The 72,089-nt window shown below is 31.7% G+C and overlaps 3 protein-coding genes and 3 long non-coding RNA genes across 6 annotated transcripts; 4 read left to right on the top strand and 2 right to left on the bottom strand.

Moving 5' to 3' along the window:
• Positions 1-34,298: 34,298 nt before the first annotated feature.
• Positions 34,299-36,707, bottom strand: LOC131607690 (uncharacterized). The gene is made up of 3 exons (XR_009285383.1): positions 36,545-36,707; positions 36,359-36,414; positions 34,299-34,408 (listed from the first exon to the last, which is right to left on the bottom strand). It is a non-coding gene; the product is annotated as an uncharacterized LOC131607690 (long non-coding RNA).
• A 645-nt stretch (positions 36,708-37,352) lies between these two features.
• On the top strand, positions 37,353-39,559 carry LOC131607689 (uncharacterized). Its single transcript, XR_009285382.1, has 5 exons — positions 37,353-38,288; positions 38,801-38,940; positions 39,036-39,079; positions 39,179-39,265; positions 39,445-39,559. It is a non-coding gene; the product is annotated as an uncharacterized LOC131607689 (long non-coding RNA).
• Positions 39,560-39,656: 97 nt separating this feature from the next.
• On the top strand, positions 39,657-42,758 carry LOC131607688 (uncharacterized). Its single transcript, XR_009285381.1, has 6 exons — positions 39,657-39,931; positions 40,028-40,090; positions 40,386-40,757; positions 41,171-41,749; positions 41,863-42,481; positions 42,609-42,758. It is a non-coding gene; the product is annotated as an uncharacterized LOC131607688 (long non-coding RNA).
• Positions 42,759-45,768: 3,010 nt separating this feature from the next.
• Positions 45,769-53,422, top strand: LOC131603046 (uncharacterized). Its single transcript, XM_058875293.1, has 11 exons — positions 45,769-45,958; positions 46,271-46,441; positions 46,540-46,595; positions 47,818-47,883; positions 48,051-48,158; positions 49,167-49,233; positions 49,497-49,581; positions 50,871-51,031; positions 51,878-51,979; positions 52,617-52,839; positions 53,021-53,422. The coding sequence occupies exons 1-11, from the start codon at positions 45,917-45,919 to the stop codon at positions 53,152-53,154; spliced, it is 1,215 nt and encodes a 404-aa protein (XP_058731276.1). The 5' UTR covers positions 45,769-45,916; the 3' UTR covers positions 53,155-53,422.
• A 1,767-nt stretch (positions 53,423-55,189) lies between these two features.
• On the bottom strand, positions 55,190-58,828 carry LOC131603045 (histone-binding protein MSI1). The gene is made up of 5 exons (XM_058875292.1): positions 58,081-58,828; positions 57,847-57,999; positions 56,399-56,523; positions 56,213-56,308; positions 55,190-55,582 (listed from the first exon to the last, which is right to left on the bottom strand). Exons 1-5 carry the CDS (start codon positions 58,756-58,758, stop codon positions 55,357-55,359), a joined length of 1,278 nt encoding a protein of 425 aa, XP_058731275.1. The 5' UTR covers positions 58,759-58,828; the 3' UTR covers positions 55,190-55,356.
• An 11,346-nt stretch (positions 58,829-70,174) lies between these two features.
• On the top strand, positions 70,175-71,461 carry LOC131607687 (uncharacterized). Its single transcript, XM_058879665.1, has one exon. The coding sequence runs from the start codon at positions 70,376-70,378 to the stop codon at positions 71,336-71,338; it is 963 nt and encodes a 320-aa protein (XP_058735648.1). The 5' UTR covers positions 70,175-70,375; the 3' UTR covers positions 71,339-71,461.
• Positions 71,462-72,089: the final 628 nt, after the last annotated feature.

Below are 72,089 nucleotides of genomic sequence, written 5' to 3'. Positions count from 1 at the left end.
AGGGTTTGTTGGACTTGACTCTCTAATGATGGAAACCAAATGGAATATAACTAAAGCCTCATCTCAAGTGAACTTAAGCAAGTGTCCTCAAGAAATAAAATATTTGACAAGACTTGAAGTATGTGAAAGCCTGCCTCAACAAGCCTGAGTGAACATATTGTAATTCATAGGGGAATTCTCGTAAAAGTACATGCCTAAATCACACATACATAAAATCGTTTTCAAACTTATTTTCTCAAGTAATTTTTTTTCAAAAATACCTTGAAGCCATGTCAGATGAGTTAGAAGTTATCAGAAAAGCTTTGGGAAGTTTTGTTGACTCTAATAATCGATTAGAACAATTCAAAAATGCGTCTTTAGAGATTGGGGAAACGTCTTAATTATGTGTAACAACTAAATATCTTTCTTTTATTTTTGAGCTAGATAATCTATTAATTTAGGGTTACCAATTGATTGGTACATATTGTTAATCGATTAGAAAGACATAAAAACTCTTAAAATCATTTCCTTTATTGTGTCAACCTTTAGCCTATAGATAAAGGTCCCTTTCCACTCTTTTTCACATCCAGAAACGTGGTTTCATTTCTCACTTCTCACTATATCTCTCTAAAAAATATTTTTGTTTACTTTCTCACACTAAAAAGTTTAGTCAAAGTGCTTTTTGAGAAAGTCCTTTTGTGAGAGGAAATTTTAATTTTGGAATGATAGTTTTGTAAGTTTACCAAGGAGGTTTTATTTTCACCTTCATTGAACATTTTATCCACTTAAGGATCTTTTGTTTGAGTTCGAATCTAAACCTGTAAAAAGCTTTAGTTTGGGGATTGTGTGATCAAGTCTCGGTTTAGGTTCGAGATTAGTTCGTTTTAAATTCTAATAGGTTCTTGGTAAGCCTGTGATAAAACCAAGTTTAGGTTCAATCTTAGCCTGTGATAAAATTTGTTTAGGTTCAAGATTAGCTCGTACTAAAATCTCATGGGTTCTTGGTTAGCTCGTGATAAAATCAAGACTAGGTTTGTGAGCAGAGTCGAGTATTAAAAGATCTACAAGGTTCAAGATTAGCCCATGGTAAAATATTTTTTTAGAAGCTTGAAGATTAATAGCTTCAGGATTCTTGTGGAAAAAGGATTGTCTGCTTCGATCCATTTTTTGGAAGGAAGACTAGCCCCTTTACTCGTTAGTTTATTGTTTGGTTGGAAGTTAGACATAAACTTCATTTTTCTTGTATAAGTGGGTTCGTGAGTTATACCTACTAAAAGCTCTCAAGTTTAATTGAATACACTCAAGATCAATTCTTGGGGATAGGACTAAGTCGTTTTTTACTGAACCTGTATAGTTTATGGGTACTCTTCTCTTATCCCTTAAACTCTTTATTTCCATCATATATATTCTACAATTTTATTTCCACTGCGTATTTATAAACCTTTTTTAAAAATATTTTTAAACTCTAATCTTGACTCGAAAAATTTTCATATCCAAGTTTTTATGAAACACACAACACCCCCCCTCCTCTTGTGTATGAAGTAACATATCCAACAAGAGTTTCTTTGCAGAAACTTTTGTGGAACCACTTATATCTAGACCTGTATTATAAATTATTAAGTTCAAGAAGTTATCGGATGAGGATAGAATAGCATTAGAAGAAAAATTCACAAAGGATGAGATAAGGGAAGTAGTTTGGAATAGTGAAGGTGATAAAAGTCCAGGGCTAGAGGGATTTAGTTTTGACTTTCTAAAAAGGTGTTGGAACATTGTAGGTGAAGATGTGGTGAAATTTGTACAAGAATTCCATGGGAATGCAAATCTACCTAAAGCCATGACAACTTCATTCCTAACATTAATACCTAAAAGTGTAAACCCTCAAAACCTGGCATATAGTCCTATTTGCCTCACAACTTCTATGTAAAAATTAATGGTTAAGATTCTTGCTTCAAGATTAAAGAAGATGGTGGTGAAGGTTGTATTCAGTTCTCAAACAGCTTTTGTCCTCGGGATGGAAATTTTAAATGGAACATTGGTGTCAAATGAGATTATTGATTATGCCAAAAGAGAAAGAATTAATTTTATGATGTTTAAGGTGGATTTTGCTCAAGCATATGATTGTGTCAACTAGGATTATCTTAGAGGTATGATGAGGAAAGTTGGTTTTGGTTCAAAGTGGACGAAGTGGATGGAAGCAGGGTTTTCTCTAATAGCATATCAGTCCTAGAAAATGGAAGTCCAATAAAATATTTTGTTAAGGGTAGAGGGCTGAGGCAGGGCAACCCATTGTCACATTTTTTGTTCTCAATTGTTGCTGAAGTACTTGAAGGGAAGATGAAGCAGATAATGAATGATGGCATTTTCAAGGGATTTCAAGTGATTGAGAGTGTTTCATATAATCTTCTAAGGTTTGTTGGTGATACTATCTTGGTAAGGGAAGGATATTGGACCTACTTGTGGGCAATTAAATCAATGGGTTTGAGATTATATTAGGATTGAGGATCAACATGTGGAAACAGAAAACTTTATGGAATTGGGATCATAGAACAATTTTTACAATCAGCTTCATATTTCCTGAGTTGCAAAATTGATAGCATTCCCTTCAAATTTTTGGGAACCTTAGTAAGGTATGAAACTTGGAAACCAACCCTATATTTGTTGAGAAGTAAGCTTTTAATCTGAAAGGATATATTCTTGTCCATAGGTGCCAGGGTCACATTAATAAATTCAGTGCTTAATAATTTACCAGTGCGTCATTTATCCTTTTATATATTCCCTCTAAAGGTGGCTCATGAAATTGAAAGAATTCAAAGAAACTTTCTATGGCATGATTCTGTTGAAAAAAGAGGTGTTTGTTGGGTCAATTGGGGTAGAATATGCAAAGCTAAAGAAGGTGGAGGTTTAGGTATTAAGATATGGAAGCTTTCAATAAGGCTTTGTTGTGTAAGTGGATTTGGAGATTTCTCAAGAAAGATGAGGCATTAAGGGTAGGTATTATGGAGCATAGGTATGGAAATTTAAAAACAAGCATTTGATCAAAGGAGGGGTTGGAGCGTAGAGCATACATGTCTTTATGGTGGAGGGATCTGATCACTAATGGAGGAAAGAAGGCATCTAAGGAATTTTCTGAATCATGTATCATATAGAATAGGCTCAAGGGAGAATACTCCATTGTGGACAACAAAATGGATAGGACAATGTTCATTGTCAACTCAATTTCCAAATTTATTCCTGGTGCATGATAATAAACTAAGTAGTGTGGGGAATATGAGAATGTGTAATGATGAAGCATGACAATAGAACCTAAGTTGTAATAATATTGAACAGGATAATTAAAAATGGATTGGATTAGAAGATTTGAAGATGATTTTGACAGACATTTCTCCTAGAAGAAATGAGAAGGATGAGGTGGTGTGGTCAAGTTGTAAGGATAAAAAAAAATTCTGTTAAATCTTGCTACATAAAAATCATGTAGGAAAGCGAAGATAGTATGGTGGATGACTACACAAGGAAAGCTATGCAAAATATTTGGAAAACAAGAGTTGCTTCCAAAGTGAAAATTTTATGTTGGAGATTATTTTAGAACAGACTTCTAGCAAGACAACAACTTTTCAATATACACATCATTCATAACCCTCATGACAAAGTATGTTTAATGTGCTTCCAGCATAAACAGGGACTTGATCACCAGCTGTTGCGGCGTCCTGTTATGAAGAGAGTCTGGCAGAAAGTCTATGTGTGGATTGTAACACCCCAATTTATTTAATTAATTATTTGTGATTAATTTTTATGATGTTGTATTTTATTTGATTTTTGGTGTGTTTGGGGACCCTTCTGTGTAGGGTGATATCCTTAGAAATTAGAAATAGAGTTGTTGGGGGTATGTGAGCAAATGTGTAGAAACATAGGGGTGGTGGGAGAATGTTGTTATTAGTATTACTTAAATTAAATAGATTAAATAATGTTAGTAATAATAAGATTAAATAATTATTAAGTTTTTGTTGTATTTATTTTAATTAGTTTGAAATAATAATATAATAAGAGAAGTTAGGGAATTGAGAGGTAGAACCAACAGTACGTGAAAAGAGAAGAGGAAGAGAGTTAGGGATTGAGGAAGAAGAAGCGAGAGCTCCATTGTTAGAGATGAAGAAGCTTGCTAGGAATACCAAGGTAAGGGTGGGGTTCTGACTCTATAATAGGTGGTATAATTGTGGGTATGTGGGGTTAATTTGTATGTTAGACTTTGATGTTGAATGTGCATGAATTGATCCCTAGAGTTGAATAGAATTGATGAAATTGATGTAGTATTTTGTTTGGATATATGTTGTATTGTAATTGCTGAAAATTATGTGATTTGACTGTTTTTATGTTGATCACAAATTGGTATTTTGGGGAACAATCCTGTAGCAGTTGAAAAATGCAGATTTTGACACTTGTTTAATGATGTAACTGGTTGCATGGTTGATGTAACCGGTTACATGTATGAAAAATGGTGAAAATGTAATTTTTGGACAATTTTGGGTGATGTAACCGGTTACATCGAAGAAAAATAGTATATTTTTTCTTTTGGAACTGATATAACCGGTTACATGAATGATGTAATCTGTTACATCATTGTGTTGGCAAATTTTTCTAAACTTCGAAAATTCATAACTTTTGATTCGTAAGTCCGTTTGACGCGCCGTTCGAACATGTGGAAAGCTAATACAATGTACTTTCTTGTAAAAATGGTCTCAAATTTCTGGGACTAATTTTTAATAATGTGTAATGAATTTTTGTGTTGTCAGTGTGTATTGCAGTATGATGTCGGTGTTTTTATCTTTGTAAAACTTTGAAAACTTGTAACTTTTGACTCGAGTGTCCGTTTGACGCACCGTTTGAACCTACGGCAAGCCAAAAATATTCTTTGTAATGTGATAAATTTTGATGACGAAAAATGGTTGTTTTCTGTTGGAGGCTTATGCCTAGTGTATCAGTGTCGTACGAAGTTGCGATGAATTTTGTTGTGGTTAATTGATGATGTTGTATGAATGATAATTGGATGAATTGCATGATGTATTGCATGATGATGATGATGGAATGTATTGGCATGGAATTGGTAAGTCGGAATACTGATTGTATTTTATGTTGTTGTATGTTGGTGTCGCATGCATTTCATAGTGATGTGGCCTTAATGGCAAATGACGATGTGGCCTTAAATGGAAAAAAAGCAATGTGTTTTGGTACCACATGCATGAAGTCGAGTCAGTCCCATAACATAAAAGTGGGTGATTTGCATGGTGATTGAGTCGTATGGTTAAGACATGAATTATATGCTGATCTAAATGATGAATTGTGTGTACTTGTGTATATTGTTGTGTAATTAAATTAGTGACGATGGTATAAATTAGTGAAGCCTGAATTGTGATAACCTGCAGGATATATTTGTTGCATAGTTACTATTATATAATTTATTTATTGTTGTGATATCTCACCCCTTATGTTTGAATGTTACCTTTATATTGGTAACGTGCAGATGATTCGAAGTATCTAAGGTGCAGAGTTTATAAGAAGTGGTACTTCTTAGTTCTTTGGTTTGGCGTCAGTGCTCTGATATGTAACACCGGGGAGAATAAACGCTTGTTTACTTCATTACTTGTTGTTTCATTTTGGTGACTATGTTGGAGTATTATAAACTCTATTTTGGTTTTGAAGAAAAGTTGTTTGATGCCGATTGAGAATATTTTTGTAATAAACATGATTCCTTTTCGCTTATTTAATACAGTTGAAGTTGAAGACAAAGTTGAAGTTGTTTGTCGGCTCATCCAAAAAGTGTGTTATATATCAATGTATGCATCTTAATTGTTGTATATTGTTTTGAACGTAATTTACTCTGATTTTATTAAAATCACCTTTGGGAAATCAGGGTGTTACATGAACGGGTATTGAACTTGCTAAAGAAGAAACTATTCTGAATCATTTTATACAGGAAGTTATCAATGACAAAGAAAAGTAGATACAAAGAGAGAAAGAGTCATTTTCTTGACAATTTGTTGGTATGTGTGAAACAAACAAAATGAAATTGTTTTCAATGGAGCGGCGACGAATGTGGGCTACATAGATTTTAATATCAACATTAGGGGTGCGAATGTGGGCAGTTATACATAGATTATATAAATAAATATGAATAATTATATTGTATTTTGTACTTTGAATTAAAATACAAAAATAAAACTCAGTTATCTTGAAGAACTTATTATAATAGGTTGAAAACACCTTATGGATTTTGCATAAGTTATTTTCATAAGTTTCCTAAACAAATAGTCTCATTATACTTATGCTAATAGGTAAAATCATATAAATCAATGCAAACAAACTTGAGTATCATTGATCTTTTAGTTTCTTAGTCTATAAAAACATTCATTGAATTGTTTATTTACATATGTTCTAATATAATAGGCTTTTAATTAGGCTAGGAGGCCAATCAGACTTTCAAAAATGTCAGGCTCAGGCTCAAAAATAGGCATGTAATAGATCACAAGTCAGACTTATGCTTTGATATATTTTACAGGTCAGACTCAGACTTGACAAAGTCTAATTCAGCCAACATATTCTCAACTTTAACTAAGATGGTATCTAGGTACTTAAAATAGGTTTCAAAATAGTCAAAAATATAATTTTTATGAGTAGTACAACAATCCACTAAATCATCTCAAAATTGTTTGATTATAGTTTAGAACAAGTTTGTGTAATTGTGGGGGTATTTGGGTTAGAATATTCTTAATACTCTAATTTAATACATGTGTTTGTATATAAAAAAAAGCTTAAAATTTTAAAATTATGCACCGTCCAATAATTATCTAATGATTATTGAAAATTTAAATGTATGATATTCACTTTATTGAATGCTTGGAATATTCATGTCACTACCCTTTTCTTATATTACGTATTTAATAAAAAATTCTGTTTCGCCTAATTTTGTAAATTTTTTACTCTCTCCACCCAATGTTCATTATCCATGCAACATTAATAATTTATCTTTTGATATCACTATTTGTTACTCTCAATTTTTCTAATACTTCTTATTTATTCTTTCATATTATCAATAAATAACTATTTAACAAAAAAAAAAATTATAAGATTATACACAGTTTTTTTTCATATAGTTTAAAATAAAAATAGTACTACCTCCATCTTTAAATATAAGATCTTTTTAAAAAAATTTTATCTCTTTTTATAAGACTTAAGACTTTATTCAAGTTTGAAAACATATAATATTTTTTTTTACATATATATCTCTAACTATATTATATTTTTTCTACAATCTATAATAAATTCTTTTACACGAATATTAAATCATTCTCTCCAAAAATAATATTATTAAATTTTATAAATAATAATAAATTTAATATTCTAATTATCTTTCTTAATTCTCATAATTTTATTTAAAGGATTTTATATTTAAAGATGCAGATTAAATTTTTAAAGTCAATTACACGTATACTTTGGATTTCAGATAAATTAGCAACAACAATAGGGTAATATGACATATCTAATTAATGTTGACCTGAATTTAAAATACATTGTTTACGTATATACCCAATATTAATAATTGTATGACATGTTAAAGATAAAATAATTAATATTATGTTAATTTAGTCTATCAAATTATACTCAAAGAAAATTGTAAACGATCATTTTCAACGTTATATTTATGTGTCTAAATAGCCTATCTTTGTATAAATGTGCATATTAATTATTAGGTGGACATGTGAAAAAAGGACCCACTCATGTATCAAGTCATTATATTTATTTTTACAAGTAAATTTTCTAAATAGATTGTAAACATTTAGATTTTTTAAATAGTAAACAACATTTTGCATTAGATGGAATAAAGAAGCATTAAATGACATAATGTGTTAAGATATTCGCCATCTATAGGTTGAAAACAACACAAATAATTAAGCCGACCAAAATTTGAGAATTATAAACTATAGGGCCAAGAAGCAACAACCTCATTACCAGATCCACTTCATTTTCTAAAAAGAAATGGAGGGTTAATTACTATAATTTTATGTGTACATACATTTATTACCAATGGCTATCTTCTAAGTAATCAAACTCCAACGAAACAATTATCTCATTAAAGATCTCATGTTAATAACTCACAAATCTTTTATTTATAATTGTGGGAAACCGGGATATGCGACACATAGGGATGTCAATGGGGCGGGGCGGGGACGGGGGATACATTCCCATCACAATCCCCGCCCTCGAATTTATTCCCCATCCCCGCTTCGGGTCCCCGCTACGGGGGAATTTTCTCCCCCATCCCCGTCCCCGCGGATCCCCGCGGGTCCCCCCGGATCCCCAAGGTTCATGGGGAGATCCATAAACATGATTTTTATTTATTATTTTAAATCAAATTAATAGTAAAAGCTTTAAAAACTAACCACAAAAAATTTAAAAATTATTCCTTTATGATAAATATATTGCTTTAACAATATTTAATCTATAATATTGAGTGTCATGACCACAAAAATTTCAAACTAAAAAAATATTGAAATAATAATTTAGATCCCACTCTTTTACTAACAATACATATATATATTTTAAATTTGTGTATAAGATTAATTATATGAAATAAAAAATAAACTTACATAATAATTTAAAATTATACATAAATTAAGGACATTATGCTATTTTAGGCGGGGCGGGAACTCCACGGGGCGGGGGATATTTACGCCACCCCCGTCTCCGAAGTGCCTTCGGGGAGACTTTGTTCCCCATCCCCGTCCCCGTGGGGAGAAAATTCCCCGTCTTTGGGGCCCCAAACGGGGAATCCCTACGGGGATCCCCAATAACGGATGCAAGTTGACATCCCTAGCGACACACAAGTGTAGATGTATGTTGCAGAGACTTGACTTATTTGTTTGGAAAAAAAAATTATTATGATTATCAGAATCAATTTTATAGGTATATCAAATGAATGTTGAATGGTCGAGCACTCGTGGTACCTCCCATCATATATGTTATGATCGTGTTATGTTAAAATCTACACGAAATTGTTGAAGATAAAAAAGTGTTGTTAGAGGATATTAATGCCATTAATGTTGTTGGAATTAGAAACGTACATATTAATTTCTCTTGACTAAGGAAAATTTTACTTAGGTAATTGGGGTAGGTTTATAATCCATTACTTACTTAAAATGTAGGTCATGCTAACATGTGCCTTAAGGACACATGTTAAGAATATTATAATTAAAAAAAATTAATGTAATTAAATATAATAAAGTTATATTTAAAGTTTTAACACATTGAATGCACGTGTTTTAAAAAAATATTTCTATAAATAACTTATAAATTTGTGCCCTTGACATGTTAATTAGTATTTTTTTTGTTTTTTGAATTTTGAAAATAAATTCATGCCAATTGAAAAAATTATAGGGTGAGTCACCAAGTTAAAATGTTTTACAATATTATCTAAAATTATACACACACACTATCAATCATAAACTCTACAAAATAAAATAAAATACGCAATATCTTGGAAAAAAAAAATGTAATAATCAAGTTATAACTAACTCATATTTCAAGAAAATTATCCCAATAAATAACCATGTTTGAGGGTGTTTTACACGTAAGAGTCATTCCATATGGTGCCTCATATTTTTTTTCAAATTTTTTCAGTTATCTGCGGATTTACATGCGAATTTACATGCAAACTAAATATTAAAATATTCTGCATGTAAATTCGCAGGTAACACTAAACCCGCAGTAGCTAAAAATTTTAAAAAAAAATACTATATGGAATAGCGCCAACGTGTGAAATACCCCAAACACGATTATTGGGGTAATTTTCTTGAAATATGGATTACTTATATATTTTTAAAAAAATTTTGGTTATTAAAAAAAAATTCTCAATATCTTACTGCTATGAAAGCACCGCTGTAGAATACACCATTAAGCAATGGTTGTTCAATCACCATACATTCGAGAAATCCAAATAATTTTTCAAGGAGCATCCAAAAAAATATTCAAAAATTTTAACAAGTCAAAAGAAAGAGAAAAAAAATAGTAGTAGTTCGATAACTTAAAAATGGGAGAAAAGAAGAACTCAAAAGTACTTTTAGTGTATTTTGAAGAAAAAAATACAAGCAATTCTTATATAATGTTACAAACTAATTAAAGTGTGTAAATTAAATAACTTGAAATTAATTTATACAAAAACACACATAATTATTGCAGACCGATAAAGTAACACCTCCCCACATCCCTTTCATGCATAGTCAAGATTAAGATTAAGATATGGTATAAAAAATAAATATATGCTTGAGTGTTGTTTTGGTGAAGATCATGAAGTAGAAATGTAAAACATTGAGGTGTATTTATTGGTCGAAGATTATGACATCACTTCATTAAATATCAGCTTATATTTTGTATAAAAAATTGTAATTCATTAGTTATTGACACCAAAGATTTGTACCCAAATCCTTCAAAATTTGATAGTACTCTACTACAAAGTACAAACTGTCAACTAAAATATATTTTTATTTAATTGATCTGAAAGTTTAAAGTACTTGATTAGCATTATTTCATCTTTTACTTTGTTGTTCTCTATATAAAAGAAGGGTCATGCTAACGAGTGTCTCTGGGACACTCGTTAAGCATTCCAAATTAAAAAAATATTATAGATTCAATATATTGAATACACCTAATCTTATTTAAAAAAGTTAATTATTTATATTTTTAATACATTTAATACATATATTTTGCATAAAAACATATATTTTTACTTTATTAAACAATGTTCAACTTATTTTTTTACTCTCTTAACCAGTGCCTCTGGGGCACTCGTTAGCATTACCCATAAAAGAAAATATTTGATATATATCTTTTATTTTTATATGGCTCGATACTTGATTAATTACATGCAAAAATATAATTTTTTTATAAGTTAATGATGTATTAAAGCTAGTCCAAGAGATACTCAACCCAAATATAAATACAAAATAAAAGAAAGTAGTAGTTCAAGCAATGTAATGGATTTTTCATCCAATTTTCCTTGCTACAAGAAAGTTGATCCTTAACTCTATCTCCAAATCAATTAAAAAAACAACTTAGCCACCAAAACAATCTCACACACCCCTTTCATTTCACCATTAAAGAGAATATCATTCTGAATTAGCTATATTGTCCTAACCACAACTAACCAAATTAAGATTCAAAGGTTTTATTTTGATCTTCTTCGTATAGCCAAATCAAAAAGAAGAAGATGTTTGGGAGATACCTACCAGAGAAGTAATCTTACATAAACCTGTTAGATAAATAAATCCCGTGTCACTCTTAGGGATTCGAATGGGCTTAACATCCCAACTCATGGCACCTAGAGAGAGCTTACAAACCTCACTTTAGGTGCAGCCCCTGAGGGCTCATACTATAAGAAAATAAAGTTGCGCCCTCACTAACAGCAATTGCTTTTAGCGCAGTGGTAAGCGCTTGATCCTACAAGTGGTATCAGAGCATGGTCATGGGTTCGAATCCCCCCGGCTGACACTAGGGGAGATTGTTGGATAAATAAATCCAGCGTCACCCTTAGGGATTCGAATGGGCTTAACATCCCAACCCATGACACCTAGAGAGAGCTTACAAACCTCACATTAGGTGCAGCCCCTGAAGGCTCATACTATAAGGAAATAAAGTTGCGCCCTCACTAACAGCAATTGCTTTTAGCGCAGTGGTAAGCACTTGATCCTACAAAACCTGCCTAATCTAGAATTCAAAACCAAACATCTAAAACAACCGTACAACAAAGAAACAAATGACTATGTGATTCTTCTAGATCGAAACATAACGGACTAATGAGGTTATGTGCACATGTGATAACTCCCCCCTTGGCCAATTCATCTCTTGTTTGAAACATTTTTAGGACTAGTCTCCACACAAACACTTGAATTACTTGGAACATTTGACATTCAAATACAGTTCAAGGCTAATCACGATTGAGCGTCTAAGTGGAAATTGAAATTCTATAAGGAATTTAATTTTCAAAATATAGATTTGATATAGTAACCTTTAGCATCATACAACCACACAAACTTATCCCAAAGATCTGGATTAGGCGATAAATTGCGCGAAATAATGAGCAATAACGCGAGTTCTTGTGCAGCAGGTTCGAAAAGCTACATGCTGCCAGCTATATTCCAGCAACAGCCACCATTACTCACAGTAACCAAATTCCCAATTTTAATTCCAGGCCTATGCAATTCATTAAAAAGAATAGGGAATGAAGCATTGAGAGGACCTACTATAATCAAAGAATGTTGCCCAAAATCTATTTCAGTCCCGCTCCCCACCTTTGCTACAATGCTTTTTTTCAAACCAATTATCTTTAGCTCCCAAAAAATTTAGAGCAGTCCCCAAGTCTCCACTATAAGGATGATTTTGCTTTGATGAAAGGGCCAAAGGACCGAAAATCAGAGCCTTGATATCTCCGTGTTTGAGAGATAAAACCTTATTACAAATAGAGTTGTCGCTGGATAAAATCTTCCAGACCCATTTACTTAAGAGCGTCCAGTTGAAAGATTCAAAATTTTTAACACCAAGTCCCTCGTAAGATTTGGATTTAAAAATTATAGGCCAAGCCACCAAATCAATCATCCTCTTAATTTCATCCTTGTTCCACACAAAAAAAAAAACACTGAATTTTTATAATCTCTTTAATTACCACCTTAGGAGCTTTGTAGAAGGAAAAAAGTATAGTGGAATTGAATTCAAAACTGAATTAATTAAAGTGACTCTACCTTCAAGTGAAGCCAATTTCCCCTTCCAAGAGGCCGGTTTATTCCTCATATTACAAATAATCGAATCCCATGAAGTTATCCTTCTTGGATTACAACTTATCATAATACCAAGAAAAGTAAATGGTACTGAACTAATAGTGCAAGCAAAAAAAACAGATGATGCCTTCAAAAAGTCTCGATCTACATTCGGACCAATAATCCTACCACTACAAGAAATTATTAAATTTGCAACATAAAAATTGCGACAGTTTTATAATAACAATACTTAGTAGTAAATTGCGACACTTGTCGCAATGTTTTTATTTTTGTTGTGACCCTATAACAAAGAAAACTAAAAAGTGACAATATTGTATATAAAAAATAGCATCATTGTATAATTTTATTCATATTTATTAATTTTTACTTACTTTATGTATGCCTTTGTCTCTTTCACGAACTCTTCGCTCTTTCATGAACTTAGCCATAAGCTTTCTTTCACAAACTCAGCAAAAATTTAGTCTCCGTTCAACAAAAAGCTTTCTCACCTCCGACCGCCGCTTTTGTTCCATAACTGTAACATCCGTAAATTTTTAAATTAATTTAATTGAATTTTTAATTTAATTATTTGGATTTACTAACTTATTCGGTGATAAATCAAAATCGGAAGAGTTATGGGGACGAGTGTTATTGGGCTTGTGGTGCAGTTAGCAGAGAAGGGGTGTTAAGTAATATAGGCCCTACTAACTATTAATTCATTTTCATAAAATAAAGGAAATTTTTGAAAAAGAAATAGAAAGCTAAAAAGAGGAGAAGAAGAGGAAGAGTAATTGGGAGAAATCAGAGAACGTGAAAGTGCGAAAGAGCAGGGAAGAGGAAGAATCACGATCAACCTTCAAGGTAAGGGGGGACTCTTCCGATTAACCTCTATTATCGGGTTGTAGATGATATGATTGATATTGTATGTTATTGATTCGGTAGAGAAATAGATTCTAGGTTGGGATTTTGATCATTTAGGTTCAATTTGATAGATTGTGTGTAAATACATGTTTGTGATGATTGATGATGTTGGATGTGTTGTTTGATTTATGATATAACATGTATTACCTGGGAATTAGCTACCACTGATCTATCTACGTCGGGATTCAGCCACCATATGATTAATAAATGTATGCATCATCTATCACATGCTAATCACCACTTTAATCATACGAACAACATCAACATAAGTCAATTCATCATACAGTGCAAACAACAATCGCACCTCTCACAATCGTGTACCAAGTACAACAAATCAACACAACAGCAACAGGGTATTCACAACATCAACATACTACATACCACGCATCCATCACAATTCATCATTTCGAAATATACCGAGTTTATTAAATAAAAGTGAGCTACTGCCCTTGAATTATTTAGATATATAGAAAATGAAATTATTGACTCAACGTCCAAAACGGCACCAAAAACAGACTTACAATTCAAAAGATACGAATTTTTGAAAATAAATATTTTTCATAAAAGCTACAACGTAACGGGTTACAGAAAAAGCGTAACGGGTTACAAAAAACAATTTTTCAAAAACAGCTTCAGTGTAACCGGTTACAAGGAAACCGTAACCGATTACGCTTGACGTAACTCTATTCGCTATTATTTTTACGTGACCGTAACCGGTTACGAACAACACCGTAACCGGTTACGAACTCGTAACCAGCCCAAAAACCCCATTTTTCACAACCGTAATCGGTTACAAGCCCGACCGTAACCGGTTACATCAACCTGCAACAGCAAAAAAAGCACTTTTGATAGCAACTTATTTCCATCCAACACAAACCAAATCGAATCATTTCGACTATACACGAAAAACAGAATCAATTCACAGTTAATACATGTTATTTCATGCCTCAACAACACATCCAAACATAATCAAACATCACAAACATGCATTTACACATAATTTATCAATTTGAACCTAAATGTCAAAACCCCAACCTAGAACATACTTCTATATTGAGTCAATACCATACAAATCTTAATCCTATCATCTACAACTCGATAATAGAGGTTAATCGGAAGAGTCCCCCTACCTCGAAGGTTGATCTTGGTTCTTCCTCTACCTTGCTCTTTCGCACTTCACGTTCTCTGCGTTCTCCCAAATGCACTTGTGTTTCTCTTCTCCCAAAACTCTTGTTTTATGAAAAACACAACATAACTTTAGTAAAGGCCTTAGTGTTAGCACCTTCCCTCTTACTAACTACAACAATGGCCCATTACAATTATTCTCCCAATTTCCAATTTAACCCACCGAATAATTAAATAAAATTAATTAATTAAATTAAATTTCAATTAAATTAATTTATGAAATTACGGGTGTTACAAATAGCATGACAGATGTTTTATTTTATATGAAGTAGTTGTAACGCTCTTGATTGCATGTTTACTCTGAAAATATTGTTTAATTATCGGGGGTTTAGAAGGGTGTTACAATAACCCTCTGAATTCATCTTCTTTCATAAAATCCAAAACACATACTCAATGGTTTCTTCCAGATCTACAAAAATTGTAATTCATGTGTTGTGGAAAATAGGACCGAGAAACAATCAAGTACACAGTAGCTTGGTCCGTCTTTCCCCTAGGTTGATTGATGTGGCTTTCCTCTTGTCTATAGATGTTTAAACGCAACATCCATCATCTAACTACAAAGCATAATTAGGGTTCAGGCACTTACAGTTTGCATGTAGGAGAAGAAGATGGAAACACTATCTGAACCACTTGTTTAGGAGATTATGAAGAGGAACAACTCTTTCTGGGTTAAAGAGTTTAGTAACAAGAATCAGAGTGTTTGATTTAGAAGAGATCCAAACAATGCGTACAACTTCAACTCCTTCGAGTACTCTTGTTAGTAAAAAATATATCTTATTTTATCAATATGTTACCTTCTTTGATCGCTTTGTTTGATTCTATTATCTAATATGTAGGTTAGAAATTGGTACTTCTAAAAATGGTTTTTTGAAATTATAAAAGTTTTTATCTTATAGATTAGTTATAGGTTAAAGATATATGTAAATTAATTGTAATAAAGAGAAATAAAATAGGATAAAAAACTTACATTCATTAAAGGACACATTTTTTTAAGATAAGGATGAGACACTCTTTGTTGAGATATTTATAACTTTTGTGATGAGGTGAAATACTTAGGAAGACAAATTTTTTATTTTTAATAAATTGCAACTTGCATTGATTATAAAACTTACGAAAAAGGAAATAAGAGCAACCAAAGACTAGGAATTTATAAGTGAATAAAAATTAGTGAAGGCCAAAGTAGGGCGAAAAATAAATTAATTTTGTCAAATAAATTTTAGTTAGAAGTGAATTGAATATAAAGTAGATTCAATATATTAATATCTAAGTAGATTGAATGATAAATGTAATGTAAGGGTAAAAAATAGTTGTAAATTCAAATAAATTTAGATCACGTGTCGTGTTCGAAAAATGTCACACTCAAAACATCAAAATATGTCATTTTGTAGAGAAAAAAAATTAATATATCTGAACTATATATAATTCAGATACATTGATTATTCAACAAATCTGAAAAGACAATTTTTGCTTATAATATATAACGGATGGAGTATATGTTAATCATTTTTTTAATCAGAGTATATGTTAATCATTACTATGCTTAAATGAAAGAATTTTTTTTTTTATCTTTGCGTGATTTTTTGATATTAGTAATCAATTTTTTAAAAGTATTAATTTTGTAATCAAGTTATAGCATGTTTTTGAAATACAATATACATTTTTTTTCCAAAATAAATTCCTAAAATAAGATTGAATACTACAAAAATAAAATTTAATATAATTTATCTCGTTAAAAATAGTATTCACTAAAAAGGTATTCAATTGAAATACAGAGCGCACAAAATTATTTTCATTTCATACTTCTTAAGATAGCATAATAGAGAAAATATTTAATACTAAAAAAACAAAATTTAAAAGAAAAGATTTGTATCTTTTTTTATTGAAATACAACACACAAAATTATATTCATGTTTTTAATGAAACTCTAGACAAATTAATCCAACACAAATAATATCTTAAGAAGATTATTTATTAAATTGTCAAATTAAATACTCCTTTTTGGTTACCAATTTTTTCAATTAAACAATTTTCATTAAATTTGATTTTTAGTATTTAATCTTTCTAAAAATTATTTATATTTTTTTTATAATTTGATTATAAAATTACTATTTTTAAAAATTGATTATTAAAATACCAAAATATCACATGAAGATAAAGTATTTTAAATTTTGTTTTTGATACAACAATCATTAATATTAATATAATCTGAGAGAGAAAAAAATAGGCTCAGTGGAGGCTCAAAGTAGAGATGAGATCCTAAAGATTACTGATTTTAAGAAAGGTTTGTTGTTGTTCCGGTATTTGGGAGTCTCTTTAACAGGGAAAAAGTTATCAGTTCAGTAATATAATTCCCTAATTGACAAGATTTTATGCAGAGTAACAAACTGGAGTGCGAGCCTGCTTAGTCACGCAGGCAGAGTTCAGCTTATCAAAAGCGTCATGATTGTCGTCACCACTTATTGGGTGAATTGCTTTCCTCTTCCTAAGTAGGTTATTCATAAAATCAATGCCATCTGTCAAACCTTCCTATAGAAGGGGGTGGTGAGCTGACGAGGAAGTCCCCGATTGCGTGGAAGGAAGTTTGCACACCAAAGCCCAAAGGTGGACTGAACATAATTGACCTTGAGTATTGGAATAGTGCAATTCTGATAAAACTCCTCTGGAACATTTATAAAAGGCGAACAATTTATGGGTCAAATGGATTCATAGTTTCTATATTAAAAGAGAGCACGTGATGACTATTAGAGCTAGAGAGTCCTATACATGGATTCTCAAAGCCATCTTGAGGCAAAGAGAGAAAGTGAGTAATATGCATTGCTAGAATTCTATGCTTTAGCAGAATAATTTTGATGTGAATAATGCATACTTTTAGCTGAATATTAGAGGTCAGAAAGTTGGTTGAAGGAAACTTTTCTACAACAATTTGGCGAGGCCTCGCGCTCAATTTACCATGTGGATGACCTGTCGTAACAGGTTAGCAACAAAATTGAGATTGTTTAAGTTTGGTATTGCAGCTTCTGTTCAGAGACCTAAATAATTGATCATATGTTATTTAGTTGTAAGATTACGTGCGGTATTTGGCGTGAAGTGTTGTGTTGGCTGAAAATTTCTCATGTTCCTTGTGCATGGAATGAGGAACTTTTATGGATATCCAGACACAGTGCTGAGAAAGGCTGGAAAAGAAAATTATTTAAAGTGGTGACTGCTGAATGTATCTACGAAATTTGAAGATACGGTAATGAATTTTTTTTAGGAGATAGCATAAATAATACTAATATAGAAAGGAAAATCACTGATATGATAGTGTATAGAAGTTAGAGCAATCTGAAACTTAAAGAACACATAGCTAGATTGATGGTTGTTTAAACTAGAAATTTTCTTTTTTTTTGTTTTCTGACTTGAGTTGGATCTGTATTTGATTTAATGATACACTCTTTATTTCAAAAAAAGAGAGAAAATGAAAAATATTAAATTAAAAACTTAAATTCTTTAATTACAAAGAAAGAGAAAGGTTCTTATTGATCAATTCAAAAGGTGTATCATGCTAATGCACACCTTCTAATATTTATATTTAAGTGGGTGTATATTAACATTACCCACTTTAATTTGTTTTAACAATGCTATAAATTTGAAACAGCTGAAGTATTAATTTTTGAAATAACACAAATATAGCTTGAAGAACAGATAAATTAACAAAACAATTGGGTCATATCGAATTAGTGTTGACCTGAATTAAAATACATTATTCACGTTAGAGGTGTTCAAAAATATGGTTAACTCAATTGTATACTAGAACTGAATTGTTCTGCACCATTAAAAAATTGAACCACTTAAATGGTTAATGAACTGAACCATTTAATTTAAACAATTCAATTTCAGTTTAAAACTGGTTTAGAACCAATTTCGTTTTATAAATTGGTTCGAAAATATTTGTTTTTTCTTTAAACCAAAAATAATAATTTAGCACAAAAAAATTTTAAAACATATTTATTTTCCTGAAAATTAAAAAAATCTAAAAAAAATTGTTTCCTGGAGAGATAAAAAATATTTATTTTTCTCGAAAATTAAAAAAATCTAAAAATAATTTTTTCCTAAAAAATAAAAAAAATCCTATACGAGTTTAGTTTTTGTTTAGTTTATTTTTCCTAATCAAAAAAAAAAATTCCTATCATATACTTGTTACTTGCATAAGTAATTTTGTTTAGTTTTTTTTTTCTAATCAAAATAAAAACTGATCCCTCTTAAAACTAACATCACTTCACCTCACCAGTTTTTTCATTGTAACCACGTCTATGTTTCAATGAGGTGGAGTTTGGTGCTTTGAAAATTAAACTTTTATCTAAAAAATATTTAAATTGGAGAATACAATTGTGTGTCTGACAATGATGAGGGTTTTTTTTTTGTGATGTGTAAAATAATAAATGATCTTTAGCTAGTACTAGTATATGAATATGGTTATTTTATCAATTTTTAAATATCAATTTAAAAAGAAAAAGTAGTGTTCGTGATAATCGCGAAGCTTTATCTTTCGTGACATTTGGCACCTCTCAATTTATATACTAGTTAAAATTTAGAGCTTTGATATATTTACACCAAATAGTAGCTACACCGTATTTACACCGGAAACGTTTCTAAAATATTTTGACTGGCACAAAAATCAAAGAAAGAAAGATATTATTAAAAAAATACAAAAGTGCATCCAAAACCTATATACATACGGTGTGGTTGTCACATTTAGTGTCAACCTAGCATTTTTGTAAAATTTATATACTAGTAAAGCCACTTGAGCGCATAAAATATAACAAAGCATGGCAACACAGATAAAAACCAAATTATTTATACCGTAATATATATATATATATATAAGAGAGGGAGATAAATTAAAAAAAATTGAAAAAACAATTTATAAAATAAATTTGACTTTTAAATATAAACTGGTTTTAAACCAGTTTATAACTAGAAATTGATTGTAAACCAGTTTATAGATACAATCTGGTTCAAAACCAATTTAAAACTGAATTGAAACTGCTTTAGCAGTTAATTGGTTTTTTATTAAAGTGGTTTTTAAAAACTGAACTGAACCACTAATTTGGTTCAGTTCAGTGCAGTTCTTGAACCACGAACACCCCTAGTTCACGTATATACCCAATATTAATAATTGTATGACTTGTTAAGTATAAACTAATTAATATAATTATGACAATTTAGTCTATGAATTTATAATTGAATAAAATTGTAAATTATCATTTTCAACTATATATTTGTGTGTTTAAAAATACTAACTTTGTAATAAATGTGCATATTAGGGTGGACTCTGAAAAAATGACCAACTAATGTATTAAATTAATATATTTATTTTTATACGTCAACTTTTTTAGTAAAAGGGATATAAAAGGTAATCCAACATGTCATATAATAACATTCTAAATACACCGTAAGCTATTAGATTTTTTTATATAATAAACGACACTTTGCATCATGTATATCAACATTAAGATTAAGAAATGGTATCATAAAATAAAGGCTTAATTTTCGCCTCCTAAAATTTTCAATTGTTTGTTTTTGTTTTCTTAAATTTCAATTGTTTAATTTTAGTCTTTTAAGTTTTTTAATTGTTTGACTTTAACTCTTTAAATTTCAATTTTTTTATTATTTTGGCCCGTCAAGTTGTTAGCGCAACAATCGGGGGAGGGTCGAGTTCGGGAGCATCGTTAATTTCTGGGACATTCCGTTTAAGCAACACACTTTTGTGGAAGACACACCACTTCTCCACACACCACTTCTCCACCTAAAACCTTAAGGTGATAGGTGTGTGGGTTCTCTCACTTATAAAGTGTTCTATCTTTCCGTTTTTAATCAATGTGAGACTTCTTCCTCACACTTGATTCTCAACACAAGTTTGTTCACTTTTATATTTGATAATCCCCTAACAACATGTAGGCTAAATTTCTTTTTTTTTTTTTTTTTTTTTTTTACTTTTTCTCTCTTTTTTTTATTTTAATTTTCTTTTCTACAATTTTATTTTTCTTCTCTTTTTAATAGTTAAACTTTGAACATAATATTTTAAAAATCTTAAATATTTCATTCAATATATGTCTAATGGTAAATTGTTTTGATAATAAAAAAAGATAGACCATTAGTTAATTAAATTAACAAATTCTTTGGCCGATAACTCTCTCATATTTAAGCATAAAATCCCGAAGTCTAAGAATCATATTGGTCATATAGAATTTCAATCTTTTTATAAGGGATATTGTAGGTTTGTCTCTATATTCTAAAATAACTTTGTTAAAAGGTTTATACATGTTATTGGTGAAAGAGTCTGTTATTTTAATTAGCTAATGATTTATTTTTTTATTGTCAAAATAATTTGTCATTAAGTATATGTTAAATGAAATAATTAAGGTTTTCAAGATATTTATTAAAAAGATAAGAAAAATATAATTGTAGAAAAGAAAATTAGAAAGAAAAAAAAAGTAAAAAAAGAAGAGAAGTTTAGTCTATTATGTCCTAAGAGAGTATCAAATGCAAAAGAGGACAAAGTTGAGGAGTTAAAATCAAATAATTGGCAAACTTCAAGAGCCAAAATCAAGTATTTGAAACTTGAAGGGCCAACATCAAACAATTGAAAAACTCGGTGACCAAAATCAAACAATTGAAACTTGGAAGGTCAAAATCAAAAAATTACAAAATTTGAGGGGTTAAAACTGCATTTAAGCCTAAAACAAAATATATACATGAGTGTTGTTTTGGCGAAGATCGTGTAGTAGAAATATAAACCATTGAGATTCCTTTATTGGTTTTGGGTGTGATTGCTTCGAGGTTTAAAATTATATTTCTTGAAATGATATTTCTATGATTATTATTTTCTGGGATATTATTCCTATTTATGTATTTGGTAGAAATTAAGGTTTTCTAGAAATAATTGTAAATTTGTTTAATTTAAAATTACAAAAAAATAAAAATAAAAAAAATGTGATAATTAGTGGGAAGTTATAGTTGGTTAAACTTATTCCTATGAAAATCTTATATTCCCACCCTTTACCAACACGAAACAATCTCAAAAATCGTCCCAATTCTCGACCTAAGTGTGAAATCGAGGAACTGTCTGGCGCATTGAAAGGGGCTCTTGGTCCCAAATATTATTTCATTAAGTATGCATCACGACAAAAAGATGGAAGAATAGCTGGTAAGAGGGCTTCCAAAATCGATAATCATCCTAGAATTGGAACGCCCTTATCCAAGCCTAAGCATTTGGATGAAGTCGTGAAGGGGAAATCTTCAAGGACTTTAACACCTCCACTTCAAACTCGGACAAATGTAACAACAAATTCATCAAAGTAAACAAGCAATCATAGATAGGAATATAACATTCCTTGAAACTGCTACGTATCATTTTGACTGATTCCACGGAGAGAACAAACCAATATGAGGGGCGACCTGTTTCTATATTAGCCTCCCTAAGGGTTGCAAGACTATCCACCCAACTATACTTTCTCGCATCAATCGGCTCTTCAAGGTCGACACTCCTTAGAGGTATCTCGCCATCCCAAAATATATTTGATGGCCTGAGTCAATCGACACCAGTAGGTTGGGTCCCACGCATAAGATGATCCTTAATCTCGGCATCACTTGGATCGACCAAAGATGGAATGGTATTTTTTTTGAAATTTCGAGCCTCCTCTCTATTCAAGGAAGCAAGTTCCACCTCCAATGAAATTAAAGTAGGGAAAGTTGAATCCCCGATGGTTGCGTAGGGAGCAGGCGTCGAACTGATCGCATGATCACTTAACATTGTCATAAAAAAAAGATTCGAAGCAAGATCCATCAAGAGAAGTTTTTCTATCAAGAGAACCACTAGAGAACCTCTCTAACTCAGAACTATCTGACACATTTATAATAACTAGGGAAAAATGGCTATTAACTTAAAGATTTGAGTCTGAACTAGCATGTGTTTTTATTCTAATTACAAGAGAGGAGCCACTATTTCCAAAATCACTAGACAAATTTACAGGATGGCCATTCATATGAGCCATATCAAAAATAAAGAATGAGTACGAGGAAATAAGTTCAGGGTAAGAATTGTATCTGGAGAGAATGAAATTTAGCGAAAAAGGTAGATATTAAATGCAAAATATAAAAGCTCTATTCCAAATAAGACAAACACTCAAGCAAAAGCTCTTGGAAAGAAAGAAATTTACTCTCACAAACGGGAAGTTGACTCTCAGGAATGGCAAAAAAATTATCCCAAAAAGCCAGGAAACCCTTATATAAGGGAAAACGAAAAGCATGTCAAATCAAAGAGAAAACACAAAGTTATTACCAATAGTCAAATATCACATTGGGAACACAAGGGAACGTAAGTGCATTTGACTGTCCTAAAGAAGTGTGACACACCCTAATTTGTGAGCCTAAAGCCACATGCTTGAAAAATTGATGAAACGTCTCAATGATGAAAAATACATTTAATGTTCTTGTTTCCCACTACTTTTGCAATTGCCTCATGGCCAACCCACTTCCTCTTGCGATCAGTTCAATGACGAGATGGCGACGCAATCTCTAAAAGACTTCCCGGTTAATAAAACACCCAACAAGCCTTGGGGGCATCTGTTCTGGACCGACCAAAGGCCTAATATGGATGAAATATAAATATACAATCCAACCGTGCAAAGTCCAATCAAAATCATCCAAACATATATAATCAACATACGCGAGGCTTAAAATACACTTTTCTAATCTCATAATTTCACTTCACTCAAATTGAATTCTGTAAATATCTTAAGCATTAAAGTGCTAATCTTGCATGTCCACCCCCTCACACTACCATATCAGAAAGTAACATCATCACATCAGAAATTCATCATCACCAATCAATCACAATTCCAACTCCAATACGAAACAAAAACTAACATATTTTTCTATGTATCTCTAACGTTTGATACACAACTTATTTTTTCATATTTTTCTCTAACACTATATGTATATGTAGGGGTGTTCGGAGTTCGGTATGGATTGGTTTTGAGATAAAAATTCATCTGATCCAAAGATAAATTTATTCACGGTTTGGTTCGATTTTGGATGATTAATTAAAAATATCTGATTCGATCCGATCCAATTTCACGCTGTCTATTATGGATCGATTTTTGGATATTCAAATTACAAATTTTTTCTATTGATTAAGATTATAAAAATGATAATAAATAATATATTTGATATAATATATAACATATAGTATATTAAAAATTAATATTACAAAATGAGAATGAGCAATTATGGTTGAAACAAATGAAATAATAAAAATAAATAGATTTAACTAAACTAATAAATAGTATTAACAAAATAAGTATCATCGACTAATAAATTAACATAACATAACATATTAATAAAAAATAAATAAGAATAAAATATATACTTGCGATTTAGTTCGGTTTGGTTTGAATCAGTTTTAAAAAATTAATCCAAAATTCGATCCGAACCATGCGGTTTTTATAAAATAACATTCAAACACATCCAATAATATTCGGTTTTTGCGATTTTTGGTATTTTTGGACCGATTTATAATTTTTATTTGAATCGATTTGGATTTGAACACCCTATGGATATGTATTAGAAAAACTAACTTAGTTTTTGTTGATATTTTTTTACTAGAACTCTCATAAAAAATAAATATTTTATTTTTTATTTTTTAATTAATACATATTTTTATATTTTTTATTCTCCGGTCTTTTGAGGCCAATAGACATGTTCATTGTTATTATTATTTTATAAAAACATTTTTACATATATTAATTCAATAATGAAATTTTATTCATGACTATAATCAAAATAGGTCATTACTTGAGACTGATTTATAAAAATGTTTTTTTATCATAAATCTCATTTCATCTATCTATAATATAAGAAAATTTATTGTTTTGGAATTCACCATAATACCCTTTGATTATTTTAGTCTAAATTAATATTTTTGGGCTAAATAATGTCTTTTATTGGTTTATTCCAAACAAAGGGGTATTTGCTTGAAAACCAATTGAAACACGTGAAACCATTTTCTCTTCATCTGAAAACCCTACTTTTTGAAAAAGGCTACTCTCTGCTACCACATCTCTCCAGATCTACTTCAAAAAAAATTTCCTCACTCTCTCCGGTCCTTCCGCTTCTTATTTGATCAAGATTTCCGCCATTTTCCACACCAGGTAAATGGATAATGTTACAAACTTGATGCAAGTCATTGATTTCATGTTGATATTTCGCCATTTTTTTCACAAGCATCTTACTTGTTTTATGTTCATCCAATATTTATTTCATGAAACCAGTTTACCCATTTTTCTACCCTATGTTTTAACAAAGTTTTATTTTTCATCATGTTTTTGTGCAGAGCCGGTGTTCGAAATATTTTAAACTTTGATTTAGGGTTTGGGTTTTATCAACTACTGGATATGGGTCTGATAAACTACAAAATATAAAGGGCTTTATATTTTTTACAGGATTAAAGTAGATGAACTGTTGGTTATGATATTATTTGACATTTGGGTTGGTATTTTGTTGATTTGTGTTGTTATGATTGATGCAGCAGAGCTTTTCGAGCTAAGGTTGAACAAGATGGCAGTCTTTAAATTGTTATATATTATTGCAGATTGTAACGGTTGATCAAAACTATGGACTCATCAGCTCAGAGGAGGTGTTCATGTTTTAGGTGTCATGAATCATGATTATTGTTATTGTTGTTTTTAGATTTTTTTTAATACTATTTTTGTTCTGGTGTTTTGATGTGGATTTTGATTTTTTTTTCAGTCTGGGTTTTTGTTGTGGTTAAGCTCAATTTGATTGATATTTTTGTGTGTTTTGTGTGTTTAATGCAGTTTATTAAGGCCAAAAAGAGGAGACTTGGGTGTGCTCAAAAGACCATTGGTGATTACTGATTGTTGGCAGGTTCTCCTGTTGATGCTAATGCTCATTATTCTACTGCAATAGAACTTGGCAGGTTGACTAGGGATTACTTTGGTATGCTGGAGCATTGGAGGGTAGCGTTTGTCCTTGTTGGTATATTTATTTATTTTCTCCTTTTCTTTTCGCTCTTTTGTTTCTCAGTTTAATTTAAAATTCAATAGGCATTGGACAATCCAACTTAATTAAATACTATGGACTGTATAGTTGCATGTGTTATGTTTTTCATTAGACTTAGGAAAGTACTGTGAGCAGGGACGGAGCCACGTTGATGAAAGTGTAGGCATATGCCCCCACTTCTTTTGATTTCTGGTACTGTATTTTTAATATATATGCAATGCAACCATTCGTTTCTAATATATATGCACATGTCTGTGCCCCATGATATATGAAAATACATATACAACTATTAAATTCCACCTTTTAAATTTATTTTTATTTATTTAACATTTAGAAAAAACGTCATCTATATCTCTCCCATCTTTCTTTCTTTTTATTTATTTAACTTTTAAAAAAAAAACATTTATATTTTTTTATTTGTTTTTGTTTATTTAACTTTTTAGAAAAAACATACAATTAATAACATATATTTTTTTAATTTTTTTAATTTTATATAAATGTTTTTCCTTTTATCTAGTTTACACTTTAAAAGATACATATGTACAATGTTTTGCACTTAAGTTTAACATATTTATTTACTATTTTTAAATATAAAATATGGTATTTTAATTAAAAAATTATTTCAAATATTTATTTTATATTCCTAATTTTAAAGATAAGAAAATTAAAAATAAATATAAATTTATAGGTAAATATTGTCCCCACTACTCATTTTCTAGCTCCGTCTCTGACTGTGAGGATATGTAAAAACTTCTCTTCATTACAGGTTATGTGAACCCTATTTGTGATTGTATCCAAAATATGTTTGAGTTCATGGTAGAGAGTTTTTTCTCTCTTATTAAATGTGATTGTAGTAAATATTTAGATGTGTGGTTACTTTCAATCAATATTTGTCTTTCTTCCAAAATTTGGTTTGAGTAGAAATGATAAATATTAACTTTTGCATTAAATTTAAACTTTACACCAAGTTTCACTTCAAACTTGAATTTTTTTTAGTGAAAGCATTTTAGCATAAATTACTCCATTTTAAATTGAAATTTAAAAAATTATTTTCATTCTTGATCACGATTGTCAAATCCTAACCCAAATATATGCTAAATATTGTTTTTCTTAGGTGATTTATTTTGCATTTTCAAAATGGAATGGATTGAGACATGGTTGTAGTGGTCTTTTTTATTTGTATACTTACTTAAGTTAACTGGTTGTTGAAGGGCTTAATTGTTTTTCTATTTGCACACAATGTATGAACAAGTACTTATTCATATATTATTTATTTAGCTAGAAAGCATGAAGTAGTAGGCTAGAGTACAAGTACTCAAGGCTATAATGTCCAAAATCTCTCTCCCCTAAATTTTACTCCAATTAATCAAGATCTCAGTTCTTAAAAGGAGAAAATTATACGTTCATATGACTATCATACGGATCTTGTCTTCAATTTTTATTTAGCTTTAGATTGTGGTTATAGTTGTTAGTGCAAGGGTATGAAGCTTAGGCCAAAACTAATTGAACTTGGTAATATTGCATGGCATATATAATTTATTATTGATTCATTGTATAGATAATTTTCCAGCATTGCATGGTATCTGCAGTAAAAAAAGTGTTAGTAGTTTTCTATATAATGAGAGTAGTCGCAGTGCTTGTCGCGGGGCATAGGAGTATAGATATGAGTCATGCGACGACCATAATTGTTCAGGAAAATCAACAGTGACTCTTATCTCTAATTATTTATTTCTTTTCATTTTTATGGTTTCATATTGGCCGAATGGGCCAGAAAGATTAATCCTTGGAGGATGAAGTTAGATATCATTATAATAGTGTCATCTTGAATTATAAAAAGTCACAAGATAACCCTCAGCGGTAAGAAGTTATCCTTTGAGCCTCCATTAACCAATTTCTCCAACGCCTATTGCTTAATTGTGCTTTCCGTAGTTATATTACTCTACTGTATTTACACCTCATGCTGATTATTCCAATTTCTATTTGTTAAGCCTAAGTGTTTTTATTTCTTTTGTGCAGAGTTTCTCCCATAACTTTCGAACAATTTCCGACCTTTGGATTACAAGCTTGAAAGCAAACGTACGATGATTTAGTTTTAGTTTGAAACGTGTTATAGTTGGTTTGGAATGAAAGTCCCTATTCTAGTTGAGCATTTGTGTGTGATGGGTTGACATTTGTGAACACAAATATATCTTATAATATACTACTTTCTGTTAGAAAATTAATTTAAACCGAATGGAATCAAGGCTAGAATCGTGAATGAAATCACTTTCCTTATAAGTATTTCAAGCACTCTCAATATGTCTTAGAGTTGGAACGCAGGAATACCCAGGATAATTCAGCCTTTTATCGAGTTTGCGTAAGACCGACGAAAACTCGGATGTAGCGAAGATTGTCTGGAATTTTAGTGAATATGATAGGCTTGTTAGATATACAATTTTTTTTTTTGATTTCTGAATCAAGAATGAGGTTTTTATAGGCCACTTTAGTATTGTTTATAAGGTAGCGACCCTTCGTGAAACAATTCCTTTTTCAAAAGTTACAATGCTTGGCCTATTGCAACATTTACCAAGAGTTGCATGTTTTCATTCTGCAACACTTCACGAAGTGTTGCCTATTTCTGATTCAAACTACAAACATCCTATTGCAACACTTCACGAAGTGTTGCCTATTTTCATATTCAAAATACAAACTTCACATAGATATTTTCTTGCCATTTTGGAACACACCTATGGTGATTAAATATTATTAGATATTAATAATTTCCAACAATCCCCCACTTGTTCTAATAATGACAAGATCAATTCCAGAAAAAAGGGAAACAAAGAATGTTAATACAATTAAGTATCTTTCGATTTTAAACTTAATCTTAGTAAGGATAACGCAAAGTCTAATCGGAATATTAGGTAGCAATGCTTTTAAACCATTAATCCATATGATTATACCGGCGTTACGTTACACACATTCTTTAAGGGTTCTTCGCCTACATTTCTCGCCTAGCACTATTTATGGCCATGTGCTTTTCCTGTTCTTCATGAATTTTTCATGAGAGAAACTCCAACTCTCACTTTAAGACGGCACCATCTCAAAATTCACATAGGTGAAGTTCATATTGTGTCATTTTCCATGAGACACGTACCCTCGGTATTGAACTTCATTAAGAGTTTAAAAGAAAACTCAACCCTCATTTTTAAGGTCAACATTATCACGAAATGTTTGACAATTATCCAAATCAACGACTTGTTGTTACCCATTGAAAATCTTGAGGTTAATGTTCTGTTAACGTAAGATTGGGTTGCCGCCACTGTCGGAACTCTTACTCAAGGAGTTTCAACCTCATACCTCTCGAGGTTGTTTTTACTAAGTCTCTGGCCAGTGGCTTAGTAAATGAATTTCCCAAATTATAGATCGATCGTATATATGCGAGTAAATGATTACATCTTTAATCAATTTTCTCACGAATGTCTAAGGCCTCAGTGCCCAGACTTTATATTTTACACTTATCTGAATTCTCTTGTTAAATTTGCTTGACTAACACATTGTGTTAACAACTTTGAAACATTGTGTTTAGCCAATGGAACTTCTGACAGAAGGTCCCTCAACCATTTAACTTCTTTGACCAGTGGAAGCGAGATCCACACACCATGGCTCCATGGTCAAGATAGTGATGTATGCTTGTTTCTTGCTCTTCCAAGAAATCTCACCCCCAACTAATGTAAATATTCACTTAGTTGTAAATATATGATCTCCAACACTTGATATCCAACTCATATCGGTATATCCTTCTAATATGGCAGGAAACCTACCATAATGGAGGTCAAGATTTGGTTTTAAAAGATAATCAAAATCCTTATGATGTCCTTCGAGTGCTCACCATTTAGATTGCTAGTAAATCTACTCATTTACTATTTGCAACTGCTATATCGTATATAGTACATTGCATTAGAAAACCAATTTCACTTGTGTATTCTAATATAGCCATAGCTCTCCCATCATCATTTTGACACTAAGATCAAATTGAATATTCACTTTTTGAAACGTGACAGTTTGAACTTATCAAGAACTTTCTCAACAAAGTGTATTTGACTAAGTTCATAACCCCCACTATTTTTGCATTACTTTGATCCCCAAAAGAGTGTCAATTAGTCTAAGATCTTTCATCTTGAATGTGGAAGTTTTCTCAATATAGTGTGTTTAACTATGTTTTAAACCCCCACTCTTTCGCTTTACTTTGATCGAAAAGAGTGTCCACTATTTCAAGATTTTCATCTTGGTTGTGGAAGTTAGAAACCTCTCTGTTTCTAAGATTCCATTCATCTTTTTGATAATGATCAACATGTAATCAATATAGAGACAAAGGAATATCACAATATTCTTACACAACTTTGCGTACAAACAATTATCGCAAGAATTAGATGAAGAAGGTTTTTAGATGATCATGCATGATGATGCAAGAAGGTTTTTAGATGAAGTGAGAGATAAAATTATGAGCAATTTAAAATAAATAGTATGAATTGCAATGAGTACCTTAGTTATGTTCACATCTCTCAAATCTTCTCTTGAACTTCTATGTTCAACCTTCTTGATCAACTACATCGTTGATGTGCATGACACTTTTGAACCTTTTCTTCTTTGATAACCTTTGTCTTCATCAAAACTAAATATAAGATATATTTTCACAATCTCCCCCCTTTTGATGATGACAAACTCTTTGAATTTTTGCTTTGGTAAGATTAAAAATTCTCCCTCTAACTTGTGTGTCTCCCCTTTAGTTTGTGTGTCTCCTCCTTAATCAGAGAACCTTACAATGACAAATTCTCTAGTGCATATGTGTCAAAATAATCAACATCTTTATTTTGTCTAAACCCTTGGTTACTAATCAATCCTTGTAGATTTTTAATGTACCATCACTATGATACTTTCTTCTAAATATCCATTTGCATCCAATGAATTTTGATCTTTTAAGTAGATCGACAAGTTCCAAGTATGGTTTGACATTATTGAATCTATTTCATCTTGGATATCATTATTTCAAAAATAGAGTCCTTTGAAGCTACTGCTTCCTTATAAGGCTTAGAATCGTCTTCCACTTGAAGAATAAGAACATCACGAACAAAACTCTCACTATTTCCTTCTACACAAGAGAAATAAGTCGAAAAATGCTTTGTTCGGTCCTATTTTTTCAGACTTTGCTTATTCTAAGTTCCATTTGTTTTTCAACAATCATTGACGAACTTTCGATTTATTTTCAATAAATCCGTAGAGAACCTTCCTCACGAGGTTTTCATTTGTGGGAATCTTGAATTCCTTATCCTCCGCGATAAAATTCTCAAATTCCACATCTCAGAATTCAATTTTAAAATTTAAAATTATTAATTTTAATGAATTTGATCACAGCAAACTCTACTTTAATAATAATTTCAAATTTTAAGAATATGTCTTTCCTCACTCATATTTAACTTTGAAATCATTTTCAAACAAATATATGAAGCATAATAGTGCTCCTCTTGAATCTGCTCCACTTATATTTTTCTCTACATTGTTCCAAACTAATATTTTCGTCCAAGTGGGTATTTCCAGTTTCCACTTTCAAGCTTGTCATAGACATAAATGCATCACCAATGCAATTCAATAGAGGATTTCTGCCACACCCATGGGGCAGACTCTTAATTTTCATTTTTTTTTTCTTTTCAAAAATGTATGTGTATATATATAATCTTTATAAAGAGACACAATGGTTCAAAGAAATTGTCAAATAATCAAGAAAATCATTAAAAGTTACGTCCCTTGTCCCTTGGTTGCGTCTTAAAATTGCAACTTTTCATTTGTATGCTACAAGACTATGCAACTTTTCATTAGTATATTGGTTTAATTTTATGCGTTGCAAGTCAAATTTTCATTTCCAATTTTCCTTTCCTAGTATATTTCATTCATGGGTTTCCATTTCAAATTAATTTAAAATTAATAATAATCCATGAACAGAAATTTCACGCAAAACTTCAAATTTTTTTTAAATTATACATAATTATGAATCCATGATACTAAACATTACAAACCAATTAGGTTACTGTTACAAAAATGTTGTCATATGTGATATGTTAATGGTAAGGATACATATGATGTAATAATTAATTGCACAGTACCGTTATTAATAAAACAGTATGTTTCATGCACGAAGCAAGTTGTTTCTAACTACTTCTTTTGCATTCAGAATAAATATATTGACACGAAAAGTGAAATTTACATTTATATATTCTGAATATTATATTGATTAGCATTTTGTTTATTTCTAATTCAAAATATTTTTCATATTAATTAACCAATATCGGAAAATCATTACCGAAATTTTTTAATATCAATGATCTTACTCTAATACCAACAGTTAGAAAATTTCATCTTGTGGATCTTGATATCATAATTTACGGTGCTTTAATTTCTATAGAAAATAATAAAACGTACCCGAATTCATAATAGTGATTAATCTTGTGTTCAGAGTGTGTCTACAACACAACAGTTCATCCTTTGATGTTTGAAAAAAAAAAGCCTCGTTGCCATTGAACCAAATACTTATAAGATTGTTAGAAAATTAATTTAAACCGAATGGAATCGAGGCTAGAATCGTGAACGAAATCACTTTCCTTATAAGTATTTCAAGCACTCTCAATATGTCTTAGAGTTGGAACGCAAGAATACCCAGGATAATTCAGCCTTTTATCGAGTTTGCGTAAGACCGACGAAAACTCGGATGTAGCGAAGATTGTCTGGAATTTTAGTGAATATGATAGGCTTGTTAGATATACAATTTTTTTTTTTGATTTCTGAATCAAGAATGAGGTTTTTATAGGCCACTTTAGTATTGTTTATAAGGTAGCGACCCTTCGTGAAACAATTCCTTTTCCAAAACTTACAATGCTTGGCCTATTGCAACATTTACCAAGCGTTGCATGTTTTCATTCTGCAACACTTCACGAAGTGTTGCCTATTTCTGATTCAAACTACAAACATCCTATTGCAACACTTCACGAAGTGTTGCCTATTTTCATATTCAAAATACAAACTTCACATAGATATTTTCTTGCCATTTTGGAACACACCTATGGTGATTAAATATTATTAGATATTAATAATTTCCAACACTTTCATCTTATAATAATATTCTTAGTATCCTGTCATTTTATGTAATAGTATAGTTTATTTGAAGTTAAGAAAGTTCATATGTTATTAAGGGAATTATTAAAGTTCATACCCTAGCATTAGGGATACTCATAATATGTTGGATTATACTTATGTTATGTCTTTTGAAATTTATTGTTTACTTGTATGTTTGTTGTATGGTCATTGTAAAGTCTCATCACACAATTAGAAATCAAAATTCTAACATGGAGCATTTTAAAATTGTTCTGAAATTATGATAGTAGTTGTTATTCATGTAGTTATATAATGTGTCTTATATACTTTATTTTACAACTCTATTTTTTGTTTTATATTTTTGACTACACACAATGCAACTTTAGTTCATAAACAATCTAAATTTACTAATGAAATCATATTTTTATTTTGGATTTAATTTTTTTCTTATAAAAAAATGTCATCTTAAACCAATGCACGTATCATATCAGAACCCGTGCGTATGCACGGCTTTATTACTCGTTTTTAGTTAACAACAATAATTCGAGCTGATTAAAATTTACATTGTCTTCATTTTGAGATGGTCATTATCAAATATAGGGTGCGTTTGTTTTAGATTTAAAAAAATAGATTTTTTAACAAAAAAATTTAGTGATTTTTTTTTTAAAGATTTTTAAAAATAGTAGAAGCTAATTTGCGTTTGTTTACTATCATAAAAATCAATTTTTTAAAAAAATGATTTTTTCCTTGTTTGTCTACTTAAACGTGAAAATGATTTTTTTTTAATTATAAATTACTAAAAAGGGCATAAAGTTAGTATTTATAGTTATAAGTAAATGATTATACATGTTATACATGATTATAAATTCATTTTTAAAAATATTTTTGTTACTTTAGAATTAAACAATAATAATGTTTTTAAATAACAAAATATATATATATATATATATATATATATATATATATATATATATATATATATATATATATATATATATATATATATATATATATATATATATATATATATATATATATATATAAAGAAGTATAAAACAAATATATAAAAATAAAACTATATCTCTTAAAAGTTTCATTTTAATTTTTTTTAAAGTCATCAAGCATAAAAATAAAACTACATTTTTTTAAAGTCTCATTCTAGATTTATTTTCTCTCATCCAAACTCTCATGAACTATCATCTAAACTCTCATCCAAACTCTCATATGAACTATCATCTGAACTCTCATCCAAACTCTCATCTGAACTCTCATCCAAACTCTCATATGAACTATCATGTGAACTCTCATCCAAACTCTCATCTGAGTTGTCACCCATCCTGTTACACAAAAATGTAATATTATAAATGTTTGGATAGTTAAAAATTATGACACCTTAAAGTAATAAAGTAAGAACACATGAATTTCACTTAAGAATCCAAAATCAATAATGACATTTTCTAAGAAGCATAATAGTTCCATAATAAAAACACAATAGTTCTAACTACTAATTCATCAAAGTAATTTTGACAAATATCATATTACATAAAGCTAATAAAAACATAATAGTTCCATAATAAAAACAAAATAGTTCCAACTACTAATGGTTTTTTCTAAGAAGCATACAATCCTATCAACGATCGCGTGCATTTTTTTTTCCGGGACAAGTGTCTATCCAATCAAGAGCCATATCAGCGGTGGAGGTATTCATGAAGTAAGAAAAAGCTTGATATCGAGATTAACTAACAAAAGATTTCATGGACACTTAATTATTCTTACACCCGGAGAAGATGATTAGAAACAGAATGGCCCACTGTCACAAGATTAATATGATCTCTCAAGTTCAAACTCGCATGCGCAATGTAATTAAGATAAAGTTGAATAAGGTGACTAACCTTGTTGAATTTGAGTAAATTATAAAGAAGAGTGTATGAGTTGAGAATTGAAGTCATGCATAATTAAGATAAGAAATGAAGTCATGCGTAATTAAGAAAAAAAATTAACAAATTTACTGTTAAAAAATTAACCTTTGCTGTTAAAAAAAATTAACAAATTTACTAGGCAGTGTCCTAATACTAGCTGTATTGTTTCAACATTAAGCAGAGGATAATTATCTTTTGTGTGAGAATTCCATCTTTAGTTATGGCTAGCTACAAAACATAGAGGATCTAAAAAAAGTCTTAAAGTGGGTCACTTATACTTCCAACATCCAAAACTTTGTTTATACTTTCTCTCTCTCACATTTAAAGATATCTTAATTTTCAATACTTGTTTCTCAATTTCCAACATCTAAAATGGAACCAGGAAATGACCACAGACTCTATGTGTCTATAGAGGATTTAGGTTTCAATGGTGAAAATTGCAACAATAGGGAAAAATTGAGAAAGATTAACCACTATGATGATGATACACATGTGTTCACTTTAGAGAACCTTGAGACAGAAAGAAAAAGAAGGGAGAAACTCAGTAGCAGACTCTTGATGCTTCGTTCCTTAGTACCAAACATCACAAATGTAATTAACCACTTAAACTTAACTCACTTTCTTAATTTTAGTACTTTATGATCATTTAGAATCTATTCAATATTTAATTTACCATTAATTCCCTTATGGCCATAAAATTAATAAAATCAATACCATGAACCACCAAACACCTTCAATTGATTCTAAAAATGATAAGCACAATGAAACAAAAATTGAGCATAATTCTTTAACTGTTGCACCTGCATCAGAAATAGATGCAAGTAATGCCACACAAACAACATTCATAAGACCTAAAAACACTCTCTCATACCTAAACAGAGGCATACATAAAAAATGCATAACTAGTCACAACAATACTACTATCAAATGCATATTTCAGAATCAAAATCAAAGACTTTCTTGAGTTTGAAAGCAACCAAGTATCTATACAACTTATATGAAAAGCATGGCTACACATAGGTAATAATCTCAGCTTTTCTTTCTCCGAAAACTCACACAAACAAACAGCACAATCAAAAGGGTCATTCAAACCAACAATTTCCTTGAATTGAAAAACAGAAAGTGCATCATGAAAGCAGGATACATAGTTGAAATCTCATTGTGGTGGTGGAAAATTCATAAAGTATTCATCTTTTTGATGAATCTTCAAAAAACAATTTAAGATACACAGTTTCTGACATCAATCTAGTAACAAAACACAAGAAAATATTCCAGAATGATAAAGAGCTCCAACCAAACAAGATCCTAGTCACATCTATGTTACAAGAACAAAAGTTCGAAATTATTAGAATGATAAAGAGCTCTAACCTGAATTAGCAATAGCTTCAAGTTCCAGAATTCAATTTCAAGATCAGCTGAAAACCCTAAATCACAAAATTAACAAAGGAATCACTACCTCTAATGAAAAATGAGAAATAAAACATGAAATCGAAAATCCTTAACAACAAGAAATTGAAACTCGAAGAGAATGAGAAGGTAATTGATGATTTTTACCCGGTGCAAAGAAGAAGAAGATAACAATGTTCACGCCGGCGCCATGGAAGCAGTGGAGTAGAAACGTCTCTGTTCACGCTGAATTGAGATTCTGAAGCAAAACCCTGGAAGGGTATTTTCGGAATTTCAAAATTTTTTAAGGACAACCATGTAACTTTACAAGAGAGGCCCCTTCCGTGTTTTTGAATTTGCACTTTCTCTCTCATCTATCGCAGAATGGAAATTGGAAAGCTACTTGAAATAGCTTCTCATCTATCATATAAGAAAAGTCTACCATTTGAGCAATTCTTAGCCTATCCACATCAGCATCTGTTCCCTCAAAAATCCACATTGGCAGTTACACTTCTCACATTGTACTTACTAACTATTCTCTTTCTCTTCCAAAAGGATTTCTCCTCTTCTACCGAAACGGTTTCCACATGATTTTTTTCTTTCACACTCGGTCTCTCCATCTTTCCGAACGAGTCTCCTTCCTCCCTCTCCAACCAAAACGGCAGCGCTCCACTCTCCTTCTCCGACAAACTGCTCGCTTTTTCTGTTCCGATTCATTTCCAAAGATTCGATTCTGCTCTCCTTTGAAGCTTTCTCATTCCTCTTTCTTCTTTCTCTCAACTTTCTTATCCGTCATAGATTTATGTATTATCAATCGATAGATCGTTACACACTGTTTTATGTATTCTGAATTTCGCTTATTCTTCCTTCGATTCATCAATTACATCGTTTAATTTGTGTTTTGGTTTAGGACTAACAATTGTTCATCAATTATTCCTCCTTTTCTGCTGTTTATTTGTTCAGTTATTTTGCCGTTCAATTGGTTTATTTGATTGCTATTGTTGTGATTTGTTGATACTGATTTGATTGATGATTTGAATGTGATAAATCTTCTTACTGATGTGTTTTTTTATCAGTTGAATTTTGCGGAATGAACAGGTATCTGGACCTGTCGTGGTGGCAGATAGTATGAATGAGGCTGTTATGTATGAATTGGTGCGTGTTGGTCGTGATAATCTCATTGATGAAATTATTCGTTTGGAAGGGGCTCCGACGCTATCTAAGGTTCTGCATAATTTCACACTACGATACAAATCCAAGACGAAACGATGAGAACTCCGGAAACAAAAACTCAGGTAAGCGTTCAATCTTGATTTTCGCTTCCGATTCTCACTTCCTTTTACTTCTATGATGTAATGCTTTCTAACTCCTCTGTTAAATTCTTGAGTAATTATGATAAGCAATGTTGTAGTTTCATCATTTCACTATACAGTCTTTTCAATCATGCGTTTCAATCATGGGTTGATTTCATTATAGTGTTTTAAGCTACACTGTTAATCTTCCTGGTGAGTTTATGTATTTCTTTGTTCTCTGTATTTGTTGTTGGATATGGATCTATCGGAGTTGTGTGTTACAGCGGTTGAAGGTCTTAATGATTTGAATTTTATGTTTAATCCAAGTGTTATTCGTTATAAGCTGTTTACAATGTTATTTGTCATGAGGATAATCCTCAACTCAGAACAAACATGGAACTGTTAAGGATCACAAAAGAAATTGGGAAGGAGAACTATTGCATTTTGGAATCTCAAATTCAAATGCTCTTAGGTCGTATCAGAATCCAGAGTGTCCTCAATTTGCAGAGGAGAAAATCTTCTGCATTGGTGCCCACGATAAACAGCATGTTTTGAAATGGGAGAATAGTATGGCATGGCATGGAAAACTCACTCTTACTGATAAAGCAATCTATTTTGAGGTATGATCCTTGAAATGCTTATATACTCTATTTTGAGGTATGATTCCTTGAATGAAATATATTTAAAATTGACGTTTTTGAGGGATTAACAAACCTGATGTCTTCTTTTTAATCCATCACTCCCTGTTGAGGAAATAGTTTGGTTTGTGTGCTCTCTAAAGATAAGACTATTTGATGTGCTTATGCATTCCAATTTCAACGAACAACTTGCTTTGCGGTGGAATGACCAAGTTGATTCTTTTGTTATGTTATAATCTTTAATACTAACATTTAAAAGAACTTTAACTTGAATTTGTTTTTTAATACTGAATTTGTTCTTTGCGGTTCTGGCTAATATCGCAAAAGACGCTGAAGAACATGAAAGCTTCATCAACAAAGTCTCTTTTTTATGGTTTTATTGTATAACTTATACTGATTTGAAATAATCTCACAAGTACTTATGTCAATGAATAAGCTCGGATAAGTCAATCTAAATAGACATTCATTTTTTCATGGTGTTTCTATCTATGCAGGATTACGAATCTGACAGTGATAATGTCGTCTACTTTCATAGAAAATATTATTTTCTTTCATAGGATTTCATAAGAGATTTTTGAATGAATTTTGGCTCAACTGTTCAAGAGAATTGGAAGCCTTGAAAAGAGCTTTGAAGGTATATAACAAAAAGATGGACAATTGAATTGTTGAATGAATTTTGTTACTGTACTTTTTGTTGTTAGTGTCTCAAATGTTCTTTTGTTTTAATAGGGACACCAAAAATTGCAAAACCAAAAAGGAGTAGTAATAATGAGGTAATGAATTCTATATCTAGGTGATCTCAATGAACAATTGATGTACGTTTTTTTATTTTCAATTGGTTCTCGATGTCAATAGAAAAGCTTGATCTGTAGACAAATCTTGATACATGGCGCATCCAACCCAAAACACGAAAGAGATTTGAAGAAAATACCGGTCTGTTATGGGAGCACAAAATCGAGGTACGATGTTTATCTTTTTTTTCTTATCACTCAAATTGTTGTGTTAATGGTGGAACCGATGAGATAGGTGTGTATCGGTTTCGATTGTTCAAACAGTGGTTCTGGACTTATATTTTGATCTATTTACTGAGCTATGGTTTATTTTTCTTATTGCTAATAGATTTAATTAAAAATCACAGTGAAAATATCAACCACAGAATACAGCAAGAATCAATCAGATGCACAATTCAATTTTATTTAGGTTCAAACACAATAAAGCAGAGCAACAATAATTCGAGTGAATTTTACAGGTACTTATTTATGTTTTTTGTTATTCCCTTTCTCCTTCTGAAGTATGTTTGATTCTGATTTTTGCTCAACTTTTCCTTGATTGTTGAAGGGACGGGTTCAAAATAACTCAATGCGAAATTGGAATTTCATCACAATGAAGATGAAACTCTCAATTAGCAGAGGTTGCCCTTAGTGAGGGTATGAATCAACCAGGTGAGTTGTGTTCTCTATTCATCTAATGTGTTCTCTATTCTTCCTTTAGGTTGTCCGACTGCATCTGCCGCTGCTCCATCAAAGGGTTTGGTATAAAGCTTGGTAAATCTCAAAAGACAAATCAGTTTTTGGAATCATTGAAAGCAGAAGGTGGGGTCATTCTTGAAGATGTCCCCTTTGCAGGTAGGTAGTTTGATGTAACTTAGTACCCTTTGTATATTGAATTATTGTCGATCCATTGCAACCAATGAGATTGATATGATTGATTTTAATTCACAGTTTATAATGATGGTTGCTGCAAGTTCAGTGGGAGAGGAGCTCTTCTATAGGGCTGCAGTTCAGGTTTGTTTTGGAACTTCCGTGCCTGAATTTGATTGTATTTTCCTAGAGATGTTTGAGGAATAAATTTTGGATGTGCTTAAAATTTGTATTGTATGTTTGAAACCATTTATATTGAGGTGTTACAATGTCACTCTTATTGTTTTGTAGCAAATATTGGTATAACCAATGCCACTTATGCCGAATTGGCGGGTGCTATGATGGCTAATAAACTTGCAACTTCTATGTGATGTTTTCTTATTCTAACTTTTAGTTAGAAAATGTTCCTCTCACGTTTTAAATCATCTGATGATAACAGATCTGTCAAAAGCATTTGCTGGTACAACCAAACTGGAAAAGATTTTAGATATTTTGAATGCTGGGAAGTTGTTTTATACGCTGTCTACCTGGGAGCTTGCATTGGCAGGGTAACACACACCCTCTCCCTCTATCTCTAAAACTGTTGTCATGCTTTCAAGTTAATGCTACCAAGATAGATGTCAATATTCCACATACTAATCTAAAACTTTTTATTTTTAAATTGATGAGGAAGTATATAGGGGCAGTTGCATTCAATAACATCACAAGGTTGGCATTTCAGTTTTTCTGTTGATGATTTTTAGTTTTTCATTTTACTGAGCAAAATGGGAAAAAGTGTCTTCAAGAAGATGTTGGTGACAGAATTCAACAGGTAATAGATTTGTGTGTAATACTAATCTGATATTAGTTTTTGGTTTGAAATTTGTTATGATTGTAATTTGGGAGTGGAAATTCCTCAATTCTCGGTCGGCAATTTCGGATGCAATACGACCATAATTGCGTCTTCATCCGCATTGGCCATATTAGATCAGAATAACGTGAATGTGTTGGATTTATATAGGTGGACGGTCTCCGAATAAGTCATATCGAAATATTTTGGATAGTGAATCAATGGAGACTATGAAATCTCCTGATATTAAACCTACCAAAGGCAATTCATGATGGATATTTTAGATTTCTTGCTCTTTTATTTTTGTTTTAGGAAAATCTTAGTAGTTGTTCTTTGTTTTGACTTTTAAGATGTTAGTAGCACACAGTTGACACTACTTAATTTGGGTTCTGCAGCAACATCTGGTGGTGGTTTCCAGTGTGGGGAGAATGTCAAAGTGTCACACCAGGTCTACTCTCATTTTCTCTCTACATTTTGTCTAGGGGCCATTTAATATCATTGAAAATATTAACTTTTGGTCTTAGAGGATTGGTTGGGATTTTTTAAAAAGGCCAAGAGTACAATTAGGAGCATGGTAACCGATAATAGTGGTCAAGAATGCAGATCGTTCATGTGATTTCTATGGCATTAGTTTCGTACTGTCCATATGGTTGATAACTTTTCTTAGGCGTTGCTTGGAAACCGTAGAAAAATACTTTTTCTCCATGAATTTTGTTTGTTTTCTATACACTGCAAAATCATCTGTCATCTAAGATTTGTTTAAATGGTTTTGAAATTGTATATGTAATCCATCTCACACAAGGAAGCCCAGCAAAGTATTAAGGAGGCAGATTTTGACTTATTAATATCAAGTTCGGATGTTCATTCTTCTTGCCCCATTTCCATTGAAGGAGAGAGTGCGGAGGATTTTTCGCGTGAAAGTGAAGCATTCCCAAGCTTTGACCTTGGATTTTGACGTTTAATGCATCTTATGAGTATAACCTTATATCACATAATCATTTAAAATTGAAATGATTGAAGAAACATTTCCTGTCTATCTCATATACATAAACTGATGTGTGCATTTGTTCTATGTTGCTTCGTGCAGGTCAGTGTCTAGACAGCCTGATACATACATTCGTTCAGCTATTTTTCGACATTAGAAATGAAAAAGGAAAAGCTAAAGCTTCAATGTTAATGTAAATTATATATACAAGGTTATTATCTGAATTAAAATTAACCCACACAAGGTTATATAATTCTAATATTGAACTTTTATAATAGAATTGTGACATGGAACCAATACTACCCTATAGCCATTGCAGGGTAGTCGATTGCAGAGACATTAGATTTGAATAAGATCCTACATCCATTGGCATTGCTTTGTGCAGTGGCCTTGGGAGACTCAAACACAAAAAGTAGTTTATTAGCATTCTGTTTTAAGATCTTTTCTTTTGTAAGTAAATTGGCAATTCACATTCTTGATTGTTAGGTATGATATGAACATCGTCTTATACATTATATGGTTGCGTATGCTGTTAAAAGTGACGGTCGCTATATAGCCTTAGGTATTTTTACGGCAATAGCAGCAAGCTCATCGTTAGGTGATAGGCACTTCAGCTAAGAAGCATATATTGACAAAATTTTATGTTTCAGCGTGTTGCTTTGTCTACTGCTGCTAAGATGTGAAGAAGCTTTGTTCAGATGCAGCTGATTTTGTAATGGAGGTTGTTCCTCTTCTGACGAATCTCCTCCAGTACCGTGAGAGGGAATTTTCGTACAAGGATCTCCATATTTTGAAGATTCTATACCAGTGCATAAAATTTTGATACTTGATCCTTTCTTTAATTTCAGGTTATTGCTGAATATCTTCAAAAAATTGATCCAAATTTGGATGGTGCAAAGAGGGGATTGGGTTGCTATTTATGATGAATGTGCCTCTATCTTAAATTAGGTGATAATATCTTGGCAAGTTGCTTCTATTTTAGGTTAATTGGCATTACTGAAGGAAATCATTTGTCTAATTCATATAGTGGATTTTACTATATTTAATTTTCCTTTTTATATATTTATAGCTTGCAACACACCTGATACCCAAATATTGACACATTATTACTATTTAAACTTATACACTAAGCTTCAAAGTGATAAGTATCTATATATACACACAATAAGAGAACCCTTGGTTTTCTAACTAAGATGTTGCAATTAAGAAGAACTGTTATGATGTTACCAAGTATGCACTCGAGAGTTCTATAGATGTTACAGTCATGGTAGAATTGACGGTGGAAAATGGAGCAATTGGCACCAGAACGGACCACCAATGCTTTGTGAGAATATTAGGTGGTGTATTTAATGCATCCCTTTTGCTTATATAAGCTCTTAAATTATCCTTCTGTATCTGTAATCAATCAAAGGTCACCAAAAATATACAAACTAAATGATTATTTGTTAATGCACGCTGAAGTGTGATAAGCCACCGACGTCGACGTTTAAACTCAAATAAGTCTCCTTTTGCTTCTCCAGTTTTAACTCAGAAGTTGAAAGTGTGTTTGTGGTTTTCCTGTAAACAACCATTATGTTTCTGTATGATGATGCAGAGAGAACTGCTTCAGCCAATTGACCGCCTTCGGTGTAACCAACATGATGTGGAGGTGAACCACTAAGTTTGGAGAATGTGTCCATGTCCATGGTGCTGTTTGAGAATAAGATAACAGAATATAATACTTTTGTATAGTTAGGTGAGTGGAAAGAATTTGTAATAAAGGGGAAGGATATGTGTAGTATGGTGAGGGAGAAAGAATGTTGTGGGAAGAGGTTTATAAAGAGGTTGAGAGATGATGGTGAGAGAGAATAAAAGGTTGGAGTATGAGACAGTGGAAGTCCAAAAACTGATTGGTGAGTTGAGAAAATATTATTATGTGCGTCGTTGTCACTAACAACATGACTGCCTATATGATGTGAATCAATATTTTTAAATATGTATATGTTTTTTAAATGATTTATATTTATATTATATTTACTGTTTTCGTAAATAATGATGACTGCCGTTTTTTTTATACTCCAACTTTATCTGGATGTTGAACATTTTTGTTTTACATAGTAGTTAATAGTAAGTTTTTATTGTAAAACTTATGAAGCACACAAGGTTGGGATTTCTTTAAGCAAATCATTTTCTTAAAGGATTTAAATAATTTTTTATTTGGATAGTTATATGTAATTTTTTCAATTGCTCATAACCCATTTGCATGAAATTTTCATCTATCTCACCCACCATGTAGTTTGGTTTGATGTTTATCCATTGGATTTTGTTATCATGTTTGTATAGTGGCGATATTAATTGATTCAATGTTATTTTATATTAGTTTTATTAGAAAAACTTAACTAATACGAATTTAAATTTTATTTTATTATAAAAATCTTATCCTGAACCGTAGGAGACTCAATCATTTTAGTCGATTTATAAATTATTATTTAAGAAATTCACAAAAACTTAAGTTAAAGTATGATAGAGTATCAATAGTTTTTCATTAAAAAAATAAAATATATTTAATAATTATTTCAGACTAATTAGTTCAATTATAGGCAGAGATCGAATATAAAAAACATTTTCATATAATTACTTCAATTTTCTATTTGAAGAAAATTGCTCTACATGTCTATACAGCACATATATTTAATTGATCCATAGCATGCTTTTGAGATTCACCAGTCTAGCATCATGATCCTAATGAATTTCAATCTATTTTAACGACATAAAATGTATGTTTTGAGTCATGCTGAGAAAATGACATTTTGAATAGAACTTCACATAAAGTAATAATGTAAAATATTCAACAAATTGACTCTTATCAACATACCTATTTGTTTTATTTTCTTTTAATATTTTTAATATAAGTTTTTTTTCAATTTATTTTAAAAAAATAACGGTAACATGATTTTATTGATCAAGTGATTATATATTAACGAAAAACATGAAGTTAATGATCAAAATTTTGAATATTAACGGAAACATGAAGTTACTGATCAAAATAATAAATATTAACGGAAATAGTAAATTACTGATAAAACAGAAATAATTTAAGCCAAATAATTGATCTTCCAATTTTTATTGCATACTGATAAAATAACACATCACTCATATTTATATGTGGCATCTTCTAAAATGAAGTGACCAACAGGAACACCTTCAAAATTACTCAATACTAACGGGAACATGAAGTTACCAACGGGAACACCTCCTAACTTTATGAAACAACCAACGGTTACACATTATACAATTATGCTATATAATTAAATATTAATAATATTAATTTTTTAAGCCTATTAATCTCAATATATTAACTAACATTAAAATATTAGGTTACCAACTTAGGCCCAACCTATTAGGTTATACCATTAGATAACATACTTTGAAAAATATTTTACCCCAAACTATTCAAAAATAATTTATGTTTTTCACTCATATTTTTTCATTATATTAATCTCTGGCCTAACTTTTAATCTTTTACTAACACCTCTAATTTCTCTCAACCCAAATACGCGAAAACGACGGGTACGCGTGCAATGCAGTAAAATATTATTAAATTGACTTATCAAATTAGGCCCAACATATTCTTACAAACATTTAAGCCCAACACTTTAAAAATAACTTCTATTTTCCACACACCATTTTTCTTTATGATAACCTCTAATCTAATTTATAATTTTTTCCTAACATTTCTGATTTTTCTAAACCCAAATGCGCGGAAACGACGGGTACCCGTGCGACGCACGGGTAAGACACTAGTTTTCAACCAAAAAATCATTTTTTAACATAAATCACTTTTAAAAAATCTGAAACAAACACTCATAAAATAGTTGAAAATGATTTTTTGCCTAAAAAAATAGATTTTTTTCAAAAAAAATCTGTAACAAACGCACCCATAGTCAGTTATATTTCTCGGTGTACATGACGGACCAAGAAAAAACTTTATCGCTAAATAAACGCACGTGGTGCCACACGTGATCCAGTGTTTCCTTCTACCTCAACTATTCCATTCTTTATTTCTGCATTATTCATTTCTTCGCTGGCCTCACTCTCTCACAGCTGCGGACGGTGCTTCTAACGGCCTCTTCATCCATTCTAGAGAGAGAAACTCTTTTTCATCTCTCTCATCACCATGGTCGATGAAGAACCAATGCCTACTCGCTGGTCTTTCCAGGTTTTCATCAAAATCTCAGATTCCCGATTTTTTTCTTCGATTATCGATTGCATCTAAACTGTTATAGTAGAACAACTTGTTAGATGTTACTCTATTTTGAATCATCATGCAATTGGAGCTGTTGTTATTGTTGCTCGAAATGATTTTTTGCTAGTTTTCTTACTAGATTTCCGAATTTCTAGGGAAATTTACTTGTTGCTATATAATTTTTTTGGTTTAGTGATTTAGTTAGATGTGAATTGTGATTTTGAATCTTGATCTGGTGGACTGAATTGTTAATATAGAGTTTTCGATTTTTGTTTGGATCTCCAGGAGTTCAAAACGTATTATGATATTAGGCTTGGTAGGAAGAAACCGGTGGAGAATGGTGAGACTGCTGATAAAGCGGTTAGTAATGGAAATTCTTCTGGTATAGCATCTAATGGCAATTTTAATGTCAAAATAACACCAGATAAGGCTATTTATGAGCAGTTCCAAAGCCAGGTACTATGTCTGATATATTGAATTTCCTGGTGATTCGGTTGTTACTCCTTCAAGTTTCACTGATTTGTGTTATGTCATGCCACATTTCTGTGTTTCAGGGGCGGAATCCAGTGCATGCAAATGGTTTTGCACCAAACATTATTAATGAAAAGCCGTATGGTTCTTTGATCTGTTACTTCATTTTATTGGGCATTGTAGTTGACACTTAGTTTCTGTTCTGCCGTGAGCATAAATTGAATAAAATCTGAGAAGGAAATAGTATTGGCATATTAGTTGAGAATCAGATTTATGATCGGGTAATTAAATAGGTAGTTTACCCACTATCTGGAAAACCATCATTCTATTGACCAATTATCTGTTTTAAGTTGATTAATTAGCTAATTGACCAGTGGTGGAGTAGTGGTGTACTGTCAGTGGGTATAAGTTTGTAGTGTGCTTTAAAAGTGTACGTACTTTTAGTCCTAGTGAAAACAACTCTTCCATAGGAGACTACGATATTCTACGATCCTTGCAGGGCTTATATCCATGTGCTAATATTTGTAGCACTAATACTGATGTATATGAATTCTGAAACTCATAACCTAGAAATTATCAGATAAAACGGACTCTATATGTAACTTGACTTCCTGACCAACTGAAATATTTTTTATATATTAAATGTGATTGTTTTAAAATAGTGGCGGATGTATCCAAGCTATTTAATTAGAATCATGCCTTACGTCTTGTATTTAATAAATAAGCAAATTTTATTGAACCAAAATGCCTGTGGTGTAACTTATACTAGTTAGAGTAGTTTATTGGAATTTTAAATGTCATTGATATCACAAACATGTATATTATCATACATAGTTTAATTAGCAACTAGTTCAACTATGACTAAAATTCTTGATGCTCAAAATTAGACAAGCGGGAATGCACAGTGATGGAATCCAAGATTATTTCTATTTTCTTTAATTGCATTTTGAGTTTGCCTAGTTTCATGCTTACTCTGTTTCTTTCAGGCTTTTGCCCCACCTAAGGGAAAGAAAAATACAATATAATATACCCGTGCATAGTTTAGCAGCCACTACTAAAATTGATCCTTTGATCTTTACTCACATTTGTAGCAATTACTACTATCATTATCGCACGAGTTGTCTGACTCTTAGGTACTGTATAGTAGATTGAGAATTTGTTTCCACAAAAGGAAGAATATATTGTACACTTGTGCAACTTTAAGATGCAACAACTGAAATTGATTATTTGATCTTTGTCACAATTGTAACCATCAATAGTTCATCTTAGAAGTTTTTTTAATTATTACGGCACTATATGAAAGACAGTATTTATTCATTCTCTGAAGTACTGATAATTACAATTATCCTTAACATTTACAGGCCCAAGTCTTTGCTTCCACCTTTGGAGTCTGCTGAAATGCGTACTTTAGCAGAGAGCTTAAGTAGGTAAAAAAATTCTTCTTTAAGTCCTGTACACACCCTTGAGTTAAGGCAATTGGTGACTGCAAGGACGTTGTGTGTTGGTCAAGGTTTTCTCATGTGTCTATTTATTCTGTTCAAGTTCTATTTTCATGTATGTATTTATTTAGCGTTTCACATAATACCATTGGCAGGGATATTATTCGTGGGAATCCAAATGTGAAATGGGAAAGCATCAAGGGGTTAGAGAATGCCAAACGTTTATTGAAAGAAGCTGTAGTGATGCCGATTAAATATCCCAAGTAAGTGTCACTAATGAAAACTTGCTATGACTAATATTCGTTAGAGCTATCGGAGCCCTTTTTGTTTAACTACTTGCCAATATGACAATGTATTCTTATATAAACTACATATGTGATCTTTTTTATGGATGTTGTAGCTCTATAAATAAATAGACTTGTCTTTTTAAAGTTAAGATTAAAACATTGATAATAAGATCACTAAGATCAACTTTCTCACACCTTAGGTGAAGTGTATGATGTCTTACACCCCACTTTAGTTTTGAAAGAAGTATCTTATGTTTATTTTCTTTTACATGAACCAATATTTAATATAGAACTTGCCAAGTAATAATTTTGCATTACATATTCCATGTGGTTATAGCATCTACAGAAATTCCAATAGTTTAGGTCACATATATGCCTATCTTCCTTTACTATCTCAATTCTAAGGTGCATTATACACATTTTAAATTTGTCAGCAGTTACATGATTTTCGCAGCATCAAAATATTAGTCTGAAGGAGTCCTTTGACAATATTATAGTGGTTTCTTATTGAAACTCTATGTTAGATTGAAAAACTTGTCTGGTTGGTTGCAACATTTTACAAAGGGATTGTAAGGCTTTCATGAGCAAATGCATTTTTTTTGTCTTGGTAGCTCTGAAGGATTTCTTATTTTCCTTCTGTTTACTTTTCTGTCCTAATTTTTTTCTTCATTTTAAATTACTTGATTCATAGGGGATAAAATCTCGCTGACCCTTGTTCTAAATGCTCTGCTTATGGCTTCAAGATTTGTTATTTAGATCACACCAGTCATCTAGTATATTGTTTTAGAAATTTGTTGCAATATTAATATGAGGCACCTAATAATGCTAAAAGCAGCTTTGTTAAAATTTGAAGATAACTTATATTGTCATGAAATGGTTGACTGGTTGATTGTCTCCTCTTGCACATGTGCAAATAAAAATTTACTTGAGATGTAAGAATTATTTTATTTCTCATATTGAAGCCAATCTTTCGTGTTTGTCCAGGTACTTTACTGGTTTGTTATCACCATGGAAGGGCATTCTTCTTTTTGGCCCCCCGGGGACGGGAAAGGTTTGTATTGATCTTTCCCTCAACAAAAAAAAAAATTATATACACAGACACACGTTGCTTCCTCAGTTAAAACTAAAATATTAAGATAATGTTATTTTTATTTTTTTGAGTAAATTTTCACATATGAAAAAATAAACTATGTTTGAAGAAATGAATATCTTTTATATGTTCATACTTTGATGATTGTGAATATGACAGTTAAATTTTAAATTTCATTCCAAATAAATGATTAACTGTAGACTTTTTTTGTTCAAATGTTGCAGACAATGCTTGCTAAGGCAGTTGCAACAGAGTGCAATACTACATTTTTTAATATTTCAGCATCGTCTGTTGTCAGCAAATGGCGAGGTATGTGACTAACAACCTTTCCCTCTTTTATTATTGAGTACTGTTTGCATAAATCTTAAAATCTTGGTATGAAACTTTGAAAGTGTTCAGCATTTCCAGAAAGTGACTTAAATCTCTTGCCATCAGAATAGGAATACAAGATAACTATAGTATAATATATATTTTTGAAAAAAGATGAAATAAAATATTTTAAGATGATGATATGGCTAAATATTGTTCTTAAAATACTTTGATCATGATGTTAACAACTACCATAGACTTTGCAAATTGATCATGTACTCTTTTTAATTTGGGAAAGTCATTTTTCAACATTCTCTTCCTCTGTTTTATTTGACCAAATAGATACAAACATGTCTACAAATCATATCGATCATATCAGAACACTGGTTATTGTCAGTGAGAAGAACTTGTAGCAGCCACTTGATATATAGCATAAATGACTGGATTAAAACAATTGGTTGCACAAGTCTCTAGATGTTGTTTTGCTGGACCTTTTGTTGTGTTTTGCTTCTCTCTCACGTCACATTGTAAACCAGTGAAATGGAACGAAAAATGCGGAATTTACTTAATTTTAACATTTATTAACCTTCACTAATTAATCTCTTGGAATGATATAAGTTATGCATTTTTATTCTTCAAATCCATTAAATTTGGTGCATGTGATTTAGATGATGAATGAGTATTGAGGTAAGAAAGAATAGAGGATAAAAGAGAGATAACTCTTATCAGTATGAATGTGATTCACCTTGATTTGCAATTGAAAAGCACAACGAGTTTAAAGGAAAGATAAAAGACGCACAATAAGGCAGTCAAATCCTATTACATTGAATCTATTTATTTGATCAGTTAGAGTTGGAGGGAAATCATCTAAACTGAAAGCTGACTTGGCAATCCTCTAGACTAAATGTCTATTTCTTCTTTCTTAATAGCCATTGGATCTTCTATTTTATCAACAGCTTCAGCACTCAATTCATCTTTCAAAAATGAGAGCTCCTAATTCAAATACTAAACTTTCAAAAACTTTGAATTGGAATTTAATTATATTGTCCTTTTTGCATCTCCAAGACCTTCTCATGAAATACGAATTTTATCTTTGAAGTGAAATTATTTACTGTTGAAGTTTCATTGTCTAATTCTCCTTAACCCCAAAATATGCTTTCTATCAAGTGCAGAAATCTCATTGCAAAAGCCGCGGTTTATTTGCTTAATTTCTTTAGCACCTCATTTCTCTTTGTTATAGTTTGCAATTTTGTAAACACGTACAGTTACAAAGCTTTTTTTTATTGCAGGTGATTCGGAGAAGTTAGTTAAAGTGTTATTTGAGCTTGCAAGGCATCATGCGCCTGCAACAATATTTCTTGACGAAATTGATGCAATCATTAGTCAGCGTGGTGAGGCACGCAGTGAACACGAAGCAAGTAGACGGTTAAAAACTGAATTACTCATTCAGGTGATGCTTGTTTCTGACATATCATTGAGTTACATGTTGGATTATAATACTATGGTTACTCAGTTTAAAGTTTTTATTATATTTAACTTCTATTGTTAGCTTAGCTCTACCACCAACACATATTTGGGAACTCTGTTGATTTATTTCTTAGTCTAAACTGACTTCATGGAGCTTATGCTATATTTGAAAGTGTTTTTTGGCGCGGGGATGGGTATAACGGTGAAGAGTAGAGGATTGGACCTATGACCTCATGCTACGATAGATTCATGTTATATGTGATGGAGGCAAATGCCCTTACTGAGTATGACGATGAAGTTTTATTGAGCATACATGTAATTGGTAAAACAAGAAATGGAATGGTACTTTACAATTTTAGAAACCCACTACTAGTCTAAGTGTAATAACACATACGCATCTTAATTAGGCAGTACTGATAATAGTTGGAATTGTAAGAAATAAGAATTTCAGCACTGTTTTTCATTTTCTTCCCATTTTACTTTACTAGCGATCTTGCATTTCTTCTAGTTCCCTTGCGGTATGATGGAAGGTCTCTAAGTATTCATACATAATTTGAACAATAAACAAAGATTAAAGAGAGATTATGTCTCAAAAATATCCAAATAAATTGCTAAAATTTTGTGTTTGCCTTATCTTGACGCGATTTATTAGTTTTTAAGTTTCCATGGTGATTGGCATTTGGAATGGCAAATGGTTTTTCTTTTGACTTCAGTTTGTGCCTTCTGCAAATTCAGTCTCAAAGTAAATATGAATTATTAATATACAATGGAGTTGCGTATATGTTATGCCATGCTTTTTCCAAAATTAATCATTTACGTTAGATTGCAGATGGATGGTTTAACACGGACGGATGAACTTGTTTTTGTTTTGGCGGCAACTAATCTTCCCTGGGAATTGGATGCAGCCATGCTTAGACGTCTTGAGAAGCGAGTATCCTTCCAATATAAGTTTCTTCTTACTGCTTAATGTTCATGATATCTGAATTGGTCAAACTGTTCTAGTCTTTTAAATGACATTTTACTGATCTTGGGAAGAAACATGAATTATCTGTTAGATTTCCTTTTTTGGGAGCACAGAGTAAATTATTAAGCATTTCCCATCACCTCATTACTTATGCTTTCTTGAGTACTGTAATTATAGTGTTTTGTTCTTTACAAATGAACTTGGTGTTCGTTCTAGTTTGCTTGGTTTTTAAGTTGTCGAAATATCAGTTATTGTTGTTTTAGGGTTAAATTTCAAGTAGGCCCCCTCACAGGTGCGTATAAGCATGGTGTGCATGAAGTTCTTTGCACACTTGTTTATCTATATATTTATTCAAGGTATTTGGGACCTATCAGAATTTAGCAGTATATCTTTTAGACCCGTTATGTGAGATAAAAGTATTGCCTCTTCATTTTTGCCCCCTTTGATCAGCAAATTGATGTTCATCATAGTCTTTTTATGCAACATAGAGGATAGATCATAGTTCAGTACTTATTTAAATGATATGTTCAATAAGCGGTCTGTTGTTGCAATTGAATGCTGTGTTAATTCTTTCTAAAGGTTGTCCTTTGACCATAAATGAAAGATCCTTGTACCACTTCCAGAACCTGAAGCAAGAAGATCAATGTTTGAGGAACTCCTTCCTCGGCAGCCTGATGAGGAACAGATTCCCTATGATTTACTCGTGGACCGGACAGAAGGTTATTCAGGCTCGGATATCCGCCTACTTTGTAAAGAAACGGCAATGCAGCCATTGAGACGCTTAATGTCACAACTTGAACAGGAACAAAATGTGGTGCCTGAAGAAGGTATGTTGCTTACAAAATCTAACCTCAATATTTGTCCATGGTGTGTGCCTGCCTGCACAAGAACACTTATATCTGTTCGATTTTTCAATTACGAGCATCTCATTAAATTTGAACAATGTTTTCTTTTGTCAAAGTTAATTTTACTCCGTGTGAATTATATAATTAATTATCATGGTCACAGAGTTGCCAAAAGTTGGACCAGTCAGGCCTGAAGATGTCGAGGCAGCTTTAAGGAACACACGGCCATCTGCTCATCTCCTTGCCCACAAATACGACAAGTTTAATGCTGATTATGGTAGTCAAATACTTCAATGAACTGATATAGTTGTTACTGTCACGTGGTCTATGATTTGGTTGCCATGAAATCGCTGTCGCACAATTAGGAAACATAAAATATTATGTTGGATAGAATGATGTTTGTTTGCAGATTTTCTTTGATATGTTTTTCACCCTCTTCTATATATGAGCGACCATGTCCCTTTAACGTTTTTCAAATGGTTGAGATAGTTTACATTCCTTAGTTTGTGCTTCTGCAGCAGAACAATAATATTATAACTTTTATGCAACATTATATTTGATTTTATTCATTTTTTTTGTAGTACCAAGTTCTTTTACAAAGTTAAGTAACAAATGCCACGGGTTCTTTTTCTTTTCAAAGTCTCATATACTTTGATATAAAAGAAAATTCGCATATGCCCACGAGTTTAGTTTTTGCACTATCTTATAATTAGAAAATTAAGACTTGCTCATACTCCTAATTCTTATGTTAGAATAAAATTTGATTTGGAGAGAAGAATATATTTTATGTTTCTAATTCTTGAATTTGTCATTTGTGTTTTACTCGACTTATGACTTCTCAAAAGTATGCATTTTTGAATTTTTCCACTCAGTTACTTTTTTAAGTTCTTAAAAAGGAATCCAAGCAAGAATTACAATCAACAAATTTCAAACACAATGCAAGAAGATAAGCATAAGAAGACTCGATCAAAATGATTATAAATGAAACAACTCAAAATGATACGAGTAAAGAAATGTACGAATGTAAAACTTGCAATACATTAATACAAATAAAGTTGATGTATCAAAATAAACAATTTTGAAATTTTAAATTTCTTTAAATGATTTTTTTTATAAATTTAAGTTATGTAGATTTTTTTAAAACAAGTGCAAAGAAGTAAATATTAACTAATTCTAAATTAAAACTACTAAAATTTTAAATTAAAACTAAATAAATTAAAATATTTAATTTGTTTCTCCATGCTCTTGGTCATCTCCAAGCTTTGTTTGAAAGATTCGAAAAAACGAAACAAAGAGTTTTGATATGAAAAAAATTAAAGTGAAAATAGCAAGGGCACGTTTGACTTGATTTTGTAAAATTGTTTTTTAGTTTTTAAAATTTAAAAACATAAAATTATTTTTTAGTTTTTAAAATTTAAAAACATTAAATCTTATTTGTTAATCTAATTTTACAACACTATTTTTAAAAACTATTCTCTATTTTAATTTAGTTTTGAGAACCATGAAGAGGAAAAAACAAAGAAAATTGATATACTTTTCACTAAAAGTAAATTTGTAATATTATGCATCTTTAACCAAATACATTTTTTTTCTTCAAAACTCTTTTTTAAAATGGATTTACAAAATAATTTTTAAAATCCAAATACTAAAACTGAGCCCCAACTCTTTTTTAAAATAGATTTACAAAAATTTTAAAAACCAAATACTAAAACTCATTCAAACAAGCCCCAAGTATTTGAGGAAAGAGTTTGTAAAAGCTTCTTTTTTTCATTACACAACAAAAATCTCTGATTTGAGAGAACATGAAATGAAATTTATATTAGATGACTTTTTAAGGTTTTAGAAGGGCTAAATAAACTATCTAAATCTAATATATGTTGTTATAACAATCTAAATAATAAAATATATTAATAAGTATTTATTTATCATTATGAACAAAAGCACCTTTTTAAAAATAACTAAACATTTATCTATTTTTCTCTCTGATCATCTCCTCCAAACATCCAAAAAAAAAAGTTTTAGGCTTTGAGGAGGAAGTTCGAAGAACTAGGCTTTAAATCAGACAAAGAGAAGAGAGCAACAATGAATTTGCCAAGGTCGTGCTTGTTTCTAATAAAATAAGATAAGAGCACTAGGGAAGAACATGTGAGACTTAAAATGGAGAAAATCATCAAATCCTTGGATAACAAATTAAACTCTATTCGTGTCTCAATTGGAATCCAGATTTGGTAGCCTCGGTTACAAGAGACTGAGAACTGTTCAAAGCAAGAAAATGATCCAAGGCTATATAAACTTAGTACTCTACACCGAATAAAACAAGTCATTCCAACAATTTCTCAGAATTTTCTGCAGTTATATTAATAAGACAACCATACCTCATACAACATAATGAAATACACCTACAACGGTGTCGAAAGGAGTAACAGCACAAATACAGATGGAAAAGCACTTGAGTCCCAAACACCGCCTATATTTCACACTAAACCGAGTTAAATTACATTAAGGGGCCTTTGCTGACTGTTCTGGCATATCATCTTCGTCATGGTAAATGTTCTCTGCCATCTGCCATATTTGAAGTATATTGTCTTCAGCCACACTAGCAACAACCCAATCTTCACATGGATTCCAAGAGAAGTCAGATATCTTGCTCGTATGACCACCGTGAATAAAGAGCAATTCTGGTGGACCATCTTCAGCATCTTCTGCTGACTGTTCTTCATCAATCCTACATAAATCAGTGAACCAAATTGTTATGGCAAATAGTTCTGACATATATGATTTATTAATGTATGAATCAAATATTGATATTTTTTTCATAATCATCTTAATCAGAAAATCAACCCTCAATAGCCATTTCAAATTCAGCACTTGAATCATTTAAGCTACACTACAGATACTTCAAATCAAAGTCCATATACCAAAAAAAGAATCAACAGGAGCGTGCAATTAGCACCGTTCACAATAAAACTCATTTGATATCTAATGTTCACATCATGATGATTTGTCCACTATTCCATCAGTCTCGTGTTTGCGGATCCCAATATAACTCAAGAAAGACAGAATTTGATGGCCGTTTAATTCGCAACAAAAAAAAAGTGGAGCTTTAATTCAATCTAGAGGTTCAAAAGTTTAATTCTCATAAAGCTCCCCCACCCCATATAAAGAAAAGGAAACTACAGGAATACTACTGAAATAGCAAACACTGAAATTTCAGGGGAAGGACCAGCAACAGGATTTATAATTTATAAACATCTCTAATGAATCACCAACATACCAAAATCAGAAACACATTTCAGGGAAACAAATAAAATTTCGCTAAAAGTCTAGATATGGTGATGCTTTCATTAAACAATACCTGCTAAGATCCCACACCATGAGTCTCCTACCAAGACAACAAGAAGCCAAGATAGTCTCATTCTTTGGATTCCAGCCGACCTGGAAAACCTCCTCCCTGTTAACCCAGCAACAACAATCCAGATCAGTAACTAATAAATATAATTACAACTAGAGTAAATTTAAAAACATGTAAGGAGAATGTTACTTATGACTATCAAAGGTGTGAAGAGGATTGTTGATCCTGCGCAGATCCCACAATTTCACTGTTTTATCAGTAGAACCAGTAGCAACCACCCATTCATTGAAGGGATTGAAAGCCAGACAGTTAACCTAATAAGATCCAATGTATATATAGAAGAAAAGTGTTATTTGAAGTGATATCGAGAAGGAGTATCAACATTCTGAAAACTATAGAACATTGCCAAAAGATAAAGGCAACCTAAAGCACAATAAATTAGAGAACACATTATAAGGAGTTGACAGATTGGAAATTAGACTAACAGTGGATATCCTATCAGCCAGGAAATTTTGAAAAGATATATATGTCAAATATTGCCAATGTAGAACTGCAGAGTGGAGTCATAGCCAGTTCTTAAATATTGGCCATGGTTACTGAATTTTCAATTATTACCCATCCCTAGTTAAGTCTTTAAACACAAAAACAATGTCATCAACAGCAAATTGCAGAAAATAGCAGAACGCCAAAAATCTGATATGTGAAATGGCAAATAGCATTGCATGCAAATAGCAAAAGGCACGCAGTGGTTGAAATAAGTTAATTATATATAAGAGGCACACTTCATACAAATAAAAAAGGGAATGGGGGTAGAGCACAACTTATACATTGAAAGGATTACTTATTACGTGAGTATATGAGTAATACTCACGGACTCTTCAGGTTTTCTACCGAGAAAATAGGTAGTGATTCACACATGAATATATGAGAAATACTCACTGACTCTTGAGATTTTCTATGGAGGAAATAGGTAATGCAGGTCATGTTTCGTACACATGCAGATTTGTTCGTTATATTCTGTAAAAAACAATTTAAAATTCACCTTCATACTACTATTGCTGCTATACGAGCATACAAAAGCTGGAATAGATGCCTCCATTACCCTAATAATAGTGAAACTAGGATAGTGTCGCGGTATTCTTAGCAGATTCATCAAAATCAACTATCCTATAGCGCCACTATTTGACAAGTACAACACACTCACAATGTTGAATCACCAACTCCCTTTAGTTCTAATATGACTAGGTTAATAGGGCTCGTTGAACCACCAATTCCCTCTCACAACAGCACATCATAAACCATATCAAGCGGTTCTGGTTAAACTTTCCCACATCTCCCTGCCAAACAAATTATACCCGAGCCATGCACATTTTGATAAATTCACAGATTCCTGACACTAATTACCACAAAACAGTTTACTATTTTCAAGAAGCAATAGCATTGCAATTCCAACAGATGCCCTGAATAAATCAACTTTATTACATATCAAATATTGCATAACAAACAAACTCACATCAAACACATATTCTAACAAAACCAATCACTAAACTATTAACCTTCCTTGAAAAACCAAACATAAAAGACCTTATAACACAAACAAATTCCTAGATTTATACGGATTATACAATACAACGCACCTCGCTTGAATGAGCAATGCAAGACTGAACAGGCTTGGTAACAGACGGTGTTCGAAGATCCCATATAAGCAAATACTGATCATCCCCAACAGAACCAAACAAATACTCGTGCCTCAAATGCCAAGCCACATCTTCAACAACACCTTCATGTACCTACCAAACAATCACACAAAACATCACCAACAAAACCAACCAACAACAACAAAAACAATCAAATTCACTACAAACCAATACCTTAAAAATTTGCATAGCATCAAGAGACTTATTCTTGGGAGTCCCATTAATATCCCACAAACAAATCTGAGCATCATCAGACCCACTAAGCAAATGCCCTTGTTTAAAAGTACTCCAAGACAACCCATACCCTTCAGTATTATGCCCTCTCAACCTCAAATCCGGGTTACAAGACCCATCAAGAGGAGGCTTAGAGGGATGTTTACTATAATCAAAAACATAAACCTCAGCACTAATAGTCTTGGTAGCAATAATAAAATTATTCTGCGGCATATACCGAGCCCTATTCACCTCACCATCATGGTTAATCTGTTGAATAATCTGCACCTTTCCGTTAGCGCAACCAAAACCCCCGACTTCCGGACGATCGTCGTCGTAATGACGAGCATCGTTCTCGGAATCGTCGAGGGGGAGTTGGACTTGCGCTAACATGAGGTAATTGGGCTCGTTTTCGGAAGTGTGGGTTCCCAAGATGACTTTTTGGATGGAATAATCTTTTCCCGGTGGCTCTTGGCGGTCCGGGAGCCATTCGACGGTGAGGGAAGGCCATTCTAGGGCGTGGGTGATGACGAGATCGTAGAGAAAGGGACTGTTTTTCTTCCAGATTTTGTATTCTTCGTTGATTAATCGTTCTTCGATTTCACCTCTCATTTCTTCGTCTTCTTTACCCATCCACATCCAAAACCCTAAATACCTCTCTTCACTCTAACCCCCCACTACAACACGATACCTTTTCTTTTCTTACCTCACTCTCAATATACAATACTCATTTCTTCCCTCACTTTTTTTTTTTTGCCCTTTCTCATTTTTTATTAATTAATTAAAATCTAAAATTGTCTATAAAATAGTAGGTTTTATTTCTTTTCAATATATTTTAAATTTAGGAAAATTTTAATCTTACCATATGACGTGGAAAAAGATCTTATGGAATTTCGAAAATATCTATTAATTTTTTAAGATTTATTTTTGGGTGTATCCTTTGCATCACTAAATGACGCATAAAATAGGTGTCACCCCATTTAAAAATTAAATTTTATTCTGAAGATGTATCTCTGAAAAGATCTATTCTGACTATTCAATTTATTGTTTATTGAGCATTTCAATGAAGTTTCCGGTAATGTATTTCTGAAATTTTGAAACACGGATTTGAAAACCTCTCACCTTTGCATATTAGGTGTTTTTGGAGATGTATTTTTGAAAATATCACACGGGATTTTAATAAAAACAGTCATATGCATGATCAAGTCCCATTTACGGACAATAATTGTCTTGATGATTAAGATAGCTTTAGGAGACCAACTGTTGTTGTAGATGGTCCACAAATCGTCAACGAGGAGATCATAATGGAATACTTGATACCTTTACCAAGTCACTGCCAAAGTTTGGAAGTAAAAGAGCACTTAAAGAATATGTGAGTGGTCGTTTTAGCAAACCACTTACAAGTACTACATCTGGAAGCCATATTGTAATCTCTAGCTTAGAGCATACCATTATTGCCGTGTATGTGTTTCTTGCCATGAATTATGCACCAATCACACAATGATATGGATGGAGGAAAGTCCATATCCCAGATTAAATTTTCCCAATCAAGCTTGGGAGTAAGGGAAGACTTGGTGATATATGTTTCTTCGAGTGCAAAACTTATATGTGTGGAGCTTGACCAAAAATCCTATCATTGTCTTGAATTGAAGGACATATGGGTAAGACTCTTTGAGTGAGGAAGGTAAAAAGCTCAAGCCAATAGTCGGGGAAAGACCAATTACCATTTTGCAAGAAGGCTGGCACAAAAGAATTGGGATAAAAAACATTATCTTATATAAGGGATAGATAAGTATCCTGCAAATGGGGGGACCATGCCAAGCAACCTTCAAGAACTTAATAGAGTTACCACTGCATAGCAACCATGAAGTTTTCGACAATGAGAGGTTGAATTATGGTTTTAAGCAGTACCAAGTAGTTTAGAAGATATGATGCTTAATTATACCATGCTTCCTTATAACTCCAACTCTCATCACCTTAGCCCAAGGCTCTTCACTACTCAACATATCCCAACGAAGCTTAAGCTTAATTGCATCATTGAGGCAAAGAAAATACTTCAATCCTAGACCACCACACGCCTTTGGTTGACAGAATTTCTTCAAGGATATCATAACAATCTTCCAATAGGTGACATCTCCACCGTGACATCTCCACCCCCAGATAAATTTTTTAACGGCTTTATCAATGTCTCTAATCAGTGACAAGTGTCAATAATATAACTCAATATAGTGAGATATCATGTTTTGTATGACAATCTTAACAAGGAGAGTTTTACCATCAAAAGAAAGGAGAAAGCCCTTCCAATAGGCCATTTTCGCAACCATATCATCCTTTAAAGCTTGAAGGTAAGAAACTTTGACTTCTCCTTTAAAAATGGGAACTCCAAGATATTGAAAAGGAATGGTTCCTTTGGAAAAAACCAATTAGATTTATATTATGATTGAATCTTCTTTGAGACATAACACTTGGGAAGAAAATGGATTTGGATGTGCTAAAAATTTGACCTTAAGCTTTGGAGTAGTTGGAAAAAAACTACTTCAGAGTAGTGTTGTTTGAGGTTTTCTATAACACCCCTCTAACCCACAAGGAATATTCGCAATATAATGCGAATTCACATAAAATAAAATTACCAACAACGGTGTCACATCGTCATAAAAACATCACAAACAATAGTGCTGCTCAGTAACACGGGTTGCATCAACAATTCATTTCAAAACTATATCTCATTCATCATCATAAATCAAAGCACATTATCTCGCAGTGGAATCCATAACTTTAAACATCTTTAAAATAGTTCTCATTAGGGGTGGGAATAGGCTAGGCTAGGCTAGGCTTTATAAGGCCTGGGCCTGGCCTACGATAAACTTACAAGGCCAGAGCCTGGCCTATGGCCTACTATAGGCTCGTTTTTTCAGCCTGGCCTGACCTTTTTAAAAGCCTGGTCTGGCCTGAAAGCCTATTTAAAAGCCTCTTTCTTATTAATGTTTTCAATTAATTAATACTACTTAAGAAGCCTTATAGGTCGCATATATATGAACATTTAGACCGACCTATTTAGCATTTTTTCTAATATATATACATATATAGACCAATCTATTTAACACTTTTTCTAATATATATGCATATATAGGCCAACCTATTTAGACTAATTTTAATATATATGAAAATATAGGCCGGCCTACAAGGCTTTATAGGCTTTTTTTAATAGCCTAGGACTGGCCTATTTAATTAAATAGGCTTTTAAAAAAGCTCAAGCCTGGCCTTTTTATCAAATAGATCTGGCCTGACCTGGCCTTAAGTAGGCTAGGCTATAGGCCCCTGTAGGCCGGTCTGGCCTATTCCCACCCCTAGTTCTCATAAAACATCAATTTAAACTTCATGGTTCACGAGTCATAACTCAAACATCAACATCAAAATCCTTTGAAATGTAATTCATCGAAATGCAATTCAAATTCAAAATAGTCAAAGTGAACATGATAGTTCTAGAACATAACGAACCATCTCGATGTTACATATCAGAGCAAAACTCCCTTCAAAATAAACAACGGTAAAAGGACGCCATGAAGCCATGAAGTTATCCTCAAACTTCAACGGACTATTCTTGATTACCTGCGCGTTACCCACGTGAAGGTAACATTCAAATAGAAAGGGTGAGTATTTCATAATCATTATGTAAAACATAAGGAACAGATATAGTAGTCGGATACAAACAATCAATCACACACACACACAGATATATATATATATATATATATATATATATATATATATATATATATATATATATATATATATATATATATATATATATATATGTATGTATGTATGCATACAACATATTCATCATGTATTGATACTTACCCACACCTGCACACCATCACATAATCATCAATCACATCAAGGTAATAAAACATCACCAAATCATACAACATCACAACAATGCAATGCAACAATAAAAAACTCGTATATGTGGTACCAATTCATCACTGATGACTCCGTCATCATTCTCCAAAGATCCTCACCATAGGATCGATTCCTGATTGGAACCCGAGCTCATCAACAAGTTGCACTTAATCCGCACAGTGGGATTAAGGGCCATCAATGGACCAAGGTCCTACAACATCACTGGACTTTCATCCTACAATTATGCTATGAATGCATGATGCTCAACTTCACAAAAATCAACGACCATGACTAGTCAAATGGCATCATCATTCATGTATTCAACAAAGTCGTGTCATTATTCGAACATACAACTTCACAACGCCTTGATTAACCTAACACACAATCATCAATACATCACGTCATCAATTATCACAACAACATTCATCAAAGTCAAACACATAAACACCACAATCCACAAAGCCAAATTGCATACAAAATGCCCCTTAAACCTACCCAAAAGTGCATAGTAAATTTCAGAAAATTCCCAAAAATTCTAATAAAATATAAGTTGCCATACTCTTAAACTAATTTTCAAAAATAATAATTTTCGATTCAGGCACCCGCGCTAAGCGCCCTGTACCGCGCTAAGTGTGATACCGACTGTAATCAGACCTATCTTATTTCATAGAGCGCGCTAAGCGGGCTCTGCGATTCTGCAGAAGATTCCTACGCGACCTGCATCAAACCAGTTCTAATCTTTTGCCCAAAAACTGATTTTAATCGATATTTTTCTGCGATTTAAGGCCTAATAACATAATTCTATCATGGTTTAATTATTTCAAACACCAATTACAACTATTAATTATATCCCCAATCATCTTCATCAACCTTAAACCATCTAAATCATGTTAATGGAGGATTTAACTCTATCTCATGTGATCAATCACCGATATAACAATCGCCATCATCACACAACATATTATTCATACAATCAAACAACAATCCTCATGGATTCACCAATTTCATCAAGAACAACATAAAACCCCCAACATACAATTACCATTCCCTTAAATCAAAACATAATAATTAGGATAACTCCCCTTACCTTAAGTTATTGGCTAGTTTAATCTTCTCTTTGAATTCTACAATTGATTCTCTTTCTCCTCTTCTTGCCCTAACTCTCTATCCTCTTTCACGTTTTCTCCAAAATTCTATGTCGAATGAAATTCTCTCCTAATTTATCTTTTTACCTAGTTAGCCTTAGGACCCCTATTATGAACTTTCTCTTTTGCCCTTACTAACTTGCCTCACAATATATCTTATTTATTTTATTTTAATAATAATGCTAATTATAACTAATTTATATTATTATTCTAACTAACACCTTACTTCAACTACCCACACACATCAACATAATCGTCACACGTCATATAATCGCCTAAAAAAACATCTAATAATAAATCAAATAATTAAAAATTTTAGGGTGTTACATTTTCCCTTTGGCAGAAAATTAGTATGTCAATAGCATAATGTGTGTGTTGAGGGATATCCACAATCCTAGTATCTTTCATTGGAATGAGTTCACCGTCAATAACAAGCTTTGAGATGCTTATACTGGTTACTTTTGGAAACATTGGACCACCCTGCCTAACTTCTCTCTTGCAAGAAAAATAGCCATAGAAAGGGCCATTAATAACAATTGACATTCTAACAGATTCTGAAATGGAGGACATCCACTGGTAGAACTTATGATGGAAGCCATATAGCCTTAGCACTTTGATTAGAAAATACCAACTAATGGTGTCAAATACATTTGTGATGTCCATTTTGATAGCTAAGTTTCCTCCACAAGTCTTCTTGTAGAGAAGATTAATTGCATTTGAGGCCAAAGAAATGCAACCCTTGATGTTCCTACCTTGAATGAAGCCTTTTTATTCCTTTGAAACAAGAGAAGGCTTGAGTCTACTAAGCATGTCTACAATAATTTTTTAAATATTCTTGAAATTTAAGTTAGTAAAGGCAATGATGTTGGCATTATAGTTGGGAAGAATCCATCTAGAATTAAAGAACTTCTATACAATATTACAGACATCCTTTTGAGTTATATTCCCATAAGTTTGAAAGAATACCCCACCAAAACCATATGGGCCTGGAGCAGTGTCCCTGTTAAGACTGAAAACTGCATTAGTGATTTATTTTGTTGAAGGAAGCATGGTGAACAAATTATTCATTGAGTCATCAACCAAAGAAGGAATAACATCAATCAAGTTAGTATCTCAGCATCACTTGCAAAACCAAATATGTTAGTTAAGTAGTTAACTACATAAGCAGCCATATTAGAAGGATATGTTAGCAAATTGTTTCCATCTCTCAAATATGTGATCACGTTTCTAGCATTTTAAATTTTGGCCATCTTGTGAAAGTATGAAGTATTTTTGTCATTATGTTTGTGACAGTTCAACATTGCCTTTTCCATTTAGAAAATCTCCTATTTGGCTAAGACTTGTTTCGTCTCATGTTGAGCCTTTATTTCTTTAGATTCCCAAGTAATCACTCATACTCTCTTGATGGATTTGATCTTGAATTTTGGTAAGGATAAGGGACGAAAAATCGTGGGTTAGAATTTCTAATTTAAAAAAAGACTGTGAGAGAAAATACTTGTAAAAAATATAATAAAAATAATGGTAATTTAAAAAGAGAAAGTTTGATAAAATTTTTAAAAAGGAATGAATAAAATAAATAATGTTAATTTAAAATCTTAAAAAATGGCCAGTTAATAAATTATGGGTTAGTGTTTTTAAGTTAAAAAAAATAGTGGGAAAAACTATTTATAAATAATAAAATGAATATTAACTAATTATAATTATTAAAAAATAAAAAAAGAGTGGCTAATATTTAGTGGTTAATTAAAAATGTGGGATATAGTTTTTAAATAAAAAACAATCAATAATAATTAAAAATTGAAAAAATATTGAAGAGAATCAATAAAAAAATTTAGCACGAGAAAATAATTTTTATCCAAATAATTAATCTTTCAATTTATTCTTTAAATTAACTTATATTAGAAGCTCTTTTCCAAATTAACTCAGTTGCAAATAAAAAGAATTTGAAACACGTAGATGTTGTTAGTTGAGTTAGAGCTATTAATGTAAAAGTAAGAGATGTTGCCAATTGAATTAGTGATTGCATGTGGTGTAATCAATCCAATTGGCGACTGCATGCATTTCATAGGAGGTGTCGCCAATTGAAAAATAAGAAGTGTCGCTACTTAGGTTTTGTACATTGTCGCCAATTTAATTAGCGACACCTCTTTTGAATTGTATATTGTCGCCAATTGAATTGACTACACCACATGAGGTCTCTAATTGATTGACAACACTTCTTAGTTCTAATTTTGTTTTAATTTAAAATGGATTAGTTTGAGAAATAGGTAGAAATCATGGTTACTTTAAAAATTTAATTGAAAATGTTGGTTATTTGAATAAAAAATTCGAGAAAATGTTTGTATATAAATATATATATAAATAAATTTTAAATTTTTTTTGATGGGTAAGGCTAACTTGTGTCTTAGGGACATAAGTTAAAAATTAATTGAAGAAATAATATCTTAGAAATTGTGCATTGATTTTAATGTAAGTATAAAATTCATTTTTTTTATCTTTTATTTTAAGAAGAAGTTTTTATAAGTGGATTTCTTAACTTGTGCCCCAAGGGCACAATTTAGCATATTCCATATTTTATTAATTAAAAAAGACTAGTGTGTGAAACAATTATAAAAAAATAATATTTTATTAATTAAAAAAAGTTAATTAGTTAAATAAAATGCTAAATACCTTTTTTGGTTCCTTAAGTATACCTCAGGATTCATTCAGGTCTATTATCTTTAAAAAGTCACAAAGTGATTCTTTAATTGTTCAAGAAGGTCCACGTTAGTCCTTTCCGTTCAATTTTCATAAATGTTGTTTACTTTTGCACGCGTGACATCCTACATGTCCATTAATAAATTCCACGTATTATTATATTTTTTATTTATTAATCCACGTATTATTTTATTTTTTATTTATTTTTATCTTAAACAATTCAAAAATAAAATAACAATATTAATAATAATATTAATAATTAATAATAATAATATTAATAATAGTTATTAATAATATTAATAATATTAATAATAATACTAATATAATAATAATAATATTAGTAATAATAATAATAATAATATTAATTAACTATAATAAAATATTAATAATAATATAATAATAATAGTTAATAATATTAAAAATTAATAATAATTATTATTATCATAAAAAAATAATAAAAGTAATAATAAATAATGATAATAATAATATATAATATTAATAATTAATAATAATAAATAAAATAATAATAATAATTAAAATAATAATAATAATTATAATTATTTTTATTATTATTATTTTATTTATTATTATTAATTACTAATATTATCATTATTTATTATTATTATTATTATTACTATTAATTATCATTATTATTATTATTATTAATAGTATAATTATTATTAATTTTTTATTATTTTTATTTTTATTGTTAATATCATTATTATTATTAATTATTATTTATTATTATTATTCTTATTAATTATTATTTTAGTTATTATTATTACTATTATTGTTATGGACTGGGGGCCAAGATTCGGCCCAGTTTAGTTCCGACCCAGTCATACTTGGAGACCCAAATCACCCCTAAGCCCATAAGGAGTAAATAGTGCTCGGCTCCCTAGAGGTCCAACGACTTTAAAGCATTATATCAAGTGCTCGGCGTAAGGTGCTCCCCGCGAGCATCCCATCTCACGAGGACCTACCTCCTCGTCTAGACCCAGGCATACCAAGCACGTTCCCATCAAGCGTCTCCTCCACCGAGGACCCTTCTCCTCGTGGCCTTATGTCGGGGTCCCTCCTCCTGGTAGGGTTCTTTCACATCTAATCCCCCGAATAGTACGGAGTCCACGTAGTCCCTAAAAGACCGCGTCTCCCTTAAACTTCGGAGTGGTAGACTAGGATGGAGACCATGTACTCACCTCCGATATTTCCGCCCAGGAGTCCTGGCAGTCTCCTAATTGGGCCTTGGTATCCGGTCCAGTAGCGAGATCTTGGGCCAGTGCTGGGGCTATAAATACCATCTTTCACTAGAGGTTCAGGTATTCATTCTCTTCTAACTTTTACCTGGTACTTGCGCTCTGCTACTCGTATTCTTATTTTAGCATTGGAGTACCTTGCAGGTACACCCCCCAGTTCTCCGACGATCCAGTTCCATGTAGGCTTTGAAGATCCATCTGATCAGGTAAGATCAATTATTATTATAAACTTTAATATTTTTATTTTTATTTTAATTATTTTGTTATAATTATTATTAAGATCAAATAAATAAAAATATGTGGAATAAAAAATAAAAAATAAAAAATATTTATTATTATTATTTATTATTATTATTTTAATTATTATTATTAATTATTATTATTTATTATTATTATTATTAATTTATTAATAATAATAATTATTATTATTTTAGTTATTATTATTAATTATTAATATTATTATTATTATTAATTATTAATATAATTATTATTTATTTTTATTTATTTTTATTTTTATTATTGATTTTATTATAATTATTAGTACTATTATTATTATTTTACTTTTGAATTGTTTAAGATAAAAATAAATAAATTAATACGTGGAATAATAAATAAAAAAATATAATAATACGTGGATTTTGTTAATGGACATGTAGGATGCCACACTTGCAAAAGTAAACGGCGTTTATGAAAATTGGACGAAAAGGATTAACGTGGACCTTTTGGAATAATTAAAGGACCACTATAGAACTTTTTAAAGATAAGGGACCATAATGGACCCTGAGGTATACTTAAGGGACCAAAAAGGGTATTTATTCTAAAATTTATGTGAATTCACGTGGCCGCAAAAAAACAAGGCGGAGTGGGACGAACACATTAGAGGGTGTGTACCCAAACTCTTCGTTCGTCCCACACTAAAGTGCGGACAAAACGGACATACCCAACGAGGCAAACCAGTTTTGCCACTCATAATAATGACATATTTAGGGATAATTTAGAAACATTATTGTGAGTTTTCTTAAACGAGATTTGAGTTTGCATTTCCTTTTAGGTTGAACTACATGTACTAAGTTTGGTTTAGCTTTTTGAAGAGTCAAAAGAAATTTTACAGGTGTGGAATTGATTTTGGAATAATTTCGAGGTGTTTGATTCTTCTAAAGTATAATTAATTATGCCTCAAGAATTTATTCTTCTTGAAACTACAATTTGTAGCTTATGAGTTTAAACCTAATTTTTACACTAAAATTTTCATATTCCTTTTTGGAAAGCTAGTTGGTTGGAGGAAACTAGTTTGTGTGAGGAGTTTCCGGATCTTTTCGCGTTATCTTGTTTGAAAAAAGTGTCGGTAGCCGGTATGGGGGGTTGGCGCGATGATGTGTGGTTTTGGGGTGAATTTGGCATTAGGGATTCATCTTTGAATTCGGTTGTTCGGGCGTCGCTCATCACTCTTAAGTCTAAATTAGGAAGTATTGAGGTGGTGGATTCCGATCTTGACAAGGTGATTTGGTTCGCGGATCCGGTCAAAAAAATTTCGGTATCTTCTTGTTATTATTTTTATGCTTCTTTTCGTATTCCTTTTGGGCCCCTGAATAAGTATGATGTTGTGTTGCGCAAAATCTGGAGTTTGGAGGTTCCTTTCAAAATCAAAGCTTTTGGTTTGAGACTTTTTGTGAATAGACTTCCAACAAAGGATCTTTTGAAGAACAGAGGTATTATATTTCCTTTAAATAATTTAAAGTGTGTTTTTTGTGGTATATATATGGAGTGTAGAGATCACACTTTTTTCAATTGTAAAGTGGTGAAGTGTGTTTGGGATGAGATAGCTCTTTGGATTGGTAAATCAGTTGGTGTGGTGGAAGAGTGCTTATCGAATTTTATGGATTGGTATTCTTTTTGTAAAGGTAAGTAAGTTAAGGAGGGTAAATCGGGAGTTGTTTGGTTTGCCACTACTTGGACTATTTGGCCTTTGCGTAATGTCATATGCTTTCGGAACGATGGTTGAAGTGTTGATAATACTATTTGGAATCTTAAGATTTTGGTTTGGAAATGGACGGTTCTAGGAAAAATTACTAATTCCAATTTTAGCTTCTACGATTTTAGCAAAGAACCTTTGCTTTTTCTTTCGTAATTTATTTGGTTGATAATTTCTCTATTCTTTTTGTCGGATTATTTCTCCGTTTCATTGTGTAAACAGGTTGGAGAACCCTTAATTTTTTCATTAATATCATCTTTCTTATCCACAAAAAAAATCTAAACATAAATCACTTTACATACAACTTACTTTTAACTTTAGTGTATGTTTGGATTGACTTCTACAAGCTCCAAAAGCACTTCTAGTGCACTTCAACTTGAAAATTGGTTTTTTTTCTTGTTTGGATACTTTTTCAAAATCAATTCTTCTACTCCAAAAGCAATTCTAGTAGAAGCTACAATTCCTAGCTTTTGAGTTTAGTAGAATCAATTCTACATATATTATATATTATTTATTACAACTTTTTAAAATTTTCCTTCTTTACCCTCTTTAATTCTTATCAATTACTTCTTTTCTTTTTTATTTGTATTAGAATCTATTACCATTTTGGTAATTATCCAATTCAAAATGACTTTTTGTTAAAACTATCCAAACAACATTAATTGATGACAATCACTTCTATATCATTGTATCCAAACATAAATCAATTATTCTAAACTCAATTCTGTTGAAATCAATTCTACTAAACTCAATTCTTCTAGAATCAATTATGTCCACCGCCAATCCAAACACAAATCAATTCTCTTCAACATATTCTCATAATCATGTTTGTTCTCCAACATGCTCTCATAAGAAATAGATATATATTTTTTTTATCTTTAAACAGATTCAATGTCTCACTCATTTGTGCATTTTCTACGTGGATATTTCCTTAAGATCTTTTAATTAAATGGAACTAGTAGAACCAATAGCATAAAATGTGACGTCCACATAACTTACTCATTAATTAATTAATTAATTAATAATGATACAGTATCCTGTATAATGAAGATTATAAAAGACGTATGGTCAAGTTTGAACATCTGGAATCTAAATACCTTGTTCAGAAAAACGTGTCCACACATAAAACAAAAAGCAAAGTAAAAGCAACCCAAGCTTCTTCCACATCCATCTTCTTCCACATCTTTCTTCCCTTCAACCCAAATCTCAATTCCAAATCCCTAGATTCACTTTCAATCTTCATCTTCTTCAAACTAACTCCTTCTCTCTTCAATTCCTCAACAATGGATCTAGCTCCTGAAGAACTCCAATTCCTCAGCATCCACAACATCTTAGCCGAATCAATCTCAATCCCCAAAACTTCCCCTAAAACCTTCTACCTAATCACCCTAACCCTAATTTTTCCCCTCTCTTTCGCAATTCTAGCTCATTCCCTTTTCACACATCCCTTAATTTCACATCTTCAATCTCCTTTCACTGATCCCTCACAAACCTCTCACGATTGGACTCTCCTCCTCGTTTTTCAGTTCTTTTACCTCATTTTCCTCTTCGCTTTCTCTCTCCTCTCCACCGCCGCCGTCGTCTTCACCGTCGCGTCGTTGTATACATCAAAGCCGGTGTCTTTTTCTTCCACTATGTCAGCTATCCCCAAAGTGTTTAAGAGATTGTTCGTTACTTTCTTATGGGTTACTCTTCTTATGACTGTTTATAATTCGGTTTTTGTTGTTTGTTTGGTTGTGCTTATTATAGCTGCGGATACGGATAACACGTTTCTGTTGTTTTTCTCTATTGTTGTGATTCTGTTGCTGTTTGTTGTTGCTCATGTTTACATTACTGCGTTGTGGCATTTGGCGAGTGTGGTTTCTGTGCTTGAGCCTGTTTATGGTTTTGCTGCTATGAAGAAGAGTTATGAGTTGTTGAAGGGGAGGGTTAGGTATGCTGCGGTTTTGGTTTGTGGGTATTTGTTTATCTGTGGGGTTATTGCGGGGGTGTTTAGCGCGGTGGTGGTGCATGGTGGGGATGGGTATGGTGTGTTTTCTAGGATTGTGATTGGTGGGTTCTTGGTGGGTGTGCTTGTGATTGTCAATTTGGTTGGGTTGTTGGTGCAGAGTGTGTTTTACTATGTTTGCAAGAGTTATCATCATCAAGGGATTGATAAGAGTGCTTTGCATGATCATCTTGGTGGCTACCTTGGAGAGTATGTGCCTCTTAAGAGCAGTATCCAAATGGAAAATTTGGATGTATGAGACAATTACACGAGGGTTTGATTTGTAAGTTTATTTTTCTTTGTTATATGATGTAATGAAATTGTGTAAAACGGTTCGAAGAAAAGACTAATGAAAGATTGTATGTTGGTTGCATTTTCTTTACTTGATTGTGTGTTCATATGTTATCATCCAGTTAATAGAATAAATGGTGTCTCCTTAGATTGAAACACCAACATATGGCTTTGGTAGTTTTTTCCTTCACTTATAAATGATTGGAATTCAAATTTGTGTACTTGTTTGTGGCCATTTCTTCTTATGCATTGAGCTGCATTTGAGTTATCATTGATGTTTTCTCATGGTGCCTGTTTTTGGGATTAGTCAGGTTTGAGCTTTTCTGTGCTATTGAATAAATCTGAAATCTCAATGTTACTAGGCCAAAATTTTTCCAAATGAATAGTAGGTTTATATCTAATTATTTCTGCAATAAGTCACCCAAATGTAGTAGAAAGCACTGCAAATTGCATACAATTTGGAGCAGTTTGATTTGAGCTAATATTGAAGCAAAAATTGATTGTAGCATTCCGAAATCTGAACTCTGCTGAATCAGTTATAATTGAACTCTGCTGAATCAGTTATAATTATGTGGTCTACTTATCACGGGTTTGTTGGTTTTTCCACTGGGAGCATATTATGATGGAAGTTATATTGAGACATAAACTAGATGATGAAATTCCCCTTGAGCTTACTGTTATAAGCAACAAAAACAATTGAGTTTACTATAAACAAAATT

Source organism: Vicia villosa, linkage group LG5 (genome assembly GCF_029867415.1).
Source record: "Vicia villosa cultivar HV-30 ecotype Madison, WI linkage group LG5, Vvil1.0, whole genome shotgun sequence".
In the NCBI taxonomy this organism is placed as follows: domain Eukaryota; kingdom Viridiplantae; phylum Streptophyta; class Magnoliopsida; order Fabales; family Fabaceae; genus Vicia; species Vicia villosa.
The sequence above is the reverse complement of the archived record's forward strand: the minus strand, read 5'-3'. Positions and strand labels throughout refer to the sequence as shown.

Coding starts and splice junctions, on each gene's coding strand:
- LOC131603045 (XM_058875292.1), bottom strand. CDS start 58,758: ATGTGGATGGGTAAAGAAGACGAAGAAATGAGAGGTGAAATCGAAGAA. Junction 56,309..56,398: donor CACACCTTTGATAGTCATAA/GTAACATTCTCC, acceptor CTGGGTTAACAG/GGAGGAGGTTTTCCAGGTCG. Junction 55,583..56,212: donor ATGGTGTGGGATCTTAGCAG/GTATTGTTTAAT, acceptor TGATTTATGTAG/GATTGATGAAGAACAGTCAG.
- LOC131603046 (XM_058875293.1), top strand. CDS start 45,917: ATGGTCGATGAAGAACCAATGCCTACTCGCTGGTCTTTCCAG. Junction 46,596..47,817: donor AACATTATTAATGAAAAGCC/GTATGGTTCTTT, acceptor TAACATTTACAG/GCCCAAGTCTTTGCTTCCAC. Junction 51,980..52,616: donor TTAGACGTCTTGAGAAGCGA/GTATCCTTCCAA, acceptor CATAAATGAAAG/ATCCTTGTACCACTTCCAGA.
- LOC131607687 (XM_058879665.1), top strand. CDS start 70,376: ATGGATCTAGCTCCTGAAGAACTCCAATTCCTCAGCATCCACAACATC.